The 71,183-nt window shown below is 43.1% G+C and overlaps 5 protein-coding genes and 1 pseudogene across 10 annotated transcripts in view; 2 read left to right on the plus strand and 4 right to left on the minus strand.

The window, feature by feature from the left end:
* Positions 1–7,387: 7,387 nt before the first annotated feature.
* LOC115168054 (YTH domain-containing family protein 1) lies at positions 7,388–15,196 on the minus strand. Of its 2 annotated transcripts, none has more exons than XM_029722926.1 (6): positions 14,774–15,196; positions 14,191–14,215; positions 13,717–13,811; positions 11,856–13,451; positions 9,116–9,160; positions 7,388–8,943 (listed from the first exon to the last, which is right to left on the minus strand). In XM_029722926.1, exons 1-6 carry the CDS (start codon positions 14,798–14,800, stop codon positions 8,914–8,916), a joined length of 1,818 nt encoding a protein of 605 aa, XP_029578786.1. In that variant the 5' UTR covers positions 14,801–15,196; the 3' UTR covers positions 7,388–8,913. The 2 variants fall into 2 exon arrangements, with proteins under 2 accessions (XP_029578786.1, XP_029578784.1); XM_029722924.1 differs by lacking the exon at positions 14,774–15,196 and adding an exon at positions 14,414–14,767.
* Positions 15,197–18,887: 3,691 nt separating this feature from the next.
* LOC115168056 (sodium/potassium-transporting ATPase subunit beta-1-interacting protein 3-like) lies at positions 18,888–23,720 on the minus strand. 5 transcript variants are annotated; one of them, XM_029722929.1, is made up of 8 exons: positions 23,521–23,720; positions 22,828–23,038; positions 21,775–21,912; positions 21,174–21,254; positions 20,802–20,999; positions 20,208–20,268; positions 19,562–19,631; positions 19,378–19,410 (listed from the first exon to the last, which is right to left on the minus strand). In XM_029722929.1, the coding sequence occupies exons 2-7, from the start codon at positions 22,879–22,881 to the stop codon at positions 19,576–19,578; spliced, it is 588 nt and encodes a 195-aa protein (XP_029578789.1). In that variant the 5' UTR covers positions 22,882–23,038; positions 23,521–23,720; the 3' UTR covers positions 19,378–19,410; positions 19,562–19,575. The 5 variants fall into 5 exon arrangements, with proteins under 5 accessions (XP_029578791.1, XP_029578789.1, XP_029578788.1 ...); XM_029722928.1 differs by lacking the exon at positions 23,521–23,720 and having other exon boundaries at positions 22,828–23,293; XM_029722932.1 differs by lacking the exons at positions 22,828–23,038; positions 23,521–23,720 and adding an exon at positions 22,022–22,312.
* A 21-nt stretch (positions 23,721–23,741) lies between these two features.
* LOC115168055 (translation initiation factor IF-2-like) lies at positions 23,742–39,121 on the plus strand. Its single transcript, XM_029722927.1, has 7 exons — positions 23,742–24,044; positions 34,006–34,234; positions 34,322–34,379; positions 34,504–34,582; positions 34,743–35,302; positions 36,291–36,428; positions 36,675–39,121. The coding sequence occupies exons 2-7, from the start codon at positions 34,101–34,103 to the stop codon at positions 37,230–37,232; spliced, it is 1,527 nt and encodes a 508-aa protein (XP_029578787.1). The 5' UTR covers positions 23,742–24,044; positions 34,006–34,100; the 3' UTR covers positions 37,233–39,121.
* A 2,641-nt stretch (positions 39,122–41,762) lies between these two features.
* Positions 41,763–47,646, minus strand: LOC115168057 (uridine-cytidine kinase-like 1; annotated as a pseudogene).
* Positions 47,647–52,053: 4,407 nt separating this feature from the next.
* Positions 52,054–58,867, minus strand: LOC115168822 (sterile alpha motif domain-containing protein 10-like). The gene is made up of 5 exons (XM_029724372.1): positions 58,262–58,867; positions 55,638–55,816; positions 53,135–53,303; positions 52,714–52,854; positions 52,054–52,607 (listed from the first exon to the last, which is right to left on the minus strand). The coding sequence occupies exons 1-5, from the start codon at positions 58,272–58,274 to the stop codon at positions 52,582–52,584; spliced, it is 528 nt and encodes a 175-aa protein (XP_029580232.1). The 5' UTR covers positions 58,275–58,867; the 3' UTR covers positions 52,054–52,581.
* Positions 58,868–70,228: 11,361 nt separating this feature from the next.
* emilin3a (elastin microfibril interfacer 3a) overlaps positions 70,229–71,183 on the plus strand; it is a 4,644-nt gene continuing 3,689 nt past the window's right edge. The window contains exons 1-2 of the mRNA XM_029722934.1: positions 70,229–70,861; positions 71,095–71,183. The exon at positions 71,095–71,183 is cut by the window's right edge and continues 31 nt beyond it. Coding sequence (XP_029578794.1) covers positions 70,707–70,861; positions 71,095–71,183 — 244 coding nt within the window. The 5' untranslated portion in view covers positions 70,229–70,706. The remainder of the gene's footprint in view (positions 70,862–71,094) is intronic.

A 71,183-nucleotide genomic window follows, 5' to 3' on the forward strand; every position in this document is an offset into this window, starting at 1 on the left:
TGTAAATCTGAAATGTCATAGACTACAAATTGCAAAATTAAGGGTTTAAAACATGTACACTTAAATAGTTTAACTTGGTAGAACTTTGAAAACATTATATTGCCAAAATGCTAGATCATTTTTGGTCATACAGTATGTTAACAGAATGTGTAATTTAGCCTATTAAACACAATAACTATGTTTCAAGTGAAAATTAAGCATGCCTGATGCTGAAAAAGAAAGGAAATGATTGCCTACTTCATCCATATTTTATTTTATTTTTGCTAAAAGACTAACTACTGTAGTTCCAGTAGTTCAGCCTGGTCTCATAAACTAGAAGTAACACAGTAAATGTAAATCAGGGACTCTCAAATGAGTATGATATGTTAAGTTTGGTATGGTTACATAAGACAAGCTACTTAAGGCAATAACACAAACGTCTGGCAACCCAAATATTGCGAGTTTGAATATCATCACGGACAACTTTAGCATTTTAGCTAATTTGCAACATTTCAACTACTTACTACTTTTTAGCTACTTTGCAACTACATAGCATCTTAGCTGATGCTTCCCCTAACCGTATCCCTTTTAGCTAATCCTTCCCCAACCCTAACCTTAATCCTTTAGCCTAACTAAACTAAACTTAACCCTAATCTTAACTCCTAACCCCTAGCCTAGCTAATGTTAGCCAGCTAGTTAATGTTAGCCACCTAGCTAGAATATATATGTTTTGTACATTTGTAACATATTGTAAATTTGCAAATTCATAAGGTATTGTACATTTTGCAAATTTGTAACAGATAATGTGAATTTTAATTTGTAACACATATATACGAAATGGGTGATGGACATCCACAAATGAATACATACCATACGAAACATAACATATACTAAATGGAGTGACTCGGATTTACATACAGAATAACACAAAATGCTCTGAGACCAGGTTGGTTGGGGAGGTGTTATTGTCGATGCACTATTTGCCCCACAAGGTGTCTATCTATCATTCAGGTAGGTTTAAGAAAGTCAGAAAATTACATAATAATCGGATAATATGGTTATTATGCACACTGGAAATGAACAGTAAACTGTTCTGCAAAATGTCAACCGCTCATCTCAAGAACATTTCACTGATGGTTTATGGTGGGGGAGTTTGACCCGTTCTTGATGTCAGTTGCTTCTAATCGTCAAGCATTTCATTCAATTCGGCGGAAGAGGACAAGTGTCTGGGATGAGAAGAGACGCAAATCCTGCTAGACTGGGTCAGAGATGATGAAAACAAAACAAGTGGACTACGCAACTATCGTTTCGGACAATCAAGGTTAATATATAGGGCAAATGTATTAGAAGCGATGTCCTCTCTCCGGTTATGCGTTATCACGGCTGGAGTGGTGCTGGGGCTGCGGATGCCTGGACCATTGTTTTAGGCTTAGCTTATTCTATGTATTCGATAGCCGAATATGGACCATATTCCATAGGCCTAGTAGGCTACGCCACTACATCATTCTCCGGATCCAAGGTTGTACAACAAGAGTGTAGTTAACATCGACAGCGAGGTCTCGTTTGCTAAAATCACTCGCGCATATTGGAGTCCGTGGTGCATCAGATATGTAAACACAGTTATGCTTCTGGTGCATAATGTTTCTAGAATTATAGTGGCACCCTGATGTAACTGGACCAATGTGGTATGGACATTGGACACTGACTGGTGTTTTGTCTGACGCTGCGGATTCACGAGATATAGGATGCTAGGCTACGTCAAATTAATTTGAATAGCCTGCGCCAAATGCTCCTTCTCCGGTATTGCTGGCTGGCACTATCCGTTGTTTGTGTGTAGTACTATGCCCCTTGTGATCTTTGCCTGAATAAAAACAGGTATGAGGTAATGGTGATTTGGAAACGGTCAGTGTATGGGAAGGTACTCAAAAAATAGTTTACCAATTACGTCACACAGGGAGAAGTTAAGCTACACTAAAGCTGCACTTAAAAAAATGGATCTTCCTTAACTAAAGTTACATTGATAAAGCATAGTTCAGTACATCCAAACTACTTCGTGAAAAATTAGCGATATGTAAATCTGAAATGTCATAGACTACAAATTGCAAGAATAGATCACTCCGGGGTCACATGTTAACGGAAAGTGTAATTTGGCCTGTTAAACATTAAAACTATGTTTCAAGTGAGAATTAGGCAGGTCTAATGCCGAAAAAGAAAGGAAATTGCCTACTTCACCCATATGTTATTCATGCAAAAATACCAAGTAGGCCTACTGTAGTTCCAGCCGTTCAGCCTGGTCTCATAAACGTAGAAGTAACATAGTAAATGTAAATCAGGGACATTCCAATTATTATATTATATTATCTATGTTACCTTTGGCATGGAATGCTACCAAACATAATTAGCAGAAACCCGTTACTAAAGACAGAGTCATCTATGATTCTTCAAATGATATTTTAAAAGAGGAAGCTAAATATTTTAAGCATATATTTTATTTTCTGTCTCATCCTCACCCTCTGAATGACGATTACTGTATGGAATTGTTTCCAAATAATAACAAAAATGGAAAATGAACAAAGACACAAAAAGATCAGTGCAAATGCCAAATTACAGAGGAATAACCTTTTGAGGCTATTAAATCCTTTCAGTCTGGAAAAACCCCATGGCTTGATGGCAAGCATTTTTTATATACTCAAAGCTCCATTATTAGCTTGTTTGAACTACTTACTCCTTTAGAAATGGTAGTCTGTCAGGTACTCAGCAGGAAGGCCGGATATGCCTATTATTAAAACACGACCCAGATGGCAAATATAAAGATTCAGTCCATCTAAAAAACTGGAGGCCTCTTACACTTCAATGTTGTGATGCAAAAATACTAGCGAAATGCATAGTTTTACCTTCATAGCGGATTTTGAAAATGCCTTTGATAAAGTAAGACTAGATTATACATATAAATCGATTATTTTCATTTTGGTGAGTCTCTTATTTAATGGGTAAAAGTAATGTATAGCAACCCAAGGAGTAAAATAGTAAATTGTGGCTACTTCTCAGAGAGTTTTGAACTATCAAGAGGAGTTAAACAAGACTGTCCCCAAGGCTGTCCCCCTGTCACCATATCTATTTGTTATGGCCATCGAAATGCTAGCTATTAAAATAATATTAGAGGATTAGAAATCCAAGGTTTAAAAACAAAGGTGTCCATGTATGACGATGACTCAAGTTTTATATTCAGTCTGCAAGCTAGATCCCTGCAATTTCTCATTGAAGATCTATATATCACAAAAGATGAAATAGAAATAGAAAACTAGTAAAAATAGACAAGATCCTGCAACCATGGAGGGGTAAATATTTATGGAAGAATTACTCTGATTAACTCCTTAGTCATATCTCAGTTTACTCACTTATGGTGCTGCCTTCTCCTGATGTTTAGTTTTTCAAATCATATGAGCAAAGAATATTTCACTTTATCTGGGATGCTAAACCAGACAAGATGAAGTGTGCCTATCTATATAATGAATATGATCTGGGTGGTTTGAGATTATAAAAGCACTAAACCTCTCTCTGAAAGCTTCACTTATACAAAAGTTATTCTCAATTAGATCACTGAGAAATGTTCATCCATTGTTTAAAAATGACCTTTTTGCCTTTGTGCAGATTGCCATGTCTCATTTTCGATTAATTGAAAATGAAACATTGTTGAAAGTGTCTCTCTTTTTCGAACAAGCATTGCAGAGCTGGTTACAATGTCATCCCCTCGAAAAGATAGAAAAAATATTATGGTTGAACTCAAATGTGCTGGTTGATAAAAGACCTGTATTTATGGAAATGTTTGAAAAGGGTATTTTGTTTTTAAATGATATTGTAAATTGGAATGTTAGAGTTATGTCTTTCATGGAGCTATCAAAATTGTATGGGAAATTCTGCTTAATCCAAGGAGACGGGTGGCAGCGGGAGGAGGTAGGGAACTGGTCTGTCTGCCCAATATAAAGGATCAAAACTGGCGGAGGAACAAAAATAGCATAAATAGGAAAGTATACCAGTTTCATTTGAGGACGAGGATGTTGACATGCCATACAGATTCCAAAATAGCTGGGAAGAGATTTTTGATGTACCAATTCCACGGTACAGGGTGTATGAGTTGATATATAAAACAAAGCACGATTAAGTGAAGACTTTGTGCTTTTCAGCTAAAATGATTGTACTGAATTCTTGCCACCAACAAAATGTCGAATATTTGGGGCATACAAACGTCACAGCTCTGCAGATTTTGTTGTGACGATACAGAATCAATAGACCATTTGTTCTGGTCTCAGGTTCAGGAATGGCTGAAAAAGCCATTCATCTAAAATTGACCCTAGAAATAGCATTGTTGGGAGATCTGGAGAGACCTGGTCAGTCAATTACTAATATACTAATACTCTTAGTAAGAGTATTTATCTTCAACTTGCAAACTGTGGATTCTATTCGATTAGATAGATTCAAATTGTATGTTAAACATCACAGCATAGTTGAAAGCTATATGGCGCATAGAAATCCGAAGAGGGTGGTCAGCAGAGATAGGTGGGATGGGCTGAGGGAAACAGAGGGTTGGGATTTGGAACTGAAGACAAGTGGGAGTGGAGTTTCTGGGTGGGGGATAGAATGACGGTCCAAGATAAAAGTAAAAAATAAAGTCAAAATCAACAACAACAAAAATCAATGACATTGAGGGGCAACGCTGTTACATCCAATACCTGTTTGCCTGAGGCTGATGCCATGTAGGTGCTTGTACGCGCGTAAACATGCACTCGCATTCAAACGCACACATGTACGTGCACACACACACACACACACACGTAAATAGTGCCACACATGCACTCAAACGCCTTGCTGTTTTGATTTTTGAAGTCCTTGTCTTTTGTTTTTTTAATTGTTGTTTTCCTTTGTTTTTCTCTTTTTTCCATTTTGTTGGTACATTGGGGGACGGTGGCTTGGGGTGGGGGTTTGGGGGTTCTCGGATGGTTGAGGGGCAGGTCTCAAGGAATTGCGGGGTGGGCGGGGGATCTTGGATGGTTGGTGGCCTAGCGGTTGGGAGATTGGGCTGGTAGCCAAGAGGTTGCCGGATCGGGTCCCCGATTTGACTTGGTGGGAGATCTGTCGACGTGCCCTTGGGCGGGGCGCTTGACCCTGGTTGCTCCTGTGGGTCGCTTTGGATGGGAGTCTGCTAGATGACTGAATGCAACGTACATTTTGAGCGGCTTCACTGCAGGTAGATTGTATGTTTTAATATGTAAAAATAAATAAACAGTTTAGCATGGTACATAAGACAGTAACGCAGACGTCTAGCAACCCAAAGGTTGAGTGTTAGAATCTCATTACAAGCACCTGCACGGCATCAGCCTCAGGCAAACAGGTACTGGATGTAACAGCGTTGCCCCCAACTTTAGCATTTTAGCAACTTTTCAACTACATAATATATTTTTTTTTAGCTATCCCTTCCATTAACCCTTTTAGCTAACCCTTCCCTTAACCCTTTTAGCTAAACCTTCCCTTAACCCTTTTAGCTAACCCTTCCCTTAACCAGGGATGCAGAAAGGTGACACTTTTTTTTTGTTGCACTGAAACATGCAAAAATCCCTGCTGGTGGGAAATGCAGGTTTTAGCTAATTAAACAACAAAGAATATGATCTACATGATCAGTCTGTGTGTAAAATAAAAAGTGGTTCATGTGAACCTAACCTAAAAAAAAATTAAGAGAGCAATCCAATGTTATTTGTTGCCAAGACTTGACTGCAAATTACAGTCAAGTTTTGAGAAAAACAATACACTAATATTGCAGTTAGCCATGACAGCCTTTACAATAGAACACTTGTGACCACACACATCTAAGTATCGCACTTGGGGAAAAACATCTCAAAGTAGAAATAGAATGAAACAACAGGCCTTCTATTTTCGCTCTATTATAGTGGCCACTATAGTAGACATTGATCAAGTGCACAAGACTACATGTGTGCAAAAATAATGTTCACTGTGTAAAAATGTGTATTATCCCCCCTCACTCACAAGTGTTACTGTCAAGTTCAACACAACATAAGCAAAATCTTTGGGCTACACTGCACATTATTACAATTGTACACTTTTCTGCCTGTGGACATCTGTTCTACAATGTGCCAGCAGAGCATGATACCCTTTGTTGGCATAATTGATCTCTTTCAGGCAGAGTACACCTGGCATACCCCTTTTTATCCACTGTATTGAAAAAGTGTGTGGTGTTCCTTTCACCTCTATGGTGGCATCCAGCTTAAGCCAGGCCCAGCTACACTTGATCGCTGAATGCACTTATTTAACAAGCAATGCCTCATTTTCCCCTAATTCTCTCATTCTGAAAATTAACTACATACTGTAGAGGGAAAACATTAGTTCTAGTTTGCATCCCTGCCTAACCCATTAACCTAAATCCTAACCTTAACCCCTAGCCTAAATAATGTTAGCCAGCTAGCTAACATTAGCCATAACAAATTGGAATCTGTAACATATCATACGTTTTGCAAAATCTAGCACATCATACAAAATGGATTATGGACATTCACAAATTAATACATATGAAAAACGTACTCTATCATACTAAATGGAAAGTCTTGGATTTACGGACAAAATAATACAAAATTCTCGAGACCAGGTTGCAGCAGTTAGCTACACCACTAAATGGCAAAAAGTAATTAACTACTGAAAACACTACCTCAATTTGAATTTAGTTCACTACTCCCGAACACTGGAGTAGTGTTTATTGGCATTAATCTAATGAAGCAATCCACCTGCAATCTAGGACAATTTATAGGTAAACTGCGCGAGTGTTTTGGGGGTTAGGATTACCGCTTTTCGTGTTCACGGCGGACCTTGATTTAATAGCAATACAATTAAGGCACGCGGTGAATGCCAAGAGAGGAATCACGTTAACGTCGATCCAAATAATTGAAGTGATTGTATTTTAGGCAATCAAACAAAACATATCAACATAGTTACTTCAGGCGTAAGAAACATAGTTGTAGGCTATGAGCTCTGGTGATCAAACACAGGAAAAGTATATGGACACATTATTTTATGTAATCCATTAGCCTTGGTTTGATGTGCTGTGAATTATGTAGGCCTACAGTTCAGTTTGTTTTTATGGATCATGGAATTAACACTAAATAAAAGGTGTTTTGGGTTTGGGCCTTTTGAGACTATACCATTGGTTTCATCAGAGAGAGTACAAATCTTACGTGTTTTTGACCCAGGTCTGAAATGGCAACATCCATACTTCAGGCACCACTCTCTCATCTAACAAACAACGTGGGTTGTCATCACCCCCCCCCCCCCCCCAAAGGGAAACAGGCTACTGTAGATGTAGACATTGCTACTTTTCACTCACAACGGAACAAACCAAAAACACTTACAATAGATAGTATACCTTTAATAATGACCATGATCAAATCTAAGAATGTGATAGTGACCTTTGATACAACGCATATTAAATTCAGGGGTGACTTAAACATTTGTTTTCTTAAATTTTTATATATTCTCATGAATGAATAATTTCCAATACATAAATCTGATTCCCTCAATAATCACACTCCCCTCTGTCTTTCACATACAGACATACACAGTACAGCAAGCAGGTCCCGGGAAAAAGAAATAACACACAGATACCATATATACTATTCTCTGGGTTTTCATACACTTGACATTAAATCAGTCAAATTAATTTTAAGATTACACATTTGAGGCGTTCTCAGTTAGCATTGCCAGTACATTAAAGCTTAACATTTCTGAGGATGAAGTGGAAGGGTTATATCAATGCTTTAATTCTGTTAAGAAAGGACAAGGATAAGAAACAGAGTGACAGGGCTATCTTGATTTTAAAAGCAGTACATGCTACATTTTTCACCAAAATGACTTAGAGACCCCTGTTGTTGGAATGATGGGGAACAGAGAAAAGTAACAGCTGTGATTTAAAATAACAAGGAAAAAGACAACATCATAGTATTGTCCGGCTAAGAACTTGAACTCAAGACAGTTTACATTTCCTCCCCATCAAGAAAAAAGAAAGGGACCTCCTTTGAGAGCGGATGTTCTAGACATCTTTCCCCTGAATCGTTTTGCTGACACACTTGAGTTACAGTACAGCAAATAGAGTTTCATTGACACGGTTGTCAGAAATTAAGTGTTAAGGCTCCACTCTGAAAAAAAGAAACGAAAATAAAACATCTTGTATCTCTTCTTCAACAATTTGTTGTCACAACAGTGTTAAGCCAAGTGATACATTATTTCAAAAATATTTCTTTTCTTAAACATGAACATTTTCTAATGTCACAGCCTTTCACATTATCCATTATATGCATCATTTGCAGAAGCTTTTCACATCTTCTACCAAGCCACAAGACCACTCTCACATGGACAAGAAGGGCATAATAGAACAGTTTATTTTGATTATGCAAAATAAAACTGGCCAAGTACAGTTATCAAACATTTGTCAAGATTCAGTTAATTGTCGCATTCACTCTTCCTAAATCAGAACAACCAATACAAGCACTTAACGTTTCTCCAACACTCACACCACCACAAGTTGAACAGTCACTGAATATCAGCAGCATGTTAGATTTTTTTAAAGAAGTGCAGATATTTGTTACTCATAGTTAAGGATGTGAGTGTGGGAGTATAGCAAATAAAGACCTGCCAGGCTAAAAATACAGAAAGAAAGAAAAAAAAGGATGAAGCAATTTGATTAATGGAAACCGACTTCATTCCTGCGCACGACTTAGAGACTGGGAACCGGACCAGAAGCAGTGTGGCTCAAAGTTTGATGTGGGCCAAAATAAATAGGAGTTGACAATTTCTTTATGTCCTCTTTTTTCATGATCTAAATTCCATTATGTCCATCCAAGTATAACCGTTGATCAAGCTATAAGGAGCATTCTTCTATTGTGGTTTACTTCGGTTTTGGCGTTCCTTGGGTGGGGAGGGGAAGAAATAACGAAAGTGTTACCATTAGAAAAACTACACTAAATCAAAATCTTCCACCCCCCTACAATGATTTATTATTTCCTTAGAGACATAGGGAACAATGTCTTGATGGGCAGAAGCCGAATAAAAGGTGAAACACTCAGAAAAGGTTCTTTACCTGATCAAGTCGGGACCCTCTCTGTATTGGAGCTGGCTCATAGGTCTGTTGAAAGAAGTAAGAGGCATTTAGGGATGGTTACACCTCCTGCACAAAACAATAAAAACAGCAAACAAATACAAAACGGTAGACATTTGGTCTGTGATGGGACAAATCAAGTAATACAAAACTCAGGTTGTCCCAATATTTTTAAAACAGTAAAGGAGATATACACTGCATTTGGAAAGTATTCAGACCCCTTCCCATTTTCCACATTTTGTTACATTACAGCCTTATTCTAAAATTAAATAAAACGTTTTCCTCAATCGACATGGAATACCCCATAATGACAAAGCAAAGGTTTTTTGAAGTCGAATATATACTACCATTCAAAAGTTGAGTGTCTAGTTTGAGAAACAGATGCCTCAAGTCTTCAACTGGCAGCTTCATGAAATAGTACCTGCAACACACCAGCCTCAACATCATCAATGAAGAGGCGACTCCGGGATGCTGGCCTTCTAGGCAGAGTTCCTCTGTCTAGCGTGTGTTCTTTTGCCCATCTTAATCTTTTCTTTTTATTGGCAAGTCTGCCTAGAAGGCCAACATCCCAGAGTCGCCTCTTCACTGTTGACGTTGAGACTGGTGTTTTGCGGGTACTATTTAATGATGAAGCTGCCAGTTGAGGACTTGTGAGGCATCCGTTTCTCAAACTAGACACTAATGTACTTGTCCTCTTGCTCAGTTGTGCACCGGGGCCTCCCACTCCTCTTTCTATTCTGGTTAGATCCAGTTTGCGCTGTTCTGTGAAGGTAGTACACAGCGTTGTACGAGATCTTCAGTTTCTTGGCAATTTCTCGCATGGAATAGCCTTCATTTCTCAGAACAAGAATAGACTGACGAGTTTCTGAAGGTCTTTGTTTCTGGCCATTTTGAGCCTGTAATCGAACCCACAAATGCTGATGCTCCAGATACTCAAGTAGTCTAAAGGCCTGTTTTATTGCTTCTTTAATAAGGACAACAGTTTTCAGCTTTGCTAACATAATTGCAAAGAGGGTTTTCCAATGATCAATTATTTTAAAATGATAAACTTGAATTAGCTAACACAACATGCCATGGGAACACAGGAGTGATGGTTGCTGATAATGGGCCTCTATACGCCTATGTAGATACTCCATTAAAAAAAAAATCTGCTGTTTTCAGATACAATAGTCATTTACAACATTAACAATGTATTTCTGATCAATTTGATGTTATTTTAATGGCCATTTTTTTTTGCTTTTCTTTCAAAAACAAGGATATTTCTAAGTGACCCCAAACTTTTGAACGGTAGTGTATATATATTTTTATACATACCTTATTTACAAAAGTATTCAGACCCTTTGCTATGAGACTTGAAATTGAGCTCAGGTGCATCCTGTTTCCATTGATCATCTTTGAGATGTTTCTACAACTTGATTGGAGTCCACCTGTGGTAAATTAAAATGATTGGACATGATTTGGGAAGACAGTGCATGTCAGAGCAAAAACCAAGCCAAGAGGTCAAAGGAATTGTCTGTAGAGGTCCGAGACAGGATTGTGTGGAGGCACAGATCTGGGGATGGTACCAACACATTTCTGCAGCATTGAAGGTACCCAAGAACACAGTGGCCTCCATCATTCTTAAATGGATGAATTTTGGAACCACCAAGACTCGTCCTAGAACTGAGTAATCGGGGTAGAAGGGCCTTGGTCAGGGAGGTGACCAAGAACCAGATGGTCACTCTGACAGAGCTCCAGAGTTCCTCTGTGGAGATAGGAGAACCTTCCAGAAGGACAACCATCTTTGCAGCACTCCACCAATCAGGCCTTGATGGTGGAGTGGCCAGATGGAAGCCACCTCTGAGTAAAAGGCACATGACAGCCGCTTGGAGTTTGCCAAAGGCACCTAAAGGATGCTCAGACAATGAGAAACAAGATTGAACTCTTCACCCTAATTGCCAAGCGCCACATCTGAAAGAAACCTGGCACCATCCCTACAGTGAAGCATGGTGGTGGCAGCATCATGTTGTGGGGATGTTTTTCAGCAGCCGGAAAGTACAGAGAGATCCTTGATGAAAACCTGCTCCAGAGAGCTCAGGACCTCAGAATGGGGCGAAGGTTCACCTTCCAACACTACAACAACCCTAAGCACACAGCCTAGACAATGCAGGAGTGGCTTCAGGACAAGTCAATAAATGTTCTTGAGTGGCCCAGCCAGAGCCCGGACTTGAACACGAGCTAACATCTCTTGAGAGACCTGAAAATAGCTGTGCAGCGATGCTCCCCATCCAACCTGACAGAGCTTGAGAGGATCTGTTGCGAACAATGGGAGAAACTCCCCAAATACAGGTGTGCCAAGCTTGTAGCATCATACCCAAGACTTGAGACTGTAATCACTACCAAAAGATACTTCAACAAAGTACTGAGTAAAGGGTCTGAATACTTTTGTAAATGTGATACTTCATTTTTTGTTATTTTTATACATTTGCTAAAATTCCCCCCCAAAACTGGTTTTGCTTTGTCATTATGAGGTAGTGTGTAGATTGATGAGTAAAAAAACAACCATTTTATCAATTTTAGAATAAGGCTGTACTGTAACAAAATGTGGGAAAAGTTAATGGTTCTGAATATATATATTTTTCTTTGGGGGGGGGGGGGGTCTTTACAAAAAAGGATGAAACCTATCCATGGTTTAGTTGGTTTAGGATCTTTGTGATCAACAAGAGACAGTAATTATGATTACCTTTCTGACAACCTCCTCTTCTTCCTGTCTCTTCTCATAGTGGGAGAAGTCATCAAAGATGGAGGTGGTGTGTTTGTAAGTGGCGATGATCTTGAGCACCTGCTTAGCCTTCTCCAGAGGGACCTCTTGAGTGTCCCTAGAGTTGGTCACCGGCTTGTTGTCGTTGTTTTCCAGCCTGATGTGCCTCAGCTGGCTATTAGGCACGTCTTTCACAAACAGCCAGTCCACGTCAAACTTGCCTTTCCACTTGTCCTGCGCCCAAACGCCAGCACTGGTGCCGTAGTCCACGGGCGAGAGCATCTCTGCCACGCCACAGAAGTGGCCGCTGCCATTGACGCTGAACAGCAAATAGACAGGGCCTTTGGCATTGATGGCACGGAAGGCTGAGTCCAGACGCTTGTTACCGTGCTCTGTGCTGCACCAGATGGAGTACTTGATGGAGCGGTGGATGTCGTCCTCAGAGTAGCTCTTGATGATGAACACGCGGCCGTTCTTCAGGTTCCAGTCAAACTCCTTAGGGTTGTAGCTGTGGGCAGCCCGCAGATTCTCCAGAACAGGGTGGTTCTCTAGACCTGGGCCAGAACCTGGAGGCACACCTCCACCCCCAACACTAGAGGAACCGCTGCTGTCCATGCTGCCTCCACCATAGCCCGGGTTACGGTTGCGTGGAGCAACCCAGCGGGTCTGAGGGGGTGGGGCTGAGTTGTGGTTCTGGTATGACTGCAGGGGGGGCGGGCCCATGGTCATCTGCTGCACAAGGGACTGGGCAGATTGAACAGACTGCTGAGGGGGAGGGGGGAGCCCATGGGGGAGGTGAGCATGGCCATGAGAGTGGAGCTGCTGCTGGTGGTGGGACAGTGGAGGGGCCACTTTGCTTATAGACCCTTTGTTATCCCATGTCCCAATGTCCATGTTGTGTTTGATGGGTGGTGGTGGCAGGGCTCCCCCCATGGGCATGCCTGGCTTGGCCTTCAGCTGCTGTGGCTTGGCTGGTTTGCTGGCGATAGCAGCCCAGGACGTGGGCTTAGGAGGGGGCATGCCAATTGGTGTTCCACCATTGCCTGTAGAAACAGCCTGAGCCACAGCACCACCTCCGATCACAGAGCCCACACTCTTCACGCCTGAGCCATTGCCCGACACATCCCCACCTATCTTCAGCCCCAGCATCCCCTGCTCCAGGCTGTTCATGCCTGGTGCCTTGCTCAGAGTGTCACTGTGGAACCCTGTCTGACCATCAGGGACTAGTGTGCCCCCCAGGGAGCTGGGAGGGTAGCTGTAGCTGCCCCCATAGGCTGAACTCTGAGTCTGCTGGCCTTGAGACCCACTGGTACCCCAGGTGGAGAAGGCTGGGTTCTCAGGGAAAAAGTTAAACCTATGTGGGTAGATGCTGCTGCCAAGCCCTCCAGGCTGGCCAAAAACGGTGTCATGCATGAAGTGGTGGTCTCCATTGCTAAGGGGCGCATAGGGGGTCAGGTAAGGGATCGGGGGGTCGCCACCGGTGGACCAAGGGGCCTCGCTCAGGGGGTAGGGGAATCCAATGGAGGGGGCATAGTAGCTGGACAGGTAAGGGTCAGTCATGGATTGGTAGCTGTTGTTCTAGAGAAAAAAAAGGGAGTGTAAATACAAATTTTGAAATCCTGATACATCAAACTAAATTTCAACATGACCTAGCACCAAACTCCAATGACCGTTAGCTTATACCCCCAAAACTCAGATTTTAGGACCAAAAGGCCATGCGTGCAGTACTTATGGCATCATCACCTCCTGTGAGACAATATTGAGTTGTGGGCCTCCCTGCAGTCAAGACACTTTTTTATTTTCTAATTCAGACACAGATACACACACTTCAAAAGTCACTCACCTGATTGGATTGGCCAGTGAGATAGGGCTCAAAGTCATTATCATGTACAGTTTCCTTCTGGTGGAGTGAGCCATTTTGCACTGAAACCGGAAAGACTGATAGTAGGGTTATTTATCAATGTGTGTCAAATAAACAGACAAACACATGTACATGTCTTTCTCCTTCATTCAATAAAAAATATATACATGCTTAGTGTATGCCTGCCTGAGAAGACCATAGAAATCTGATGTTAGCTATGTTGTTCTGCAGTCAGTACTGATTAACACTTGGGTGTGTAAAAGCTGCAAGACATAAAATGCATAACAAGACATGCATCACTGACATAACAAGACAGCATTGTATTTACACCGCAGGTGCATTGTTTATAACTAGTCCGTGCATGGTCAGTGCCTGCTACCGGCAACCAGCTGAGCAATCGCAGTCTACCTAACTAGTCAAAAATTATCTCGCTAACATTAACTACAGTGATCTTACCTTTAGCGTCTTGTCCTTTTGAATTCTTCATTCCCGTGTAATTGGTTAACATGTAAAAGAGAGAAATCTGTGTTTTAGCTGTCTAATTAACATCCAACACACTCGCTGAAAATCAGAAGCTTACATTAACGTTTGTTACCCAACTTTACTAGCTAGCCAACAACCAGTTTCCTAGCTAACTAGCTAAGTAAACACATTGCGTTAGCACAGAACCACAACTTACTAGAGCTGGTAAACCACTGCAACAGCTGAAACTGTTCCTGACAATATTAATAAGGAGAATACATGTGAAATACATTAAGTTAGGTTTTTAGCAAACCACATAGCTAGCTAACGTTAACTAGCTAAGTGCTAGGAACGAAACGTGGCGATGGCTTCATATTATTATTGGTATAAAAAGTCTGATTTATTACGTGTTAGCTAGCGGCTAACCTGCTAACTAAATTGGAGTTAACGTTAGCTAGCTAGATGGAATCACATCTCAGCAATGGGTGGATTGGGCGCACAACCAACCACCTTTCCTCAATGCAAGGCCTTGAGTTGACGCTGAGTGGATTTTTTCCGGAAAATACAGTCTGCCTACCTGAGGGTCAATACTTGTGGCAGACATAATTCATGAAGCAAGCCACTGGATATGTGTAGAGCGTTTCAATTAGACGGTTCACTCAAAACCTGCGTTTTATTCGTATCCCAGTACAGTAGCTAGCAAGCTAATCAGCAAGATGTTTTCCTTCGTTACAGTCAGCAGCAAGCTAACTCAAACTACTGTTCCAAGGCTCAATTCTGCCAGTCCCCCTTTGTTTACGTAAATCCAATTTGGCGATAGTCCTGGTGGTTTCAAAGGGTCCACTGTTAGGATTAATCCAATGTATTTTTGCTTTTTCCCCCTTATCCACCAAATTGCAGTTATTGTGCTGATGGCCCTGTTCACTTCCCCCAATAGCAGGTTCATCCGGGGTCTAAATGGGGGATTGACGTCAGCGGCACACCAGGCGCGGTGCCTCAACGACAAAACGTCGGAAGTCATGCATCTTCAATAGGAGGAATGCGGTAATGGCGTTTCACAAATATCACTTGTGATCTTTAATGCTCTGCCGCGATGACGAGTCAGCGCGCTAACCAATCCAACGGAAGAGTGATGGGGACATTCTGAAAAGGGACCATTTATTTGGGGCACAATCTACTAGAATTAAGGTAAGGCTTTGATAATAACATTTAAAACCTTCACACTAGAGAAAATACTCGCAATAGCAATTTAGATATCATGTACATTATCTTGACGACTGTTACTACATATATTCTGTATAAAACATTGCACTGAAGCCATTTAGTGATTTTTTTTTCTTCCACTCACACTTTTTAAAGACAATTATTCTGTTGTGTTTCTCACAAACATTACGTTATATCTTGGTTAGAAGTGTTTCATATAGAGAATGTAAAGCTGTATGTATTTATTATAGGCTCCAAGTAGACCTACGACCCTGCAATCATTTTATAATATTCAGATCCGATGGACTGGACTCTTGAGTCGGGACTTGAATAATATCCAGTGATACTCAATGATACTCAGTGGTTAACATGTAATTTAAAAAAAATCAATAGTAAGGCAAGTAAATGAGGAATATGAGTCAAAACATACCTGCACACATTGGCTAACAGAAAAGCACAGTTTATTCAAACAAAATTCACTTAAAGATACACTTCAGGGTCTTTTTTCAATCAGTGGCACGCAAATTCGAACAAAATTCAGAGGTAGGCCTAAAAAATTTGAAGATGCTTTTTACATGACAACCACTGTCTTTAGCTAATTTCTATCACAATATTGAAGATTATTAATAAAATGTCTTTATTTTCCTCTGCTATCTGGAATTTAATGTATGAACTGCACACACACGCACACACACAGGCACACTCATACCTTCACATAGGTCCAAATCCTAACTATAAATCTGTATACATAACTTTGATAATTTGCACATGACTAAAATGTTCATGCAAATCTTCCATTAACATCAATGTAGGACACACAATTATAGGGTTTGGTCCATTTTCAACAGTATGCATAAATGCATATTTTTACAGAGTGACACTACTGTATGTCATCAAACATATAGATTCAATCGTTGTAAAGATGGGGAGAAGTCTGGCCGTAATAAAGAGATGCTCTGCTTTTCTGACACCAGACTCCAAAAAGCAAGTTCTGCAGGCTCTAGTTTAGTCTAATATTGATTATTGTTCAGTCGTGTGGTCCAGTGCTGCAAGGAAAGACATAGTTAACCTGCAGCTGGCTCAAAACAGAGCAGCACGTTTTGCTCTTAATTGTAATCAGAGGGCTAATATAAATAAACTCAGCAAAAAAAGAAACGTCCCTTTTTCAGGACCCTGTCTTTCAAAGATAATTCGTAAAAATCCAAATAACTTCACAGATCTTCATTGTAAAGGGTTTAAACACTGTTTCCCATGCGTGTTCAATGAACCATAAACAAGTGATGAACATGCACCTGTGGAACGGTCGTTAAGACACTAACAGCTTACAGATGGTAGGAAAACAAGGTCCCAGTTATGAAAACTTAGGACACTAAAGAGGCCTTTCTACTGACTCTGGAAAACACCAAAAGAAAGATGCCCAGGGTCCCTGCTCATCTGTGTGAATGTGCCTTAAGCATGCTGCAAGGAGGCATGAGGACTGCAGATGTGGCCAGGGCAATAGATTGCAATGTCCGTACTGTGAGACGCCTAAGACAGCGCTACAGGGAGACAGGACGGACAGCTGATCGTGCTCGCAGTAGCAGACCACGTGTAACCTGCACAGGATCGGTACATCCGAACATCACACCTGCGAGACAGGTACAGGATGGCAACAACAACTGCCCGAGTTACACCAGGAACGCACAATCCCTCCATCAGTGCTCAGACTGTCCGCAATAGGCTGGACTGAGGGCTTGTAGGCCTGTTGTAAGGCAGGTCCTCACCAGACATCACCGGCAACAACGTCACCTATGGGCACAAACCCACCGTCGCTGGACCAGACAGGACTGGCAAAAAGTGCTCTTCACTGATGAGTCGCGGTTTTGTCTCACCAGGGGTGATGGTCGGATTCACGTTTATCGTCGAAGGAATGAGCGTTACACCGAGGCCTGTACTCTGCAGCGGGATCGATTTGGAGGTGGAGGGTCCGTCATGGTCTGGGGCGGTGTGTCACAGCATCATCGGACTGAGCTTGTTGTCATTGCAGGCAATTTCAACGCTGAGTGTTACAGGGAAGACATCCTCCTCCCTCATGTGGTACCCTTCCTGCAGGCTCATCCTGACATGACCCTCCAGCATGACAATGCCACCAGTTATACTGCTCGTTCTGTGCGTGATTTCCTGCAAGACAGGAATGTCAGTGTTCTGCCAAGTCCAGCGAAGAGCCCTGATCTCAATCCCATTGAGCACGTCTGGGACCTGTTGGATCGGAGGGTGAGGGCTAGGGCCATTCCCCCCAGAAATGTCCGGGAACTTGCAGGTGCCTTGGTGGAAGAGTGGGGTAACATCTCACAGAAAGAACTGGAAAATGGGGTGCAGTCCACGAGGAGGAGATGCACTGCAATACTTAGTGCAGCTGGTGGCCACACCAGATACGGACTGTTACTTTTAATTTTGACCCCCCCTTTGTTCAGGGACACATTATTCCATTTATGTTAGTCACATGTCTGTGGAACTTGTTCAGTTTATGTCTCAGTTGTTGAATCTTGTTATGTTCATACAAATATTTACACATGTTAAGTTTGCAGAAAATAAACGCAGTTGACAGTGAGAGGACGTTTCTTTTTTTGCTGAGTTTACTATGTATGCCAGTCTCTCTTGGCTACGAGTTGAGGAGAGACTGACTGCATAACTTTTTCTTTTTTATAAGAAACAATGTGTTGAAAAACCCAAATTGTTACACACAGCTCTGACACACACACTTATCCCACCAGACATGCCACCAGGGGTCTTTTCACAGTCCCCAAATTCAAGAAAGTGTACAGTATTATACAGACCCCTAATTGCATGGAACTTCCTTCAGCTGTGCTTTTGCCTACTCCATTGCCGGAGTAGGGCATAGTAATTCCCCTACTCCGATGCTCTGGTAGGTGTGGCGCCAGTAGTTGGTGGTGCTTGTGGAAGGGACAATGCATAAATGTTTAGTAGCCTATATGTGCACAGGACCAAGAACATTTTTGGGCTCAGTGATATTTTCTCAAAAACAAATATTTGTCCATTCTTTCCACCCAAATTGTTCACTTTCAGCAACCCTCACCTGGGGTCATACACAAACATTGCATAGGCCCACAGGACCTAAAACAACTGGTTCCCATATTGTGGACCATGGAAGTACTAAAAAGATAAGTCCAAACTCATATTGAAGTCTATAACCCAAACAGGAAAACGCGGGCACAGAAAAACCCGCGCACGCCATTGTGCACGTGTTTGGGTGGTGATTACAAAGTATTAGGCTACCACTCATATTGCTAAAATAAACAGCAAACCTGGTTTCAAAAAACAGATAAAGCAACACCTCGTGGCACAACGCCTCTCCCCTCTTTGACCTAGATAGTTGGTGTGTATGCATTGATATGTAGGCTACGTGGGCCTTTTAAAAAAATGTATGTAGTTGTCTTTGAGCTGTTCTTGTCTAATGGTGTTCTGTATTATGTCATTCTGTATTATATTTCATGTTTTGTGTGGACCCCAGGAAGAGTAGCTGCTGCTTTTGCAACAGCTAATGGGGATCCTAATAAAGTTCAAAATACCAAAATACAACAAATACCATTCCCAGTATACTGATACATGTTATGTCAGAAGTATCAGTAGTTTTCTGATTGTACCTGTACTGACCTACTGTATAGCCTGCAGGGTGCCACTCTGTTGTTTCTCCTCTCTTGCCAACTACTTATGGAATTGTCATGCCAAACAGCTTGACAATGACAATGGAGTAGACAAAAGCACAAACTGACCTGGGACCAGGCTAGTATTGACCATAACTGCACTGAACTGTTGGTGTAGGCTAGAATGCATTAAGAGTGCCGGGAGGCTGAGGAATTATGTTTTTGAGCAGTGTGGGAATGTCTTCTGTTTCAGTGACTGGAGATGTGATTTCACTCTTCCAAAGTAGGTATTTCACTCACTCGTTCCTCTTCTGCCCTCCTTGCTTGTCAGTCATTTTCAACCCACTTGCAAGCCTTTACTTATAGTCTGTAAATCAAAACATGATGGTAAAGTAACTGCACAGTCTCAGACAGAAACATACTGAATACATGTTGCAATATTAAATATGTGCACACACACACACGTGTGGGCCGAATATGTAAGATTTTGTTCCCCCTGAGAAAGTAATGGTACTTACAGCCCAATTGTACACTATAAATACAGCGGCGATGGTTTAGATGGATAATGGACCCCACCAATGAAATTAACTGAAAAAGAAAACATAATTATATGAATAAATATAAAATAATGCAACACTAATTTCATGTTTTGTTTTTTAGCTATAGACAGTTAAAACCAACTATTAAATAAAAGGGTCTAAATGATTAAAACAAGTGAAACATAAAAATAAAAAAAGGAAAGAAGAGGCCTTGACAGTAGGACAGTGATGATACCAGTATCGCAGATTTTTTTCCATGGCAAAAATGAAAACATGAAGCAGACCTAACTCTTTAGTCCTTTAAAAACCTGCTTCATGTAAAATATTGTGTGCTATAGCTTGGGAAATAAATGAATGTGACTCTGGATGACAACATAATTATGTTTGTTTCCAACTTCATGGCCTTTTTTCTAAAGAAGTTATATCCGATCCGTGTTTTGTTTCCTTGCCACTATACTAACAAGTATCAGGATACTGGTATTGTCCCGGCCCTACTTGACAGTATTACATGTGGCTGTGACCTTATGCCTTACTATCTGTTCTAGTATGTGTATTAAATTGTGTATGTGTTTTCTTTGTAAAGTGTGTTGTGACCATGTGTAAAATGCACTTTAAATTCACATACAGCTGTCCTCCTCCTCAGTGAAGGTGCTGACCATATAGCAGGCATAGACGAATCCCAAGAGCTGTAGGCACAAACACAGAGACCACCAGTTCAACGTTCAAATCAAATTTGATTTGTCACATGCGCCAAATACAACAACTTTACTGTGAAATGCTTACTTACGAGCCCTATTTTGTGTGTGTGAGCATATGTAGTGTTTGTGTGTGTGTGTGTATTAGAGTGTCAGTGTATGTATGTGTGAGTGTGTGGGCAACATGTAACATTACATTCCAATGAATACCACCACCACATGGGTACATTCAGAATTTATTTAATTGTGTGTTTGTGTGAGAGAGAGAGAGAGAGAGAGAGAGAAAGAAGGAGAGAGAGAGAGAAAGAAGGAGAGAGAGAGCGAGAGAGAGAGAGAAAGAAGGAGAGAGAGAAAGAAGGAGAGAGAGAGAGAGAGAGAGAGAGAGAGAAAGAAGGAGAGAGAGAAAGAAGGAGAGAGAGAAAGAAGGAGAGAGAGAGAGAGAGAGAGAGAGAGAGAGAGAGAGAGAGAGAGAAAGAAGGAGAGAGAGAAAGAAGGAGAGAGAGAGAGAGAGAGAGAGTACTCACAGAGATTAGGAGTTGTATGATACAATGTAGGACCTCTATGTATTGGTATTCCAGCCAGCATCCCAGAGCATAGATGAGTTTTGGGCTCTCCAGACTCTGCCATCTAGTGGCAGGAAGGTCCCTGTCGTCACAGCCTGGCCCGTTGTCTTTCCACCATGAACGGTGTGAGGATACACCCAGGGATAGCAGGTCGCTCTCCTGCCGTGACACAGCATATGGATTGTTCATGTTCATAATAGCATGTTTATGTAGTTACGGTCTGTAATTGTTTGGGAAAAGAAAGACTGATTGATCCAGTGCCAAAATAATACACAATTCAAGGCGAAGCAAATACATTAGTTGATAGCGGGTCTGAATATTAGTGACCAATACCTTGGAAAGGCCTCCCAGGTCCAAGTAGAGACAGCTCACAAAGACATTCCAGGCCACCCACAGTAATGTCCACAGCAGGTACTGAGGGATGAAAATATATTTGAGGATAATTTTAGACACATAATGTCTATCTATTTGTATGGAGGCAAACCTCTATACATGACAGAATTGTAACAGTGGCCAATGCTTTTCCACAATAGTTACACAAATGACTTTGCCTTCAACAAGTACAGTACCTTTCTTCTATGAAGAATAGGCACATGTCATGCAATTTAAACTTGCCTGTGTAATAACCATTTAATTACACAACTTCCTCTATGTTTAATATAACGTGGGATCAATATTTATATTTGCAGCACATGAACATTCTTACACCACATGTGATCCCTTAAAGCTATTATAGATTGGATTATGGATTAACAGTAATATTACCCGCGAGGACTGCTTTTATTTATCGTAGACAAAAACACAACATTATCCATTGTAGGGTAGCCTGGGGCCATTGTAGAGTAGCCTGGGGCGTTGTAGGGTAGCCTGGGGCCATTGTAGGGTAGCCTGGGGCAGATTAACACAAAAGTAGTGTGGTCTAGATGTGACTTACTAGAACAACGTAGCGTGGTCTGTACTGAATGGTGCCAAAGAGGCCGAGGGTAACCATGATTATTTGCAGGAAGTTGACCATGATGGGAGCCCACTGGTACCCAAGGAAGTCAAAAGCCTGCCTCTCCAATGCTGTCATCTGGGATGTCAGAGGGAGAAAGTAGGAGGGGCAGAAAGAGATGGTGGGTTATGAATCTCTATGACCTGAATTATGCATGAGGAAGCATCTTATCAAGTCATCCACTCACTGCTTCCAGACTCTCCAGAAATTCTCATCTAAACAGTTGGTTCTGAAGTGATGGATGGTGGTGTTAAACGGTCATCTCTCCTACAAAGCATTCACTAGACTCATTTTTTCCCATGCTGACTGCTCTCTCTGGGTTGTCAAGGTAACTGAGACACTGGGACAAAGCATGTTTCAGGGAGAGGGGCAGAGCAGGGATATGAATTCTGTCCTCTGAGTCGCCTTCTCAATCAGTCAAAAGGGGGGTAGGGTTGGAAGAAAGAGCGGGACAAAGTGGGACTAAGGTTCAGGCAAAGTGGGGGTTGGCTCCCTTTCCCCTTAGGCAACTCATGCAAGCAAGATAAACATGCATATTTTTGTATTCTAAAAGCACACAATCAATTATTTTCTTTTCAGTGTTGACCCATAGCTTGTAGTTATGGTGAGCATGAATACAAAAATCTTAATTTCAAAAAATTATGTTAGAGAGAAATAGTAATTTATGTTTGATTGATGTTTTATTTGATGTGAAATATTTATCTTATTATAATAAACTTAAATTTGGTTTTCTCAGCACACAAATATATATTCAATTTAGTTAGATATGGAAATGGAAAGACTTTGGTGTGTCGTGGGAACTCTAATTTACACGTTTATCTCAAACGCGCAAAATTTGCCTACTTCGTTTTGTCATTCCAAAAACAATTTCAACAACATCAGCCAGCAGAAGTGGCAGTAATCATCGAAGAGAAGTAAATCAAGGCTATGGTAGAGCAGGTGTGTTTTGAAAGTCTGTATAGAGATAGCATCATCGCAGAAGAATGATCTCACCACTTGGAGAGCGCAGAGGAAGATCAGCATACAACGTCCTGAACAGCACCCCATTCTCTATCTGCATAAATGGCTTCCAAATAGGCGAATCGAAACAGCAAAGCAACTTTTTATAAATTCATAGGGGCAAGTTGAATAGTCCTTCCCATATCCAAACAAGCTCTCCGGTCTGGGGGACGTGTCGTGGTTTGCAGTGGTGGAACAAAACGAGCTGAAAAGGAAAACACATAAGGCTGTTACAACGAGGGGGAGGGTAGGGGGCATAGTAATTCCCCTACTCCGATGCTCTGCTAGGTGTGGCGCTAAGGACGCTCTACGCTGCACTAGTGCACTAACTAGTGTAACACGTCAGTAGTTGGTTCCTATACTGTGGACCATGGAAGTACTAAAAAGATAAATTCAACCCATATTGAAGTCTATAACCCAAGCAGCAAAACGCGGGAACAGAAAAACCCGCACACACCATTGTGCACGTGTTTGGGTGGAGCTGAAGGACAGCGCCAGTCAATAGGCCAGGTTGGAATCGTGGTGATGGTTTGTCAGCACTATTGTCAAACGGAAGTTCTATGACTGTGACACAGTAAAACACATCATAATAATTATTTGTTTTCATCCAGTGATGTGATAACACAGCCTGATCAACCAAATTATGACCCATCGTTGGTGATTACAAAGCATCAGGCTACCACTTACCACATTATTATTACACATGTATAAGCCTACACATGGTCATCTACTTCACCTCAGACGTCCACATCCGTGTGATGGTTTAGATTGAAATGTTATTCCAATCTCCACGCACTCCATTCCCGGCACTTCTCCATCCTTCCGAGAGATGACGCTAGAAGCAAATCACAAATTAATAATTGGGGTTCTCCAGTTCCCCCTGTCACATGGCTCTACCACGGAGCTGAGGACTAGTGTAGAGATGGAGGGTGCTTGAGAAACTGTGGAGGAACATCTGAGGGTTCGATACAACACAGGGGATACAGAGGAAAATAGTTAATCTGTCTGCTGGCTTTGCTTTTCGCGGAGGTGTCCAAAAATGCCGTATGCAATGCTGCATTAGGGTCATGTTTTCTCACACAAGAGGCTCCAGTTGTCGCTGTAATTGATTATGCTAGCGGGGAGTGGATGGTCTGAGTGGACGCAGAAATTGAAGGAACAGACCAAAGTGGACGCTGCGCGCCGTCGCGCCTCCGGAATCTCTGAGCTGAGTGAGTATGAGATCAGCTCCTGGCGCAATGCTCTGCCTAGAGCATGTGGGGTTTTCATATACCCCCATAATTGTATTATAGATTTTCTGCTGACATAAATTTGATTAGCTTATTAATATTTTTCAATTTGATAATTGATTGGTAAGCTAAATGCATTTCTCCTCGCGATTTTTTTCCTTTGTGTTCACAGGCTCCGTTACCTTTATTTCCAATGGGTCATGCATTTAATAGAGCAGACACGTGTGCAACAGCCACAATGTCACTTCATTGCCTGGCTTTTGTGATTAGACGTCTGATTAACCGATTCGTCAGAGAACCTTAATGGAATTGCATGCGGGCATTATGGAAACGTTATGTATAGGCTAGACTACGTTTACATCGCATGCTTAGTATTCGAGAGGCTTCTTTGAATAATACAGATAATTCATATTAGACCAATATTTGTGTTTGATAAGAGATCACCAAGCTTGGTCAGTGAATGAGAACACGCACACATGACAATCACTACATCGATTCTCATGTGTGCGTGTGTCTCTGAACCTTTTTGGTGATTCTCTCAAATGCCTTGGCACTGCCAAATTCACCTCGCGTGTTCACACCCAGTCTTCTCTGTCATGGCTAGAGTCATGTTGTGCCAGCCATGCCTGCTCCGTGTTTGGTCTTTAACCTGTTGTCTCCGGAATCACTGCAGTTTGAGCTGTCGGGGTTTTCGATGAGATGTTAAAACCCATTCAACCTATGAGAGAGTCGCGGTGTGCAGCGCAGGCAAGGGCGCAAATCATTAGGCTCACATAGCAGGCTACTCTACTGATGCGTAATGAAGAGGTTGAATAGGAAGCATTGTGTGTAGCCTACTTGTGGAGAAGACGAAATACATTTGAGTTTGCTACAGGATAAAATGTATCAAAGGAGAAGGTGGTTTGGGATTTGCTTTTGTCAGCAGCAAAGGGTGCAGACAAATGAATCTCAGTTGGAGCTCAGAGCCAGGGAGAGAAGAAGCACAGGGCCAGTGTATGAACCAGCTCCCTGTAGTAGCCTAAGCCTTTATAGATCTATTTAGCATTCAGTGCACACTTAAATGCATGGATGAATACATGCAACTGAGAATCATCTCACAGACAATATTCTCCCTCACTCAAGGCTAAAATGGTTAATGTTATTGCAAGCAAGCATCTGACCTCATTCACATCATCATCATGTCTCTTTTACCCTCTTTCTCTCTCTCTCTCCCTCTCTCTCTCGCTCTCTCTCTCCCTTTCTCTCCCTCGCCCTCTCTTTCTCCCTCTCTCTCCCTCTCTCCCTTTCTCTCCCTCTCTCTCTCTCTCTCTCTCTCTCTCTCTCTCTCTCTCCCTTTCTCTCCCTTTCTCTCCCTCTCTGTCTCTGTCTCTCTCTCCCTTTCTCTCCCTTTCTCTCCCTTTCTCTCCCTCTCTCTCTCTCTCTCTCTCTCTCCCTCGCTCTCTCTCTCTCCCTTTCTCTCCCTCTCTTTCTCCCTCTCTCTCTCCATTTCTCTCCCTTTCTCTCCCTCTCTGTCTCTGTCTCTCTCTCCCTTTCTCTCCCTTTCTCTCCCTCTCTGTCTCTCTCTCTCTCTCTCTCTCGCACACACACGCACGCACTCGCGCAAACACACACACACAGATTGAATTGTGGCTCAATGTGCTCATGGTGTCTGTCTGTGTGTGTCTGTCTGTCTGTCTGTGTGTGGCTGGAATGACTCACAGATAAAAGGTGGGGCTGCTCTCCACATCATCTCCCAATTGATTGATCAGGACTTAAGTGCTATGCTTGCTGTGGCCAGGGTGAGTTCAGGACATAGAGAGAATAGAGACAATGTATCTGTTTGCATATGAGTGTGTGTGTTTGTGTGTGTGTGTGTGTGTGTGTGTGTGTGTGTGTGTGTGTGTGTGTGTGTGTGTGTGTGTGTGTGTGTGTGTGTGTGTGTGTGTGTGTGTGTGTGTCAGGGTTGTGCTCAATTCAGAATGGTGCAATTGACTCCCAATCAACTCATGAGTTGAAATTCAAATTGAATTGGCCACACCCCACAGGATGTAGAATTTGAATTTCAGCTTGAGTGACATGATGTAGAATTCAATTCAGTGCAATTCAAAGAAATTCCACTCAGCCATAGAACATGAGAGTTTCATTGAATCTGACAGGTCACATTTCCAGATACCAAAGAATATATAACTTTTCTCTAGAAACAATGTTCGTATACTCTTTTAAATATAGCGCTTACAATAGCCAATTATATTTCCAACAACCATTTCATTTATTTGGCTTCTTTTTGAAGACCTCAGGGTCAACTTGAGGGTTTAACTAATGCTTTCTGTGAAATGTAGTATTTATTTCTGCCATATTGAACAAAATTTAAAGGCCCACACCAGTAGAAATCTACTTTTTCGAGATGAGAAACCAAGGCCAAATATTACCCATGATGTTGCACAATGATTTAAGTCAATAAGTCATCGTTTTAGTCAAAGTATGATATATTTTGGCTTGAATTGACAAATCCGAACTGCCCACTTCGTTCAAATCCGTGTGAATGTGTTGTCTTTTCCCAAGCCATACAAATGATTTTTAGCCTACGTTTCGTTTCAGTTGCTGTTTTTTTTTTAATGTTACCACCCACCAGCATGGCATTGTTTATTAATTACAAACAGCTGCAAAGTTTTTCCTCTTCGTGACTGAGATGACAGCCTTATGTCCACTTGGCCGCCTGAGCCATGGAGCAAATTAAAATAAGGGGCACAAACGTATGTTTTTGCACCTCCACTTTTTAGTTGTTGTTTTTTTACCAGAAAATTATCATATCCATTGGATAATTTGTACATTTTCACTTATTTTTGAGTTAGTCTGTATTTTTTAAAATTTGAATATATGACCATTTTATAAATGGTCAAATATATAATTGCGTGATATGATAGCATTTTGAAAACCCGCTCCCACGGTCGCCCCCAAGATGAATGGTTTTTACCACTAAAGTTTTGCTTAACTACAAGTCAAAGATCGGCCAGTGGTTTCCATCTGTGGCAAAGTTTTCCCTAAATTAGTGCTTATGACAAATCCAGTGCTAGAAGCCATAGTCAGCTGGCAAATCCTTTGAATGCGGTGTAGTTAAAAAAAAACACACAGCAACAACAGATAATATTAGCTAGCTAGATAAAGTTAGCATGCTAGCTAGCTACACTGACGGCTGACAGTGCCCTCGTTTTTGATCAACACGTGGAAATTCCGTTTACCTCCCCCGGAACGCTTTAATGGGGAGCCCAGCACCTGTCGGGCGTTTCTAGCTCAGTGTGCCCTCATTTTCGAGCTTCAGCTCTCCTCCTTCCCCTCAGATCACTCCAAGATAGCCTACCTCATTACGCTGCTGTCCGGTAGGGCTCTCACCTGGGCTACCATGGCCGTATGGGAACAACAGCCAGCCATGTGTGTGAGTCTGGAGGGGTTCGTGGGAGAGGTGAGGAAGGTTTTTGATGCCCCGAGAGAAACTGCCCGGAAGCTAATCCAGCTTCGGGCAGGACGCCCACAGTGTGGTCGACTATGCGGTGGATTTCCGCAAGCTTGCAGCTCGGGAGTTACCCACAGATCTTGATTCCCTCATCGCTTTGACCATCCGCATCGATGGGCGATTACGGGAATGCCGGATGGAGAGGAAATTCAATTTCGCTCACACGTCTAGGAATTCCACCTCGCCTCCAAGTCATCCCGGAAGTCCCCGACGGTCCCGTTGCTGAGAGCACCCGAGGTTTCCTCCCTCAAGAGTTGCCGAAGATGGCAGAGGCACTGTTTCCCGAGCCTATGCAACTAGGTAGAGCTGAGCTGTTATCAGTGGAACGGCAATACAGGATCAACACAAAGAGCTGTCTGTATTGTCGGACTTTTGGTCATTTTGTGTCCTCTTGTCCATTAAAAGACCAGGCTCACCGGTAGGAGCGAGTACTCTGGTGGACCATATGGAGAACTTTTCTGCTTCCCTTAGTCGCACCCCTTTTCATGCCATTCTGCTGTGGGGAAACCAGTCCAAATCTCTCCGGGTCCTCATTGACTCTGGGGCCGATGAGAGCTTTTTGGAAGCCACACTGGCTTCCGAGCTGAACATCCCCACTCAGCCCCTCTCCATTCCCATGGATGGAAGAGCGCTAGACGGCACTCTATAGGTCGGGTCACCCATAACACCACTGCTCATCAAGTCTCCCCAGATTGCCGTGGTTTTGGGATTCTTCTAGCTCCAGCGACACAATCCCCTCATCAACTGGTCTACGGGTGCTATCATGGGCTGGAGTCCGTTCTGCCACGCCCATTGTCTGAAGTCGGCGCAACCTAGCCTGGGACGTCTTCCTGGGGGCTCAGAAGCTGCTCCAGACCTCTCCGCCATTCCCGCGGAGTACCAGAACCTCCGGGAGGTATTCAGCAAGTCCCGGGCTACTTCCCTTCCGCCGCACCGTCCCTATGACTGCAGGTTTGACCTTCTCCCTAGCACCAGCCGCCCGTGGAAGTCTGTACTCTCTGTCGGGACCAGAGACCAAGGCTATGGAGACCTACATTGGGGACTCCCTAGCTGCAAGATTTTCCGTCCTTCTTCCTCTCCCACTGGCACAGGGTTCTTCTTCGTGGAGAAAAAGGACAAGACCTTGTGCCCGTGCATTGACTACCGGGGACTCAATGCCATTACTGTGAAGAACCGTTATCCGCTACCACTTATTTCCTCTGCCTTCGAGCCACTCCAGGGGGGCACTGTTTTCTCCAAGCCGGATCTACGAAATGCCTACCACCTGGTGTGGATACGAGAGGGGGACGAGTGGAAGACCGCCTTCAACATGGCCAGCGGCCACTACGAATATCTGGTCATGCCCTTTGGCCACACCAACGCCCCTGCTGTGTTCCAGGCTCTGGTGAATGATGTTCTCCGTGACATGTTGAACCGGTTCGTCTTCGTCTACATTGATGACATCCTCGTCTTCTCCCACTCCCCCCAAGAACACGTGCTCCACATCAGACAGGTTCTCCAGCACCTTCTGGAGAACCAGCTGTTTGTTAAGGTGGAAAGTGCAAGTTCTATCGCTCCACCATTCCCTTTCTGGGCTACATCATCTCTGCTCCCAGGAAGGTGTAAGCGGGGGTGGATTGGCCCAGCCTACATCCAGGGTGCAGCTACAATGCTTCCTGAGGTTTGCCCATTTTTACACCGCTTTATCCGGGGTTACAGCACCCTGGCCTCCCCCTGTCTGCACTCACCTCTACCAAGGTTCCGTTCACGGGGTCCTCTGTTGCTGACCGGGCGTCCTGGGACCTCAAACACCGCTTCACCACTGTTCCTATCTTGGTTCATCCTGACCCTTCCCGTCAGTTCGTAGTGAAGGCCGATGCTTCGGATGTCAGAGTGGGGGCTGTCCTGTCCCAACGTTCTGCCCTGGACCTTAAGCTGCATCCCTGTGCCTTCTTCTCCCACCGCCTCAACGCCACGTAGAGGAACTACGATGTGGGGAATTGGGAGCTTCTTGCTGTGAAAATGGCGTTGGAGGAATGGAGGCATTGGCTAGAAAGGGCGGAACATCCGTTCATTGTGTGGACCGACAACAAAAACATGGAGTATCTCCACACCGCCAAGCGCCTCACCTCCAGGTAGGCGAGATGGGCCCTGCTGTTTACCCGGTTCAACTTTTCCCTCTCCTACCGGCCGGGGTCCAAGAACGTCAAGCCGAATGCCATGTCTCGCCACTATAACTCCACAGTTACCACCCCGGAGCCCGAGACCATCCTTCCCACCTCGTGCCTGGCGACGGCACTCAGCTAGGGTGTAGGGAAACAATTGGGGGGTCTCAGATAACCGGTTGTTTGTGCCTGACACAGTCCGATCCGCGGTCCTGGAGTGGGCCCATTCCTCCAGGCTTGCCTGCCACCCGGGCTCCCGTCGGACAACGCTTTTGGTGGCTTACTATGGTTCCGGATGTTGCCTTGTTTGTCGCCGCCTGCACGGTCTGTGCACAGAACAAGACTCCTCGGCAAGCTCTGGCTGGTCTGCTTCAACCACTGCCTGTCCCTCACCGTCCCTGGTCCCATATATCCCTGGATTTCGTCATGGGTCTCCCCCCGTCTGAGGGCAACACTGCCATCCTGGCTGTGGTCGACCGGTTTTCCAATGCCGCCCACTTCATTCCTCTCCCCAAACTACCCTCGGCCAAGGAGACGGCCCACCTTATGGTGCTGCACGTCTTCCGGATCCACGGATTCCCAGATGACATGGTTTCCGACCGGGGTGCTCAGTTCTCGTGCAGGTTCTGGAAGGCGTTCTGTACGCTCATTGAGTTGTCAGCCAGCCTTTACCCTTTTTTACGATTTCCAACCCAGTACCCTTTCCAGACTATACAAATTAAATACACATGCAGATCCCTTCTCCACAAAACAGATGTGCATACAGATACAGGCTTAAAGACATAATGTAGGCATAAAGAGGTGCATCAACATGCTCTAAAACTTGTATCTATGGCCTCTCAAGGACCCACACCACATGTCCTGTTCTTAGCTCCCTTATACCCTGACATGACCAGCCTCCTGTCACCCCAGTAACACACAGACAGGTAGGGCAACACAAGGGTTAGAAGAAGAATGAACATTTACAGTTTGAGGTTTAAGCGCATAGTAGAGTGCCATAGGATGAGGGGGTTTTCTCTGTGGCTGGGGAGAGGGGCTTTGTTTAGCAGAGGAGCCTCTGGTGGAGGGCCATTTGACTGCTTTGCTCTGCTCGGAGCGCAACATCCAATTGGTTGGCTTAGAGAAAGCTGCTCCAGGGCCAGAGATTACACTGCAGTGCTGAGGCGTCACTCTGACTATGAGCCAAGGGGTAAGGCAGGGGATAGAGAGAGAGAGAGAGAGAGTAGAGTAGAATATGTTGGGAGGAGGAGGAGGAGGTGGACCGACAGAGACAACAAGGCAGCAGCTCTGGGAACCTGGCTCTGGAAATGTGACAGTCTCCTCTCATCATCAGCTTTTCAGCTTCCTCAAACACCTGTCACGGAACTCCCACGCACACACTGATGTGCCTGCCTCTCTCTTCCTTCCTCACCCTCCTTTCAGCCTTACTCTGCTCCACTTCCTCTTGCCTTACCCTTGCTCAAAACATCTGTGTTCTGTTCTCAAGGTGATTTAGATACACTGTCAGATTTATGAATGAATAGAATATGTCTTTCTGGATCCATTTGGGTATTTCAGAATATTCAGGATATTCTTGTGAGCGTGTTACAAAATATATATTCTGGGTCAACTCTGGGGAGGGAGTTGGAAAGCAGTTAAAGACATTTGAATTTTTTAAATTATGTAAAGTTAAAGGTTTGTTCACCTCTCCTGTTTATACTTCCCCTGTATTTAACACTTTTATGACATGCTTTACACACAGTATATAATATATAGGTATGTCGGTTAAGTTGTAAGGTAATACAGAGGTGTTATTAAGCATGTTTCCTGCTTCAATGTATTGTACAGTCATTGCCAAAAGATCTGTACAGGTATGTAGTGGTTGGCTTTCTACTGTAGCGAAATGTAATTTATTAATCAATTCTATTCATATTTATCAAGCAGGGACTAATTTTGCGAGCCAAGAAAGAGCACAGTTTGTGTTTGTGCCCTGTTGAGAGCACTCTGCATCATACTTACGAGAACAGCTGAAGGCCGTTTGGATGAAACCATATTTTTGGAAGAATCAGAACTTTCTCTCCCATATAATTTACAATGTAAACATGTGCCCTACTAACACTGTACAGACCACCACCACAACCCACTGCAATGGTAAGGCTAAGGCTAATTTATCTGAGCTGCTTCAGCCATTTTGGATCACCACACTAGTATGCTAATGAGCTACAATACTAACCATGTAAGTGCATACCAAATTGGCACATTGGTCCCATAGCCACTGAATTGATCTGACCATAGACACTCTTTTGGCTAAAACCAAAAAATAATGTGTGTGCATTCCACCAATTATTTACTCCCAATCCCAAGGAGGACATAAGATAAATGCTTTAAAGATATCAACACTTGGCAGAAACATGCATATCTGTTGGTGTTGAAATTCCCTGTGTGGAATTTCCATATGTTGCAAATCAGTGCTACATTATTCACAACCTCATCTATTTCTATAGAATGGATGATGCAGGCACAAAGACTCACAGCCCAAAACTCCCCCCACCTGCCCAGAACCCCCTAAACACACCCCAAACCATTTTTGCTATACCGGAACAGGATTCAGTGCAGAGCTCTCTGTTTCAGTGTGTAGGAGCCAATTGACTATTATGTCTAACTGAAGAAATGGTTGAGCGATAGGGATGTCAGACAGTCATGGGAGATAAGGGTTTGTTTTTGTGTGCGAGAGATAAAAATATAGGAGGAACCTAATAGGAGTTAATTGAAGAGGGGAAAAGCACCTGTGAAACTGGACATACATCACAGTACCTCCTAATTACCTAGCAGCTGGTCTGAACTAGTGTTTGGGAGGAGGTGGGGGTAGTAGCGCAGAAAACAATGTTCTACTGTTAACAAGGACATAAAGAACACATTATACTGTACCTCAGCATGCTGTGTGACCTGAGGATTTGAAATGTCAAATGTTTTTCATGCCAGGTCCATAGTTAGCATAAATATATTCAGAAGCACAGATGTCCAACCATAGCCACATGCAGAGAGAAAGTTAAGCTATATAACTCTTTCCTTCTGTACTAATTGAGACCATCCCGACTCAACTTCAACTGTTAGTCAACAAGAGGCTATGATAAACTCTGGAGAAGTCATAAAGTTGAAGGTATAGAGACTTTAGACTATAGATCAGAGTGAAGTGAGTCATATGAATCGTAATGTATAAAGACTGTTACAGTATATTCACCAACGAATATATCTGGGAGAAGAGATTTGGGAACCTGTTTCAAAATAGGCTAGCACCTTGGGGGTTGCTGGTTCAAAATACTTGGTGGGGAATATGTTTTCTTCTGTAATCATGTAGTTCAATAAGTATGCGACTGATTAGTCAGCCAGGACAGTTATATCAGAAACATATTTGCTGTCGCTTGGAGATTTGGAGGGCATCATGAAATAATCCTGATAAGGACTTTTCCTCTTTGTTTCAATCAAACCGTCCACCTTAAACTTCTCTTTCACTGAGAGAGGAAAAAGCTTGGAGGACAATATAATCAAAGAAAATATGGTTTCCTCTGTTCTCTCTCTTCTCTTTGGTTTTGGAATAAGATAATGATGTGTGCCTCTCTCTGTTCCGGTGTCTGTGTAACAGTATTTTTAGCTTCCATGTGACTCATTGACCCTGTTAATATTTACACTGTTGTACAGGATTGATTCAAACATGGGGCAAATCATGATAGTTACAGGGGTGAATTACATTACACTTAAACACATATATCAGCATATCTTCAACTGGTTTCTCTCAGGGATTATTGGTACAGCGTATGTGTGTGTAGAGGAAAGGTCCTGGTGAGGGTGGTCCCTGAAGACTAAAGATTAAGTGTAGTTTCAAAGATAAAGTCCAGCACACATATGAATCTGGATATTAATTCCACTGATGTTGATTGTAGTACTATGGGCTCTTTGGACACAACAGGTTAGGTACCTGACGTTTGTGGATATGTCAGAAATGCCCCAAATCCTTAACGAGCCAAGGAAGATAAAGATGCCACAGGGTAAATGACAGTCAGTGGAGAGGAAAAGAGGACAAAGAAAAGGAGGTCAGAAATGCTGTGGTTGGTATTTTGGTTATTCCTATGTCTTTCTTTTGTTGGTCGTTGGAGCAATGGAACAAATGGAGCAATTCAAGCAACTGTTTTTCATGATATGTTCTCCTTTTATTTGAATTACATGTTTGCCCAAGTTCCCCATTCCCCGTACAATTCCGGGGGCTTAAATAAGAGCAGCTGATCTGTATGACAAACACACAATTATTTCCTCTCCTTCTCCATCTCTGCAGATCCCAGGGAGGTCGTGGTGCCTACGTGTGCGGTGTGCATGTGTGTGGTGAGTGTGTGTGTGTGGTTGTGAGAGAGCGAGCGCCAGCGCTCCCACATGGCCTCCATGCAGGACGGGCTGAACTTCACGTCTCCTTCCTACGGCAAAGTCCTGCTGCTGGGTGCTATCGCTGCTGCCTCAGCCTTCGTCGTCACCATCCTCATCGTGGTGCTCTGTGTGGGCTGCCAGAGGTGAGACGAGTTAATGACTATGACCATGTGCACGCGCACACAGCTATTTGCGTCTTTATAGTACATGAAATGTTGTGTTTATTACAGGAAGGGAAAGACACATAATGTCTCCAGTGAAGGTGGGAAACACAGGCTGATGGACATGGTGAGCAGAGAATCCCTCATATTACCACATTTACCTCAGCTGTGAGCATCCTTTTAGGTAAAGCATGGATACATTATGCATTCAAGCGATTGAGAAAAACTATAATTTGTTTGTGTGTTTTCAGAGTATACTCAAGCAGTCAAGGCTGCGTTCCATCAGCAAGTCCGACGGTGAGATGAACAAGCTAAACTGCAATGGCAAGAGTGAGTAGAACTCTTAGGTATAAGACTATCACAAATGTTGAGCTCCATTTCGAGAAATCTTCACTACATAACAAACAATGATATTTACACCTTTTACAAAGCCTTATTTTATTTAGGTGTGAAAGAATGCTAACCTTTCTGGTTTCCATGTGTCCTGCAGAGTCATCCAAAAAGAACCGTCCGGCCAGCATGGATCTCCTGCTGCTGCCCAGCCGCCGGTCCAACTCTGACCTGCGCTCCGGGGGACGGACGCTACCCCAGGTACCCTCTGGTACGGGAGAGGAGCACACCTACTCTGAGGTAGGTCAACGCTCCTCCCCGAAGCGTGGCCCTGATAACAACCTCTACGCCATAGTGGGCAGGGCCGGAGAGACAGACACCCCAGCCCCTCCGGCCGTCCCAGCCAACACCCCTGCCCCCCCTGACCCAGACGGGGATGGGTTGAATGAACCGCTCCCCGAGCCAGATCCCATCCCCCAGGCTATGGCTCCTCCACACCCCCCGGAGACTACTGCAGAGTACGCCTGCGTCCGGAAGCTCCTGAAGGTGGACAAGGCTGTCCCCCAAAAGAGAGATAGTGGGACGGATATGGGGGAGGCACCGGTGCCGCCTCCCCGCCACGCCCCACCTTCACATCCTGCCCCGCTTCCGCCACACCCTCACAGCGTGAAGATGCCCCGGAAAAACGCGGAGGCCTTCAACCTGCCCACCTTCCCCAAGGTTGGTAGAGAAAAGTCTGATAATACAGAATTATACAGATACAGATTTCTGTTCGTTAGGGAAGTCTGAAAGTCAGACCTTGACGAAGGCCATGTGTGCAGAAATGGTGATTAATTTCACTGCATTTTCCTGCCTGTTTATACATGTCTCTTTATGTACTTGCAGTTCACTACATGTATTACTCACAGACTGTGTGTGTGTGTGTATGTTTGTGTGTTTTGTATAAGATTATGTTTTGTACTTAGCATTCTTCACAGCGCTGCTCTCTCGGGCTCAATGCCATATAGATGACGCAATGCATTGAAACACAGATCATTATCCCTGCAGAAAGACAATGGTGCTGCTTGACTGTTCTGTCATTCAAACAGCAAGCTGCACCTTTCAGTTAAAATCCACAAGATGTGGTACTTTAAGTCAAGACTCTAATCCTAGTTTTAATATACATAATGTATTCTTGATTTGGTTAGTATCCCCTGTGCTCCAGTAATGTAGAGCTGTACAGCTTGCATGAATCAACTGTAATGGTCTAGAATCTAGATACTTCCTACATTTATGCCTGCAAGGCTGTTTGAGGTGTTATGAATGAGCATGCATCTTCTTTAGGATCTGTCATGGATGCTGGGTCCCTAGGCAGCCCCTAGAGAGCATTGAATCTTAGTCAATTTCTTCTGATGCCTCTGCAGCTCAAGTAATTCTGTTGAGAGCTAAACATTTCACTGTAATGTTTAGAGTGCAAATGTAATGCATTTATATGTATGTTTGCACACATTTTCTCTCTCATGCCCCATTTTAAGGAATGACTTGTATGGTCCTTAGCAGAGGAGAGTAAAGGCATTTTAAACAATAAGCCTGTAACTGAACTTTTCATTACACTCTCCCAAGTATTATACGAAAGCACTATGTTTTGTTTGTTTTATTGCTGTGTTTCATCTCAATCATATGTGATGTGTTGACAACCCATTCTTCCCGTTCTCTGATTGGCTGGCAGGAGGCAGTGTTCATGGGTAATGGAGAGCAGTACATATGGAAGCCTCCAGAGGATGATGACATCATCATGCTCCAAAACAAACCCTTAGGCCCTCTGAGTCCTCACAGTGGAGAGAACATACAGCCATCTACTGCTATGGTGAGTATCAGTGGAGGTTGGTGGGTGGAAAGTATAGGAGGACGGGTTCATTGTAATGGCTGGAATGGAATTAATGGAACAGAGTCAAATGTGGGTTCCATTCCAGCCATTACAATGAGCCCGTCGTCCTATAGCTTCTCCCAACAGCCTCCTCTGGTGAGTATGTATGTCATTACAAAGTATGTGTTCATTGTGTTTATCAGACTGATTAGCACTGAGGGTTGTCCAATGCTGTGTGGTTTCCAGGCTTCAGAGATGTACTCCAAACCAGTCAAGAAGAAGAGAACTGTTCCTGGGTCTCCACCAGCAAACATTGGCTTCCGTACCTTGGGGCGCGGTGACCGGGATCGGGACAGAGACGGAGGGTTCAGTGTGGTGGTCAAGCCCCAGAACTGGGCCCCGCAGGAAGGGAAGCCTGTCGGAGGAGCCTCTGCAACTCTGGAGGACCACTGTTACGAGTCCATCGGGACGGGGGAGGAATGCAACCCTGCCTATGAGCCTATGGAAGGTGGTGGTGGTTGGAAGCGAGTTGGAGGAACCGAACGGCCTCCCAACACCTGCGCCACCCTCAGGCCCAGGAGGAAGAAGTCCCAGCAGCCCTTGCAGCAGCAGCAGCCTCCCCCGCCACCACCCACACAGCAGACCCCCAAGTTACAGCACCTTCCAGCCAAAGCCCTGCTGCTGCCCGGGGAGAACCTGTACGAGAGTATAGGGGACATGAAGCAGGGCGGAACTGCCACTTCCAGCACCACCACCATCTTCACCTTCAATGACGGCATGGAGATGTATGTCACTGGGCTCTAAGGCTGCTCCCTCTGTGACCTGTGACCTCTCACCTCCTTCCTAGCATTTAAAAAGAAGATCACGGTCGAGGAGAGCTGTTTGAGCCCCTCTCATGCTCACTCACATGTTTACATTACAGTCATAACTTCCTGCCTTTCAGAGCCTAGGGCAACAGTGTTGGTCAGTGGTCAACGACCTGGGCTGAAGAAAAAGCCCTTGGCTGGGTCAAACCCCTACCTTGAATCCAAAGGTAGTGATGAGAAATGAGCACAAAACTATTACAGAAAAACCTGTAGGATGGCAGCACTATTTGAACAATGTGCAGAGCACAATTAGAGGGAACATTTGGAAAATTCTTCCCAATTTTTGCAGGTCTAACCATTGAAATATAATTCATTTCTATGGTTAAAACAGTGTTATTGTACTGGCAATCCTGGAGCCCTAGTTTAGGAACGAGCACAACTTTCAGTTTACTCCCTATGTAGCACTTAGTCTGTGTACGGCAGACCTTTCCCCCAAGTTGGTCAAGGTGTGATTCAGGAAGGAATTAAAATTATTAAAAGTAAAGAAATTAAATATTAATCAAAAGACTTGAAAGCTCAGGGACCAAGAGTCAAATTATGAGAGAATAATTAACTAAATTGCACACATTGTTGTTTTCTTCCCCCCAAAAGACAAATAATTTTGACCATATTCTCAGATGATAGCAGATATTTTTCCCTTTTCATTTGTTACATATCACATGTCACATGACAACTGTCTCCAATGCCATCTGTAAATGAAGTGTTTTATTTTGTCGATCTTTTTCTTGCACTTTGCCTGCTTAATGTTGCATGCTAAAAAAAACTCAAATCAAGCACTGTCATGTGGTACCTAAGAACGGTTTCTTTTTTGATAATGTTGTTGATTGTTTAGTTATTATGTTGCCTTGTTTCTCTTAGAGAGCAAAATGTCATTCTGATTCAGGATAGCTTTGGTCACTGGGAATCTCTGGTAATTGTTACTGTCAAGTTGGTCACTGCCTTCATCTTCACCACAGAGAGGATAGGATACTACTATCTGAACTACAGGGGCCATATCTAGTCAAGGGGGCATGCTGGTGGAGTCTACACAAACTGAATAGCTCCGTCCTCACTCTCAAAACTGTGGATCAGCCAAGATACTGCTTCTGCCTCACAATCCTGATCACTGATGATAGTCATTTCACCATCCTCAACTCTGAACACATGGTGGAACTGACATCCACCAACAAACCATCAACAAACCCTCTATAGCTGTGTCTCATCACACCACTGGTGAACATTCTGATCTCCTCTCGATTCCCAGTGACATCTTAAATATACAGAAAAAAGACAACAGTGCAATAAATGCCAACGATCCAACACAGATATTGGGAAAGGAGCGTATAAAAAGTAGAACCCAAAACGTCAGCTCAACCTGGATACTAAAGAAGAAAACTTCATTTGACCAAATATACCAGCACACAATGTGGTTATTATTATTATGTATGTTGACGCAATGTGCGCGTGTGTATGTTACGAAAAGAGAAATAATAATAAATATATAATTGGTGTCAAGAAATCTATCTTTTACTATTTATGTTTGGTTGTGTTTTTGGAATGACTTCTCTGGTGGCAAATTTGCAAAGAAGTTACAATGTGAATTTTGATGTGCTTTTGTTAAATTTTTCCAAGCCACTTAAGCTATGATGTGTTCATTGAAAAGCCCAGCTAAGTTTTATGTGGCAGCTGATGTTGTGTGTTTGCTAATCAGACTACGGGGTCTTGTACTCGAAGCTTGTAATTAAGTGCTAAAAATGAAAAAAGATTGTAATGTTTTATATCAAGATTAATATTCATGAAAATGTCGGTCAAGTTTATACTTTTGTAATAAAGTGGCACTTTGAAAAATGGGTTTTCTCTAAGCTTCACTTTAAAAAAAATCTAAACATTTACATTTACATTACATTTAAGTCATTTAGCAGACGCTCTTATCCAGAGCGACTTACAACTCATATGCCTTTTATTAGATAGGATTACCTTTACCAGAAGGTAAAAATTATTTGTCCAACCATGCCAGCTAACTTCACTAAAACACAGCACAGTCGAAAGCAGCCTTTCCATTTGACCCTTTTCCATATGCACTGTTCATGATCTGATAAGCTATTATTATTATTATCATCATTATGTCTTTTATAACATCATGATCTAAGGAATTAACATGGTCCACACATACCCATACAGTTGTGAATAGGGCACGACAGCACCTCTTCCCCCTTAGGAGGCTGAAAAGATGGCATGAGCCCTCAGATCCTCAAAAAGTTCTACAGCTGCACAATTGAGAGCATTTTGACGGGCTGCATCACCGATTGGTACGGCAACTGCAAAGCACATGACCGGAAGGCACAAAAAAATGTCAAAGACTCCAGCCACCCAAGCCATAGACTGTTCTCTCGGCTACTTCATGGCAAGCAGTACCAGTGCACCAAGTCTGGATCCAACAGGACCATGAAAAGATTCTACCACCAAACCATAAGACTGCTAAACAAGACTGCTTAATAGCTAATCAAATGGCCACCCGGACTTCCTGCATTGACCCTTTGTTGCACCAACTCTCTTGCACTGACTCTATGCACACACACTGGACTCTACCCACACACTTACACTGACACCCCAACACACACCCACACACATAACATGCGCACACGTGCATACTGACGCCACACACACACTCACACACCCACACTTTCACACTCACCACATACTCTGCTGGTACTGTCTTATCTATCCTGCAGCGTAGTCACTTTACCACTACCTATATGTACATAGCTACCAAACACAATTTGATTTGATCAAAGCATTGACATAGATCAAACTCGCAAATCCAACACACGGTTGCCTTTAACCCTCATTGTAGGCCAAACATATAGCAATATCAAACTGATCCTGAAACCAAAGGCAACTCTGAAAAACACTGGGGATGACTAATGGAAGACAAAGGTTCTGCAATAGTGCTATAGATTTATCACAGGAAAACATGATTTCATTGGCTATTAAGGCATTGAGAAAGTCAGATTCTTTCAAGTAGATGTATGGGGGATTGTTTCCTCACATGATAATCAGCCATTCACTTTATTCTATAATTACACTCTCATGCATTTCCCAGAGATAAATGTTCAAATTTGCCATGTCAAAATATTACACTTGATCTCCATCATAACCTATTGAGCACAACAGTATTATTTTTGCGAAACGGTAAATCATTTCTCATTGCTTTCACACACGATGCAAATGCTAAGCACATTTTTGAAAAACAGTTAACACAACTCTATAAAAGATGCAAAACTCAGTTGAGTAAATCGTGACAAAACCAACTTCTAACATTTGGTCACAGCTGATACAAATTACTCCCAGGAATGTGAACCTCTTCTGCATGTGTGCAAAACTTGTCTGCACGGTTGTTCAATCAGCAATCAGTCATTATTCATGCATAAAAAATGTCACCTCTGAGTTGTTTGCAAGAATGGACCAAGTTAGAGGCCGAGGGCAAAGACAAAGGAGGGGTAGAGGGGTCCGTAATGGAAGATTGTTCATCTCTCTCAGTTAAAATGAAATGTTTTAAAATAAAGTCTTTGTTTCTGGATATTCATGCTCTTGAGTGGCATTCCTTTTTTATTTATTCGTATTTTTTATTTTATTTTTTTAATCTATTTTTTAATTTTGTAAAAATGTTTGAGTGTAATGATCGTCATAAGGAGGAGATCAAGGTGCAGCGTGGGAAGTGCTCATGTTTACTTTTATTTAACTCAGAACACTAAACAAAATAACGAAAGGAAAACAAATGTTACGTTATGCAGGCTTACACAGAGCTGTACAAAAACAAGATCCCACAACTGAAGGTGGGGAAAAAGGGCTGCCTAAGTATGATTCCCAATCAGAGACAACGATAGACAGCTGCCTCTGATTAGGAACCATACTCGGCCAAACACAAAGAAATATATGACATAGAATGCCCACCCCATGTCACACCCTGACCTAACCAAACAGAGAGAAACGGCTCTCTCAGGTCAGGGCGTGACATTGAGTGACATTCCTTTTTTATTTATTTTTTAATCTATTTTTTAATTTTCTAAAAATGATTGAGTGACATTCTTTCTGCATTCATCATCTTTGGTAAAATCATTTTAGGAAAAAAAGAATACAGCCTATGCTGTGATTATGTTTTGCTGTCTTTTATAATTATAGTATCAACAAATGGCAGGGTTAACCCTGTTAGACAATATTGAGAGTTGTAGGTAGTATTTATTGGGCCATTGTGCAACGATTGATTGAAATAACTTTTCATTAGATAACAAGTTGTATGTTTTGATGGAGGTAGTTGATTTGGCGTAATGTATTTCATGTTTTGAGAGCCTTAATGCATTTTGCTAATTAAATGTGTCATTTTGGCCAACATGTTTTGGGCTGCGTGGTAATTATTTTGAAAAAGTGAAATCTGTTTAGACAAATGTGCTCAAGCAAGAAACTGTAATCTTAAAATGAATGAAAAAGCTTTTTTGTTTATCTTTGAGTGTTTTTATTTTGTGTATCCTTATAACCTCCTACAGTCTATAAATCTCAATGTGTGTGAGTATCCTTGTTTATGTGTGTGTGTGTGTGTGTGTGTGTGTGTCTGACTAGCTGTAGAACAAAATAGGTCACCCTTAAAACAAAAAGCTTGCAGTCAACATTGCAACTGTCTGCTGAATTTTCATTGGTGGGCTTGTCTCCATAGTAACAGGTTAACCTTGAGGCAGTAGTCACATGGGCAGGCTGGGTCTTGTGCTGTCTTGGAGAATACAGCATGACATCCATGATCACAGTCACCCACTCTGGAAGGGTTATCACAGAGAAAAAGAGATTCCCCCAAAACAGTGTTCTCTCATGACTAAATGTAGGCTATGCTTGTCAATCATAGAGGCAGAGATAAAATACATTCAACACTCATACATGTGTGTATACTATGTTAGGTAAAAATGAATACAATAAACGTAATGTACAAATGGATGTCACATCCCTTAAAAAACGGGGTAAGAAAGATACAAAGATATCTAATATTTGGTATTTAGCATTGGGCATCAGGACATGTCATGATCTCTTTGTTCAGGTGAAGATCATCCTCAACAAATTTCTAGTGACTGTTTTCGAACATCTCTATCATGGGTGGAGAGGATTCAATGCCATTTCCACTCACTACCTTTCAAATTTCAAAACCTTTTCAAATACTTGAAAATAATGGCCAATTTCCCTGTACATGATTTGTCAATTCACTCAATGAAATGAGTTGAATGAAATGCACCAATTACAGGCCGTCATATGGTTTCTAGTGTACTTTGAGTATCTGGGAGCACACGCAACATGGCAACACAGCAACTATAATTGAACAATGCTCCCCCCTACAGGCTAGAAAGCTTCTCTACCTAATAAAACATACATAAACTTTCAATAATGTTATATTTAATATACTATTGCCAATTATCATCTGACAATAAAAAACAAATAGCTAGGTGATTTCAAGATAGTGTATTGAGGGGATGAAACTGATTCAGTTTCATGTAGCACCATATACATTATAAACATTAGCTTGCTTGAGCAGTCCAGAACTGAAAAATACAACTGTATAAATAGAATAATGACCCATTAACATCTAATATAAACCCTATAATAGAATACAAAATGTATTGTTGTATATACATTTGAGTATTGACTTGTTTATAGAGAACCTTTGTTGGGTCCATCTACTGTATAGCAGCTTAATGGAATGTGACTGGTGTTGCCAGGAAGTCCTGCCCTTAACTAGCCTTGTTAAAGCAGCCTGATCTGGCAAGCACACAGTCTGGTTTCACAAGGCTAGCCTTTAACCTTGTGTTTCACAGAACCAAGTTCTTTGTATGTTGTTTCGGTCACTCCTGTTCCCCATCATCATTCGAGCCTGATGTTCCACGATCTGTCCCAAAGTAGCGGTCCCCAAAGTCCCCTGTATCAACAGAACACACAGATACACAGTTTGAGTTGTATGACACAGAGTTAACTTACATTACACAGAGTACAGAATACGTACATCACTGACTTCCACCACTGTCCATAACACATAACCAGAGTGCTACAGCAGAGCCAAACCCACCAATCCCAGAAATGACTTGGAGGAAGTCATCAACACCCTTGTCCACAGCGGTGGTGATGATTTTGACCTTGGGGAAGGCGTAGGCCACCGAGTGCACCCCCAACCCTGCCATCAGCAGAGAGACCAACGCTATCTTCTACTCCTGCACCTTGTGGTCCTGCACAGATACATCACAACACTCATTTAACACAACACACAATCAATGCTATGCCATCTTTTTAAAACCCAGCCATTTAGTATGGTGGGTAATGGGGGTTACTTTCATAGAAACAGAAATACTAATTATAATTCTATGGTTACTATAATGATTAATCATGAAGTGGGGGGACTATCAGTTATTATGGGATAGGGATGTCAATTGCTACTTTACCAATAGGGTTCTCACAGCCATCATGGCTGCAGCGCCTGTAGACACAGTGCTGTCCATTAGAATGAGATGTTCCTCACTGATGTCTTTGGGCAGACGCAGGTAATGCAGCTGGAAAGGGATGGGCAGAGAGAGGAGGAAGGAGAAACAGGGTTACCACGGAGATATGATCAGGAGGTGGAGGAGGCAGAGGAGGCAGATCTGGTTACTAAGGAGACACCCAGTGAGGCGGATATAAGTGTGACTATTCTAAACAAGACCACTTCTCTCTTCAGCCAATAAAGATCTATTCTATTCTGTTACATTCTAAAGTACATCTGGTTCTCCTGAGTCCAGGTTGGTCTGGATGAGGATCTTGCCGATGCGGACATCCTTACACACCACCCTCAGGGAAGACTCCATGGTCTCCCCTGCCCGCAGGATGGACACACCTGTGATCTGGAGAGAGGAGGATCCAGCTTCAGCATGGTTACAAACACAAACTCTGCACTATTAGAAAGGAACACCAAACACACACAGTGGAGCAAAATAGGAGTATTACCAATGACTGTATAGTACCCACCCCTTATCCACTGAGGCTTCTCTTCCCCTCATACTCATGGCCCTGTGGGGTCTGTATCGTTCAGGGTTGTGGCATGATACAATAGGGATAAAGTCAGTTACATTATGTCAAATCACTATCAAACCAAATAACATATTACAATTAAATACACTATAATATGGTGAAAAATGTCCACATACCTGAGAGGGCAGGAATGTTAGAGCATGTTCAATAAGGAGGCGCAACAACCTCTTGGAGTAGAAGATTAACTTTTCTCGACTGGTCTCCTGATTCCTGGATTACACAAATGAGTTGGAGAGGAGAATGAGAAAAGACCTGAATGCCTCTCATTGCTAAGCTCTATGACCCGGCAAATACCGTCTGGAAGACAGAAGTGTCTGTGGACATCAGTTTGGCTCTAGACCCATAGACTGTGATCTGACCTGATGATGGTATGCAGGCCTTTGACCTGGGGCGTACTCTCCAACACTCTGAGGGTCTGGGGGAGGGGCTGAGTCTGCTGGGCCGAGGCCAGGACTGCCCTGGATGAAACAACACAAAGGAGAATACATTTGAATAGGTGACAATGACAATAGACTGTTCTGCTCTCCCACTAGTTCTTCAGTAAAAGTCAACCACGTAGTCACACTGAGACACCTGGTGGGGGTATTGTGAATAACACCAGGAAGAGAGGCGTGAAACGAGGGAGGAGCTGTTGGAGATGTGTACGCCTACCTGACACTGAGCTCGCGCTGCACAAAGAGAGAGAGAAATAGATAGAGAGCGAGAGCAGGAATGTAGTAAAGGGTGAAAGAAACAGAAAGAAAGAGAGAAAGAGGCAAAGAGATGTCAGCCACTCATCCCTTCACTATGCCTCTACAGACACTTCAGCATTCTGCCACTGTGTGGCGCCATCTTCTCATGCACAGTGTTCTGTGGCTCACTCACCTCCTCCATCTGCTTGTGAACATGTTGGACTATCAGGTAAATGGCCACCATGTTACCACCACCTGGCAGAGGTACACATTCAACATATTTTCACTTGGAAACAACATATTTTCACTTGGAAAAACCATATTTTCATTTGGCCAGAAACATTTCGCTAGCTCATAATTAACATTATAAAATATCTGCACAGAAGATTTGCTACGAAATAATAGTATATCTGCAGGATAAATACGCCGTCATATGGGTATTAGCTCCATATGGGTATCACTCACCTCGTGGCACAACGATGTCTGCCAGCTGAATGTAGGGTTCGATGTACTGCTCAAGCGCAGGCTTCACAAACTTGTTGTACTGCTTGATGACCACCCTCGATGTCCCGCCCGCGCTATGTGATGTCCCTGCGCAGCCGACGTACGAGCCGGATGTCTGAGTCAGTGTCCACCAAGATCTTCATGTCTAGGAGCTGGAGACAGACAGCGCAACAATAGAGCACTATGTTCCTGTACCTTGCAGTCACAGAGGACTCAACTGATTCAGTGAAGAGATAAGAAACCCTAAACATGTGATGATCATTCAGCCTTACCTCCAAAAGCTCTTTGTCTGCAAAGGACATGATCCCCTCAAAGATGGCCACACTGGCACCATACACTGTTTTCTAAAGAGGGGAGAGACAGAGACAACAGAAATGCTCAGAACTGCAACAGCTCTGAGCATAGATAGATCCTCCATTTCCCTGCACCTCTCATCATCAGCATGTCTCAACTGACATGGGATGGGACAACACTCTCAACACACACACAGGCAAAATGAATTCCACAGCCCTGTCTGTGGTTGCTCAGTGTTCAAACAGAGACAGATAGCATACAATCCAATAAGCATGGACAACACTGAGTAAACAGACACACTTACCTTCGGGCCCTCATGGTCCAGCAGCCTGAGATTCTGGCGCCAGTGTACGCAGGCAGAGTCATATTTGCCTTGGACAGGGACGGCTGGCTGTCCGCCAGCTCAGGCCCAACCGGTACAGTTCTCACACAGTAGCGCTCACACAGGCTAAAGCTTGCTGAGTAGTTAAAGTTAACCCCCACAAAAACACAGGTACAATCCACCTGACACACTTTACATTGAGACACAACCTCTGGATCTCTCTTCAGACGTTTGTCGCAATTGTACCCACTGAATCCAGCCTCTCTCTGGTTCCGCTACGTACTCTCCTTTCCTCTTCTTAGATCTCTTCCGTCATCTCAGCTCAGAGGGGAGAAAGGAAAATGTCACCATTTCTCTCCTTTTAGCCCTACTTTTTGGCCACCTGCCCCCCCCCCTCTGTAGTCTGAGTGTGTTTACGAGGACCACAGAGTTGCTTGGCTGTTATTAATAGAGGCCTGTTTACACCAAGACTTCCTCTGCTGCTCTTCATCTTCAAGTTCATAGTCTCGAGTGAGCCAGACCTCAACATGGTGTTAGAATTGCTGGAGCAAGTCGAGGCTAATGTGTGCAACCTCCAAGAAGGGCAGGCAGAGGGCAGGCAGAGGGCAGGCAGAAGGCAGGCAGAAGGCAGGCAGAGGGCAGGCAGAGGGCAGGCAGAAGGCAGGCAGAGGGCAGGCAGAGGGCAGGCAGGCAGGAGGCAGGCAGGCATAATACTGCAGGGCAAGTGTTTGTCTGATTATCATGTTTATCAGCATCTTTCTTGCACAATGCCAGGGCACTGCATTTCATTCAGCATGTGTCCATTGTGGCATGTGGCAATTGATGTTACTTCATTTCTTACCATTCTCTACCTAGTTATTGTAATGCATAAAACTACATACACCCAAATGCTACAATTTCAACAGATACATATTGATAGCAGAGCAATGCAATAAATAGTATGTCATTATGTTATGTGGTAGATACAAGGCAGATGTCCATTAGACGGATCCTGTTACGCGTCTGCTTGGTGACGGAGACTTTATTGGTAACGACATCACAGGCGCATTAAAATGATAATTGGTTAATGATCAAACTTGATACCTGATTCAGTAACCACCTGGTAATTTAATCAAATGTGCAATGCTTCAAACATTATTTTATATAGCCAACCTTGACTGTGTGTTACGCGCAGGTGGGCATTTGTATCAATTTAACAAACCCACTGCGCTCGGGGAGGTCAAATTATGCCGTAGTAGATTAGGCTACAACGAGAAGGACGCATATGCTGCTGTGGTTAGCAAATAGTAATATAATTTAGTATTATTCTAAACCTCAGTTGATTTAAAGGATAGTATGAAATACTCTATGGTGCAAGAAGCTGTACCTGTCCGAGCAGGATGACATTTTCTTTCCGCTGCACTTCGTTTCGCACAGCATCTCGTCCTCCTCGGTACCGGCCAGACAGCGACATGTATTCAGCAGTGGCGGTCGGTGACGTTTAAGATGGAGGACGATACTTGTTTTTATGAGCATGGCCTTATTTCTATTACAGCATATTGAATGACTATCGTTCATATTTCATTCACCCCAGTGTTACGAACCGGCTCAGAGTTCGTAACAAAAGGAAGACAACGTGGAGACAAGGAATATCAAAATATATATTTATTAACTAAAGTAACTAAAAACAATGAACAATGGTGTGTGTAATCAGTAGTGTAAGTGAGTGTTTTGCATGCATGAATGTAATGTAATAGTGCAGGGTGTTGAAGAGTGCCAAAGCAAATAACCAAAAAACTACCACAACAGAAATCAACAAAAGTGTCTGCATGGAGAAAGTCTTTCCAATGACTGTGGAAGAGGTCTATTTATGCTGGGACACACCCGGGCCAAGGTGTTTCCCATGTAGCTGACGACCCTCCCAGCTCCGCCCACCGGCATCCTAATAAGGAAACAAGAGCAAAGAGAGAGAATACGGCAGACAGAGGGGGAGGGTCGTCACACCAGCTCAATTATTTCTTTTTATTTATTATTATTTATTTTATTTCACCTTTATTAACCAGGTAGGCCAGTTGAGAACAAGTTCTCATTTTAAACTGCGACCTGGCCAAGATAAAGCAAAGCAGTGCGACACAAACAACAACACAGAGTTACACATGGAATAATCAAATGTACAGTCAATAGCACAATAGAAAGTATATTTACAGTGTGTGGAAATGGGGTAAGATTAGGGAGGTAAGGCAATAAATAGGCCATAGTGGAGAAATAATTACAATTTAGCAAATAAACACTGGAGTGATAGATGTGCACAAGATGAATGTGCATGTAGAGTTACTGGGGTGCAAAGGAGCAAAAAAATATAAATAACAATATGGGGATGAGGTAGTTGAATGGGCTATTTACAGATGGGCTATATACAGGTGCAATGATCTGTAAGCTGCTCTGATAGCTGATGCTTAAAGTTAGTGAGGGAGATATGTGTCTCCAGCTTCAGTGATTTTTGCAATTTGTTCCAGTCATTGGCAGCAGAGAACTGGAAGGAAAGGCTGCCAAAGCAGGAAATGGCTTTGGGGGTGACCAGTGAAATATACCTGCTAGAGCGCGTGCTATGGGTGGGTGCTGCTATGGTGACCAGTGAGCTGAGATAAGGCGGGTGTCACATCCTGACCAGTAAAGGGGTCATTTGTAATTGTAGTATGGTCAGGGCGTGGCAGGGGGTGTTTGTTTTGTGTGTATTGGGGGTTTTGGTTCTAGGGGATTTTGGTTCTAGTTTTCTATTTCTATGTTTCATTTTCCATGTTTGGCCTAGTATGGTTTCCAATCAGAGGCATGTGTTTTTCTTTGGGTTTTGTGGGTGGTTGTTTCCTGTATAGTCTGAGAACCTTACGGAACTGTTGATTGTCGGTTTGTTATTTTTGTTTAAGTGTTCACTTCATTACGATAATAAAAGAAGATGAGCACTATACCCGCTGCACCTTGGTCTGTTCACTACGACGAATATGACAGCGGGGCTTTACCTAGCAAAGACTTATAGATGACCTGGAGCCAGTGGGTTTGGCGACGAATATGAAGCGAGGGCCAGCCAACGAGAGCATACAGGTCGCAGTGGTGGGTAGTATATGGGGCTTTGGTGACAAAACGGATGGCACTGTAATAGACTGCATCCAATTTGCTGAGTAGGGTGTTGGAGGCTATTTTGTAAATGACATCGCTGAAGTCAAGGATCGGTAGGATAGTCAGTTTTACGAGAGTATGTTTGGCAGCATGAGTGAAGGATGCTTTGTTGCGAAATAGGATGCCGATTCTAGATTTAATTTTGGATTGGAGATGCTTAATACGAGTCTGGAAGGAGAGTTTACAGCCTAACCAGACACCTAGGTATTTGTAGTTGTCCACATATTCTAAGTCAGAACTGTCCAGAGTAGTGATGCTCTGCAGGCGGGCAGGTGCGGGCAGCGATCGGTTGAAGAGCATGCATTTAGTTTTACTTGCATTTAAGAGCAGTTGGAGGCCACAGAAGGAGAGTTGTATGGCATTGAAGCTCGTCTGGAGGTTAGTTAACACAGTGTCCAAAGAAGGGCCAGAAGTATACAGAATGGTGTCGTCTGCGTAGAGGTGGATCAGAGAATCACCAGCAGCAAGAGTGACATCATTGATGTATACAGAGAAAATAGTCGGCCCGAGAATTGAACCCTGTGGCACCCCCATAGAGACTGCCAGAGGTCTGGATAACGGGCCCTCCGATTTGACACACTGAACTCTATCTGAGAAGTAGTTGGTGAACCAGGCGAGGCAGTCATTTGAGAAACCAAGGCTGTTGAGTCTGCCGATAAGAATGCGGCGATTGACAGAGTCGAAAGCCTTAGCCAGGTCGATGAATACGGCTGCACAGTATTGTCTTTTGTCGATGGTGGTTATGATATAGTTTAGGACCTTGAGTGTGGCCGAGGTGCACCCATGACCAGCTCGGAAACCAGTTTGCATAGCGGAGAAGGTACAGTGGGATTCGAAATGGTCGGTGATCTGTTTGTTAACTTGGTTTTCAAAGACCTTAGAAAGGCAGGTTAGGATAGATATATATGTCTGTAACAGTTTGGGTCTAAAGTGTCTCCCCCTTTGAAGAGGGGAATGACCGCAGCAGCTTTCCAATCTTTGTGGATCTCAGACGATACGAAAGAGAGATTGAACAGGCTAGTAATAGGGGTTGAAACAATTGCAGCGGATAATTTTAGAAAGAGAGGGTCCAGATTGTCCAGCCCAGCTGATTTGTCAGGGTTCAGATTTTGCAGCTCTTTCAGAACATCAGCTATCTGGATGTGGGTGATGTAACATCGATAGGTTTAGTTTACTACATGATTTTCAAATTTTCCCTATAGCCATCATGAGGTTGCTTCAACCTAGCCTTTGAATTAAAGTTTACAATGTAGGTGCACAGGTCAAGAAAACATTTTGAGTAATCAGTCACACATTCAATACCGCCTTGCACACTCTTGCTTGCATCTAGCTGATGGGTTATCATTAGTCCAACAGTTGCAAACAAACATTTCTATTGGACAATTCAGGTATGTTTATCCTCATTTAGTTCACTTTGCTTCAGTTTATGAAACGTTTTTTCAACAGAATCGACGGAATGAATACACCCCTGATCACATGCAAACACAGTTCACCTTATTTTATTTAACCTTTATTTAACTAGGCAAGTAAGTTAAGAACAAATTCTTATTTACAATGACGGCCTACCCCGGCCAAACCCAGATGATGCTGGGCCAATTGAGCAACGCCCTATGGGACTCCCAATCACGGCTGGATGTGATACAGCCTGGATAGCAGCCACATACCAACAGCATGATCATTTTTCTCGTTGGAAAGGATTTTTCATCCTGATCACAGACAGCTGATGTGTTGTGCACTGAAGTCCACAAGCAAAGGAAAAGGTGAGAGGAGGAGAGCATGTAGGTGCGAGAAGGAATTATACAAGCCAAACCTTTATATCATATCCACTAACCGCTACACACAGCCTACCTCGTTGTGATCATATTAGCTAACGACATAGCTACTAGAACTAACGTGTTAGTAAACCCACTACAATCATGCAGTACAGTGTACAGTCAGAAAGCAGTTTCACCGTCAGACCCCGGTGGCAATAAATTAATAAAACCAAAAGCCTTGACTTGGAAGGGTTCCAGTGTTAGCTAGCTGGCTATGGCTATCCAACATAGCATCCCTTTCTCTTTGAGCCGGGTGTTTGAGTAGGCTAAACCATATTCACTAAGTGAAAGTGAAAAAAAAACACTGAAATATAGCTTTCTTGCTTCTCCTTCATTTTTAAAGAAATGTATTTGTTCTAAACTGTTTAACTATTGTCTTTATCTTTGAGTTAACTGTTTACATTTTATACACTGCAGTGCTTGCTAGCTGTAGCTTTCAGTACTAGATTTATTTGATCCTTTGATTGGGTGGACAACATGTCACTTCATACTGCAAGAGCTCTGATAGGTTGGAGGACACCCTAAGGAAGTTGTCATAATTACTGTGTAAGTCTATGAAAGGGGGTGAGAACCATGAGCCTCCTAGTTTTTTTTATTGAAGTCAATGTACCTGGAGGAGGATGGAAACTAGCTGTCCTCTGGCTACACCATGGTGCTACCTACAGAGTGCTGTTGAGGCTACTGTAGAATATTGCAAACCAATGTGTTTTAATAATTAGGTGACGTGAATAGATTTAGTATAGTTTTATCTAAAAAGGATAACTTTCATGTTTCACTATTTGTATTTATGAAATTCACTGAGGATGGATGGTCCTTCCCTTCCTCCTCTGAGGTTCCACCACTGGCATTCAGTAGGGATACTGTCATCTTAGATGAGGATAGTGGGTAATGTAGTTTACCTCTACAGTCAGATGATACACCAAAACCATGTAAACCAATGTAAAATACATTTTATTTGTCAGAAATAAGGAGCCTTTACCCAAAAATGCATCTCACAAAAATCTTTTCAAATAAACCCATTTGAAAATCCAGATTAGAGTGTATTCACAATTAGACACTGGATCTATAGCATACTTCTAAAGAAACAGTGAGACAAAAAGGAATCATTCACAACCTTGCAACTGTTAGGGAAAACATAGAATAACATACAAATGGGCTACAAGACACAACCAATCCTGACAGAGTCTATAATCATGATTATAGACTTCAGTCCAGACAGATTTGGTTGATGGAAAACAGATACCCACATTTGTAAACTTGGGGCTGTGCTCTATTGATTGTCCCATCCAAGTTTGATGCTGCATGTGATCATCCCATCTGTCCTCTTTAAAGTTCATGGTTTCCATGTGGTTCATATGAATTCTGACCGTTATACAGTGGTCTCCCTGCATGCACACCGTTGAATACATTTTTCCAGTGTTCAGTGTAAACAGCCCAGTTAGGAAAATAATATCCATGTTACGACAGGTTCCGAAAAGAGCCACCTAGGAAAATAAAATATGAGGGGAAAAAAACAGTAACTGTTAGAATTGCATCCAAACTTAACCAGTCATTTTACACACAGTACAAAAAAAAAAAAACAGTTTTCACCTCTGCTAAGGAGCTGCAAATGACGTTCCTCCTCTTGCACCTGCAGTTGAAGCACCTGATGTAGGAGCTCCTGCCTCAGCAACTCCTGCACCAAGCCCATCCTCTCCAACTTATCTCCATTCAGACGCAACAGAGCACGGCCTGACACGGAGCAGAGAGAGGAGGCTGCCATTAAAAGCTTAGTAATTCACTCATCCACACCCGCTGTATTGTGTATTTTACTCGCATTTTAATATTATGAATGATGTTTTTTGTGTGCTAGTGCAGTAGATGATACCTGTGATGGCATGAAGGGTAAATCCCAGCAAGCCTATTGATTCAACTGACACTACTCTGCCAGCCACTCACGTCAACTGTATTCCACTCTCATTTTAGGACTGTAAATGATGATTTGTGCTAGTGCACTTTTCCTGGTTGATACCTGTGATGGCGTGATGAGAGAAGGCTTCTACGTAGGTCAGGTAGTTGTGAGGACAGTGTTTCTTCAACCATCGGCAGACGTCCTGCTGAGTCCATAACACCACAGGTCGGATCAGGCTGGGCTGGGTGGGGCTGGTGTGGTAGATTCCATAGGAGTCACCTGAACGATGCTGAAAACATGAGCACGCACACAGAGAAAGTTTCCGTAATGGCCCACTACTGCTTGCACGCACAGTGTTTTAACCTTGAGTAACCCAAGGGATGACCACTCCAGTCAGACATAAGCACATCCATCAAGGAATCTGTTCAGACACCCAGAGGTCCTTCCTTAAATGTTAATTATGTAGGTCACCAGGGACCACTTTCATGATGTCAGCCACACAGATGTGATGCATGTCAATGCAGTTGCCAAGAATATAGTGATGTGAGTGACTTTCCTTTATTTCTGGTCACATACTACTTTCTCTGCAACCACTGCACTTCTGACAAAAGCACACACACTAAACCCATTACTAACAAGGACTATCATATAAAAAAGGTCTCCCTGCACATCAAAGCATACATATGAAACCTGAAGACCAGGGAGCATAGTTTTGTGAGGAATAAGCATCAGCATCAGACCAGGGTGCATGTGGGTCAGTCTTATCCAAAGACCAAATTCATTCCTTTGGAATCTGAGCAGGATGTGGGTGACGAATCAAATGAAGCCTTTGATCATTCATTCACTTTAAAAAAAATAAAAAAATCTATGAATGCAGTGTTCCCTCCTCTGCTCTGATCTTCTTCTCCAGAGTAGAGCAGCCCCACGTAAAGTTCAAAAGGTTGGAACGCAACATGCTAGTGCTAGCCCCCACCCTCCCTGCATTTTTTAGCACAGACATTCATGATACAAAATTCTGTAACATATTGCAGTGATCGTGAAAGACACAAACAATGAAGCCTATGCATGCATACATGCAAGGGGACCGAAAAACGGTAGCAAAAAAACGATGTACCTCTGTCATCAACCCAAATTTGCAGGGTACTCGGAAACCCCAATGTACAGGTGAGAATCTTTCATAAATTGGTCAACAACCAGGCATGTCAAAATGGCAATAGCAGGATTTAAAAGTAAATTTAGAACACAAAAGGTGCACTGTGCTGTAATACCACATGAAGGAGATACCATATTATATCAGATACCATTCATTGAAATAGCTAGACATGCTTTGTTAGAAAACATATCCGTAAAAGCACATACTGTAAGGTTCACGACAGCCATTAGATTTCATACAGTATATTTAAACAATAAGAGGGTGTGGTATATGGCCAATATACCGCAGCTAAGGGCTGTTCTTAGGCACAACGCATCGCAGAGTGCCTAGATACAGCCATTAGCCATGGTATGTTGGCCACATACCACAAACCCCTGAGGTGCCTTATCGCTATTATAAACTGGTTACTCTGTGCTGTAATACCACATGAAGGAGATACCATATTATATCAGATACCATTCATTGAAATAGCTAGACATGCTTTGTTAGAAAACATATCCGTAAAAGCACATACTGTAAGGTTCACGACAGCCATTAGATTTCATACAGTATATTTAAACAATAAGAGGGTGTGGTATATGGCCAATATACCGCAGCTAAGGGCTGTTCTTAGGCACAACGCATCGCAGAGTGCCTAGATACAGCCATTAGCCATGGTATGTTGGCCACATACCACAAACCCCTGAGGTGCCTTATCGCTATTATAAACTGGTTACTAAAGTAATTAGAGCAGCAAAAGTAAATGTTTTGTCATACCCATGGTATACGGTCTCATATACCACGTCTGTCAGCCAATCAGCATTCAGGGCTGGAACCACCCAGTTTATAATGCCCCTTTAAGCTCTTAGTCCACAGACAAGTGCTGGTGCTTCTGCACATAGGAAGGCCAGCAGTTCTATTTAAATCCCTTCTAAAATGCTGGACCGGCTGAGTGCCTCATAGCCCTCTGGGTTAACAGCATCTTCCATTCTCCACAAACAAAGTGCTGCTCATGTGGGAACAATGGATGGTCACCAGATAGCGCATTGCATTTGTCAGATTATTATTTAAATATGTTTTCTTTGTGAAGAGAGAAGACTTTATGTTGATATATGACAGAAGGCAAGAAAGAAGCTTACACTGTACACATCAATTAATAATGGAAAACAAAGGCTTTCTTAGACTGATCTGAGATGAATGAAAACCTAGGAAGCTCTTTCCTTTTCTTATTTGCATGTGCATCTAGAATAGGCCTACAATGATGAGAGATGGGGTGGATGACGAGAAGCAGATAAAGCACAAAAAGGCATCCATTATCATCATGGCTGAAAAGCAATACAGAAATGGGGTAACATGGATTTCCCTACACCCCCAATAGCATCTGCTAAATATGTGTACGCAACCAATACAATTTGATTTTGCATCTGATCTGTGATCATGATATGATATGCAGAAAAATCACAGAGATCCAGAGTAGTTGAGGTACTCTACCTGATAGCTCTCTGTCCCAGGCTGTTGGAGCAGCTTCACTGTCCGGCCCCCTGCTGTTTTCTGACCACGCCCGTCATGCCAGGTGAGGTTCCCTCCCGTCTGTCGACTCAGGTGCTTGAAGTCCTCAGGCAGTGCCCTATACTCCACAGCAGGCCGGCAGAAACTGAAACTGGAGGCTGCTAGAAGATAAGAAGCAAGAGAGAAATGATTTGAGTGAACAGTGCTAGTAGCCAATACACAAGCTCGTGGTTCTTACTTGAAACACCCTCAACGTCTGTAATTTGCCCTAAAAAGGCATGTGAGATCTGGAAAAATATCCTTGGGTTGGGGAGTAACTGATTACATGAAGAAGAAAAAAACAAGTCAGTTACGTTACCAGCAAAAATCGAATGCCTTCTAAGAGTAAGTAATCCAAAAGTAACCAGATTACATTACTGAGTTTGGGTAATCCAAACGTTACGTTAATGATTACAATTTTGGACAGGTAACTAGTAACAGATTACATTTAGAAAGTAACCTACCCAACCCTGCGTGTACCAAAGGACTAAAATGGGTGCCTTCTCATTGAGAGATGATCTCAGCCATCATTACTAGGTGTTTCTCCAGGCAGCCCAGGCACGTGTTATAATAGCTGAGCCAGTAAACTGAGTCGTTACAAGCTGTTGTTCAAAGGGATTTCTACTTTTACCCAGATAGCTCCCAGGTAATTATGGGAACGTCATATGACTGACTACTGCATATAAATCATATAGGACGTATATACAACAGATGTGCCATTCGCTCATCATTATGGTAAGTTACTGGCAGACACACACCCTATCCCACTCTGCAGGCAGCAGGTGTCTCTTCAGTACCATAATGAAGGGAAAAGGTGCTAGCTAGAGTAAACACATCATTACTGAAACCGGACCTGGCAACCAGCCACAGGTCATTACTGATTCTGTGCCAGATTGGGTTGATTTTCTGGCTGTGTTGGAGGCAATGTTTTGAGCAGAGTGTGTGTCAGAGCGTGCGCATGTGTGAGTGCATGTGCGTGATGCTCATTAAAATGTCTCTCCTCTAATTGACACCGAAGGTTTAATTGAAATGAGGACAGAATAAGAGACAGAGGAGATGAAAGGGTGCGTTTTTTGGTTCCCTGCTTGTACCCCTCCTCTGCATCATTCAGCATCCCCCTTTTCCAAGACCCCCAACAGAGCTGGGCTCTGCAAAGGCAGCTCTTGTTATCAACCCAAGCCATACCAATGTCACTGGTGAAGAACATTGCCATAATGAACACAACCCTTTTATATCCAACCTCTTCAGCATGGAGCATGTGTGTATGTCTTCATAAGACACTTAGTCACTTTAATAATAGGCCTATAGGCCTGTAAAGGCTGTTAATGTGAAGTGGAAACGTCTAGGAGCAACAACGACTCCGCCGCGAAGTGGTAAGCCATACAAGCTCACAGAACACAAGCTCACAAAATCATCTGTCCTTGGTTTCAACACTCATTACAGAGTTCCAAACTGCCTCTGGAAGCAACATCAGCACAATAACTGTTCATGGGGAGCTTCATGAAATGGGTTTCAATGGCCGAGCTGCCGCACAAAAGCCTAAGATCACCATGTACAATGCCAAGCGTCAGCTGGAGTGGTGTAAACCTCGCAGCCATTGGACTCTGGAGCAGTGGAAATGCGTTCTCTGGAGTGATAAATCATTCTTCACCATCTTTCAGTCCGACGGACGAATCTGGGTTTTGGCAGACGCCAGGAGAACGCTACCTGCCCCAGTGCATAATGCCAACTGTAACGTTTGGTGGAGGAGGAATAATGGTCTGTAGCTGTTTTTCATGGTTCGGGCTAGTTCCTTAGTTCGAATTAAGGGAGATCTTAACAGTACAGCATACAATTACATTCTAGACGATTCTGTGCTTCCAACTTTTGTGGCAACAGTTTGGAGAAGGCCCTTTCCTGTTTCAGCATGACAATGCCCCCACGCACAAAGTGAGGTTCATACAGAAATGGTTTGTCGAGATCGGTGTGGAAGAGCTTGACTGGCCTGCACAGAGCCCTGACCTCAACCCCATCGAACACCTTTGGGATGAATTGGAACACAGACTGTGTGCCCAACCTCCCTAATGCTCTAATGGAAGAATGTCCCCAAAGCAATGTTCCAACATCTAGTGGATATGATTTTGGAATGAGATGTTCAACGAGCAGGTGTCCACATACTTTTGGCCATGTCATGTATTTCCACAACTAAGAAATTATGCTACTTAGAAAATGTACCTAATGTAATTCGATTTCACTTAAAGACGGTCATAAGTGATTAAAAAAGGCCACTACTGGAAAGAAATTGACTATGGTCAGTGGTCACTGTCACCCTAAAGTCGCTGTCCATTTCAGCACCACAAGGTCTGAACAGCGGTGTCTTATTGGGCTACAAAATTCCAACTGAATGCTGAAGCCTAAGTAAATAAGATAGAAAACCGGTCAGGCAAATTCAGCAAAACTTATGTAGACTTGTTTAGCTTAGCCTGCACACCAAATAGCCTGTAGTTAATAGGCCTAGTTACCGACAAAAAGAAGATGGGAGATGATATTTGAGAAGTCCGCATGCAAAACTATTGGATCTCTATTACCGTCCACAGCCATGGCGTGTCTCCTTTCCTTTCCCGTGAATGCACTAGTAAAAGTATACCATCCTCTCCGGTAACCGCTGACCGACCGCTAATCCCCCGTTTGCGTTCTCCTCACCTCTCCGTTCTGCTACAGCATAGTCCTTTCCGCCAAACTTGACAGTACGAACAACCAATTATAGCCTACTTGAACTGCAGAAGCGCAAGTTAGCTCCTCTTTACCGTCGCACAGGTGCCACTGCCAGTGAACAACTATCTCGTGAGTTCCCCGGTTATATGCAGTGGTGAGGTGAGGAATAACCACATGGAACAGGCTACTTACTAACTGCCTAAATTGACACGAAGCATGACTGTAGCCTAAGTTTAAAAAAAAAAGTTAAAAACACATCCATAATAGGGATGCGCTCTTGAGCAACCTCTAATCAGATGGTGCTGCTCATAGTGTTCTGTCCCGGGTGACGTTATGTCTCTTTCGATGCGGAATGTCCCAATGAAGTTGGCTGACTGGTTCTGTCAGTGCGGAACTATATGCGTGAGGTTTATCTAGTCGTGAGAATCAGGCGCACTGCTTTTTCTCAAGAGCCAGAATGAGCTGACTCAAAGTGCTGCCAGGAGCCCTGTAATTAGCGCAGCCAGTGGAGAGCTACTGAAAACGGGCTGATGAAAAGCCAGCCCAATAAATAAAATCGAGAACATTCAGCATAAGGACTCCCCCTGCCCAATGGAGCCAGAGCTTGCGGGCTCCCAAGATGGCATGTTCTGTGGTGGAGCCTCAGAGCTATAAAGCCCAGGGGCATTTCTAGGATTTAAAAACATTCGGGGCTTAGCCCAAAGCCAGTAGGGTGGTTCTGGGGAATCCTCCCCCTGCAAAAAAATAAAAAATAATAATTTAAACAGCTAAATGCATGAATTTGGTGCATTTTGAGAACATTGAGAGACTAGATATTTCAGGTAACTTGCACCTTCCCTCCTGGCACAGCAGACACTGACAATACTCAATTACAGTAGCTACGGTGGTTCTCTCTACCATAGAACACTATCTACTCTGAAACGCATACATCCAGTGTATTGCCAAAAGCCTCCATACCTTTTAACTCCCATTGTCTATGTTGAGGTCTCTTTTGTCTACCCTCCTCTCTCATCCTGTCCTGGTTGTAAAAATGGTTTTAATAGTTATTACAGACCTTTTCACCTCACCTGCAAACTCTTCGTAAACCATGTTTTACTTGTTCACTGTCTGTATTTCACCCGTTATAATTTGTGCAAATAAATTCAACTAATTAGAATCTATAGAGCAGCTTGAAGTGATACAGTCTACTGTGTGCTCAACCCGCATCTGTTCTCTCTCCATCCCTTCCATCACTCGTCTGTTGCCGTCTGCGTCTTGTCTGTTGCTGTCTCATGTTTGTTTATGTCTCCTTTGTCTATCCTCTTCTGTTATGGCCTGTTTTGTTATTCTGGTGTCTCTCTCCATCATATTCTTCTGTTGGTTACTCTGTCTTGTGTGTCTCTCCATCACGTATTCTTCTGTTCTGGTCTATGTCTTGTCTTATCTGGTGTGTCCCTCCATCATATCCTTATCTTCTGTTGCTGTCTCTGTGTCTTGTCTGGTGTCTCTGCATCATCTACTCTTCTGTTGCTGTCTCTGTATCTGGTGTGTCTCTTGAGTTTTTCAATCCAAAACGGTCAAGGGGATACTATGGTAGCTTAACTTGTTTTGGGCATGTGTCTGGGTCACCTAAATCATCCTCATCCCTAGAAGTTGCCCCTGGCTGCTGCTGTTCTAAGTGCTCCACTGGCCTGCTGTTCTCATCTGTCTTCCTCCTTGGCTCATCTGCAAGGTAGAGTTACATGTCACTAGTTCGTTTTAAAGGGCGACAGCACTTCCTGATTTGGCCTCGTTTATTTCAAGCTGTAGTAACGTTCAGCTTCAGTCTACAGCGGGGCACTGTCACAAGATACAGTATGTGATTTAGTCAGAAAAACGAACTAATCTCTTCGGTCTGAGCTAGCTAGCAACGTGGCTAGCCAGCCGAGCTACACGGCAGGTAGCCTAGTGGTTAGAGCATTGGATTTGTAACTGAAAGGTTGCAAGATCGAATCCCCAAGCTGACAAGGTACGAATCTGTCGTTCTGCCCCTGAACAAGGCAGTTAACCCACTGTTCCTAGGCCGTCATTGAAAATAAGAATTTGTTCTTGACTGACTTGCCAGGTTAAATAAATAAGTACCGTAGCTACAGAAATGAAACACACTCGCTGGAAATAAATACTTTTCCTAATATCATGACTTATAACATCCTTAACTTGCCCATTCACTAAATATACTGTTAATTATAAACTGGATGGGTCGAGCCCTGAATGCTGACAGACTTGGGATATTTAAACAATATGTCTCGAGGGGGTGTGGTATATGGCCAATATACGACGGTTAAGGGCTGTTCTTATGTACGACGCAACGCCCTTAGCCGTGGTATATTGGCGGGGGTTTGTGATATATGGCCAGTATTCCACGGCTAAGGGCTGTGTCCTAGCACTCCGCGTTGCGTCATACGCAAGAACAGCCCTTAACCGTCGTATGTTGGCCATATATCACAAACCCCCGAGGTGCCTTATTGCTGTAAACTGGGTACCAACGTAATTAGAGCAGTAAAAATACAAATGTTTTGTCATGCCCATGGTATACGGTTTAATATACCATGGCTTTCAACCAATCAGGATTCAGGGCTCGAACCACCCAGTTTATAATAGACCATACACCACAGGTATGACAAAACATGTATGTTTCTGCACTAATTACATTGATAACCAGTTTATAATAGCAATAAGGCATCTCAGGGGTTTGTGGTATATGGCCAATATACCACAGCTAAGCGCTGTGTTCTAGCACTTCGCCCTTAGCCGTGGTATATTGGCCATATACCACACCCCCTCAGGCCTTGTTGCTTAAATAACTGATGCTGAGCGCTAACGCTAACGTTAGCTCATTAGCGTTTGCCAACACTTATTCTGAGGGAGACTAGCTAGTTAGCTACCACTAACCCTGCGGCTAACTCTGCTGCTGCACTTTTACTTTCTGGCTCGTCTGCCCTTTCCACCTCATTCACTGCTGCCTGCTCAACCTGAGAAACTCAGAATATCCGTATTTGCTCTGTGCTGTGCTAAACTGTAGACTGACTGAATGACAGGCGTTTTGCTGAAGGATGACAATAACCACGTTTCCAGCCACAGTTTTTATGCGAGTAAAGTCATACCATATAAAACATTTTAAAAAATCAGAAAGCTGTGATGAAAGAAGGATTCGGTACAATTTCGGTACAATTTTAAGTTTCGGTACAATTTTATAAATGCTGACAGATAATTTTTTCATTAGACATGGTGGGATCTTTTTGTTTGGGTAAAAATTATGCGAGAAAAGCCGGTGGAAACGCCTTTATGCGCAAATATTGATATAACAACCATCATATTGAAGTAAACTTGGAGGCACGAGATGACATGTGTGGTGCTCCCACTACGACTCCGGAAACCATGCAGTTTATTAGGCTACATATGACATAAATGATGAACTTCACTGGCTGGTGGAAGTGCACGGTGATATTGATGCACCTTTTCAATAAATATCGAGGGTCTAAATTCAGGTGACATGATGATTGACTGCGGTTTGACAAATGTAAATATTATCCATAATAATCTAATCATGTAGACTAGTCTACCCACACAGCCTACCCCCACTGTATCTGCGAGGTGTTGGCTAGCGTGCATGCGCCAAGACCAGAGTAGACACATTTGCCATTTAAAAGCAACAGTTTGTGACAAAACTAATCTGTACAGTTGAAAATGCAATGGAAACAAATGTAACTTATTATGTAGTACATGAACACTTTTGTTTGCAACTTCATCGTCACGCACTGATTATCTGCAACAAGTCCGTTTGGTGGAAACACAACTCGTGGGAAAATGCGCATATTTTCTTTATGCGGATTTTATAATATTGGCATGTAAATCTGTAACCAATTAGATGGAAAGCTAATGCCATCTAAACGGTGCTATAGTTGTCGGGGACGTGAACGGTCCACTGCGTTGTAAAATCTTGGTCAATCCCAGGAGCGACCGCGTCACTTCAGGGGCTTCTCTAAAATCAAAATGAGTTTTTTGGTCATAATTCAAGGTTAGGGTTAAGAAGGGTTAGCAGTGTGTTTAAGGTTTGGTTTAAAATCAGATTTTAAGAAGATACATTTTAGAAATGGGCGGAGTTTAACCATAATTATGACTTTGTTGCTGTGTTGACTAGTGACAACCCCACTACTGCCTAGCGCATTACCCTACTACTTCCTAGTGCAATATATTGTATTGTTTATTTTTGTCATCAAAATTTGTCAGGAAAAACATTTGGTTTAAATACTGCATAGCATGATGTGTGGTTATGGAAACTCAAAAGGTTCGGGGCTGGACCAAAAACAACCGGGGCAGAAGCCCAAGCGCTGTGGAAACCTAAGGCTTTAAGGAGTGAGAGCCTACTGTAAATGAGAAGTTTGACCCAATAGGCTGCTGAGTGTCAAGAGTTGAATTAATCAGTCATTTTCTATCCAACTGTATACAATCATTCATAGCTTTACACCAAAGCTTCAAAGCTGTTACACCAAAGCTTCATGTTACACCAAAGAAAATCATGTGAATTTTTTAGTCTGTACCACCCATAGGCCTATTTTCTCACAGTTGGGTATAGAAATCATGTCTGGTGGTTGGATCAGCTGCAGCACTGGATGGTAAATCCCAGAATACATACTGGATCAATCAGTCCCACAAACCACATGTGGGACATGCTGACCCAGTGACAACAAACAGCCAAATCCTTTAGGTCTAATTACTGGTGCATGGGCACTTCCTGGGGTGTATGCCTACAATTGTTGCTATGACAACATAACTATCTATGGAGCAGCAGAGACTTTAGGGGGCACATATGGGCTGATATATTAGCATGGGCATATTTGGCCTCGTTAGAGGGCTAAAAGATGAAAGAGAACCCCTAGAATGAGAACATTTCTGCTGGAGGGAACATCAAAGCGCATAGAAAATTAACAATAAGTTCGAGGTTCTGCTGAGAAAAAGTTATTTTTCCTCATGGTGTATCAGTGGAGAATTATTCATTATCCAACAATAGGTAGATTAAGGGCACATGATTAAAATACCTCATCCACTAGCAAGCCATTCAGCCAATAGAGGCTTAGCAACACAATGAGAATGGCCAAACTTTTTCCTCCCTAAAGAAGAAATAATTCACTGGCACTATCAAGCTGCTCTCTACGGACTTCACTCAAGGCTACACCAGGGGGCAGCCTCAAACATGGTTCTCACTGTGTATGGAAAGGGTAAACACCCATTGCTACAGTACACCAGTGGTGGCACTTAAAAAAATGGGGAGGATGGGCTCATAGCAATGGCTGGAACAAAATAAATGTCATGGTTTCAAACACATCTGGTTTTCCATGTGTTCGATACCAGTCCACTCATTATAATGAGCTGTCCCCCCCCCCCCCCACCAGCCTCCTCTGCTACACACCCAGCAGGTCCTGCTATGAAATGGAACATTTCATGACAATGGCTTGTTCCAATTGACCAGGAGGTGTTCTGTATGTGTAGGCAGGTTTTGTGTGGACTGTGTCTACAGATGTGTAGACACTACAGAGCCATGGTATGAGACCAGATTAACACAAACACACTGAACCTCTGACATGGGTGTTAAGTGTGCCACGAGCTACTGCTTCCCCATGTGGCCATCAAATGAGCTTTGGTCTTATCAACATTTGTATTACGTCAATAGTTTATCAACATACCACAAGAATGTGTCAAATAGGCTACCTCCCCACACACACACACACCACGTGAAAGACATTAAGTTCCATTTTACATAGACAATACTTGAACAGGTACTTTACACAACCACTGTCACTTTGGAAGTATAATGGTGCAGTAGAATCTTCAGGAAGCCGCAGAGGAAACACATTAGGTTGATGGAGGGGTGTGAGCAATTATCCCTGTTTGTTCTTCCACATGGCTGCCTACTCAAAAGCAAGTTCAGTCTAGTACAGACTGAATGAAAAGACCGAGACGGAATGCATAACATTTTATTAAATCGTTTGGGGAATGACCTCATCTCAGAGGGAAGATCCTCGGAGCTAGATGATGCGATGGCTGGTACCCCTATGAGAGATATGACACTGCGGATGGTGATAACGTTTGTAACCTTTAACATGTACATTTCCACTATGCACATAGAATCGGAAACCACACACACACACACACCTGAAAATAATGCAACTTTGAAAAGTCTGACCAGCAGACACTTAAATGCCAGACCTAAAATAAAATCTCAACAAGACAAAGTAGTGTGCAGTAGATTGTTTTTGCACAAGGAAAATCTATGGTTAAGTTGATGGCAAAAATACATGGGTTTGTGAATCTGGCAGAAGACCAACCAATATCCCAGCGATCAGAACAATGGCAGATTCCTAGTTAAACACTGTCAATGTCACACTCCTCTTTAGACACACCGACTTTGGGGAAACAAATATAGACAACATAAACCTGACTTAAAATAATTCACAGGCAGGCTCTGAATGTAGACGTCTGGTGTCAATAGTAAACAGACAGAGACCGACAGACACACAGACATTAAAGAAATGTGGACACGCGCAACATTCTTTCTAGTCACTGCATGGCTTAAACACTTTTCTGTGTGCGGAAAAGCATGTGGCAGGTAAATTACACCTCACTCTATTCAGAAAACAGTTGTGATAATAGGTATGTGAACATTCTACATCTGAAGTCAGTGTTACGATGGGCAGGTGAGTAGAGGAGTAAAGCCTGGAACAGCTGCTACATTGTGATGTCATTCAGTGCACTTCCTGGTGAAGTGGCCTGCTCTAACTACTAGAATAATGGTGTGCTTGTGTTGCATTACCAGTCCAGGACCAAGCCTAGCTCCTGTGTTTGAGTGTGTCAAGTCCTGCCTATGGCACAATGAGGACTTGTTGCTGACAGATCAAATGGTGGCGTAGCTAAGAGCTAAGGGATTGGAAACACGTATACACCACATTTGCGCTCACACACACACACACACAATTCTGTTGTTTTGTATCAGCGCGTGACAGGGAGTTCCCAGGTAAAGAAGGTGGGACCAGGCACAAACAGGATACAGGAAATTACCCTTTAAAAAACGAGGGCTAATCAAAAGCCTGCTCTGAAATAATGGATACAATGTTACTCCTGTTCCTGACAGAGTGCAGGCTAACAAGGTCCAGCTGATAAATCATTTCTGGGGAAAAACTGACCACTGCAGTATGTTAACATGGTTCTTCCATATACCGTCATTATAAATACACAAACAAATGGGATACTTTTAACATAAATTACCACAAAGTAACATTTAGTACATGTTATACTGAACAAAAATATAAAAACGTAACAATTTCAACAATTTTACTGAGTTACAGTTCATATAAGGAAATCAGCCAATTGGTTACCTGTGGTCTGTGGCTGTAAGGCCAGTTGGATGTACTACCAAATATGGTAGAGAAATTAACATTACATTCTCTGGCAACAGTTCTGTTGGACATTCCTGCAGTCAGAATGCCAATTACATGCTCCCTCAAAACTTGAGACAAACTTGATACATCTGTGGCCTTTTGTTGTATGACAAAACTGGACAGTTTAGAGTGGCATTTTATTGTCACCAGCACAAGGTACACCTGTGCAATGATCATGCTGTTTAATTAGCTTCTTGATATGCCACACCTGTCAAGTGGATGGATTATCTTGGCAAATGTTCACTAGTAAACAAATTTGTGCCAAAAATTTGAGAGAAATAAGCTTTTTGTGTATATGGGACCAACACGTTACATGTTGCATTAATATTTTTATTCAGTATACATACTTTTGTGTTTAGTGATCTGCACCAGCTGCTTAGTTAAACATTCTGTGGTATATGGTTTGTGGCCACTACTGAGGGGCTTGAGTCCTGGGTAAGACCAATGACTGCAAAATTACACAATTTTCTATTTTTAACCCATAACATGTCTCTAAGACAGGCACACGCCTCACATGTATGTAGCCTACCTGATGAGTCACACTTTCTCTACGAGCAAGCTAGCAACACTTTACAAATAGATTTAAGGACTTGGGTTATTGAAAATGTAAATGTACTGTAACTGATGGCTTGTAGGCCTAGATTTCCCCTATGATATAATTACTAACCAGCCAACCTCACTGAGCGCTGCCCTGCTGAACAAAGACATGTTGTGATTCAGCATGTTGGTTTACTGGGGGAGGAGGTACTGGGAAAGGTGGGTGTGTTTCAACACAGGCTATTTGTTTGTATTTGTTCCTGGTTGGTCCAGGTGGTTAGCTGTTAGGTCTGGGTGGGGTGTGTGTGAGAGTGGGGTGAGGGTCCAGCTGTGTAACAGATATAATGTAGCAGTAGCTATTTCTCATAGGTTTGTTCAGTGGTGGATAAAATATATCTACTGTATGAATCGTATGAAGTGGACAGAGCAGGGGAAGTGACAACAGCCAAGCTTCATTTCCATCATGAGCCGTTTGTTTTGCAAATGTGCTGTTTTTATCTCAACAGAGAAATTGCTTATTGCTTATGTAAGTTTATCCTGATGTCCCCTTAGCAGTGGGCTCAAATCTAGAGGCATAACCCACATCAAATCACATTTATTTATATAGCCCTTCGTACATCAGCTGATATCTCAAAGTGCTGTACAGAAACCCAGCCTAAAACCCTAAACAGCAAGCAATGCATGTGAAAGAAGCACGGTGGCTAGGAAAAACTCCTTAGGAAAAACTCCCTAGAAAGGCCAAAAACCTAGGAAGAAACCTAGAGAGGAACCAGGCTATGAGGGGTGGCCAGTCCTCTTCTGGCTGTGCCGGGTGGATATTATAACAGAACATGGTCAAGATGTTAAAATGTTCATAAATGACCAGCATGGTCAAATAATAATAATCATAGAAGTTGTCGAGGGTGCAACAAGCACGTCCGGTGAACAGGTCAGGGTTCCATAGCTGCAGGCAGAACAGTTGAAACTGGAGCAGCAGCACGGCCAGGTGGACTGGGGACAGCAAGGAGTCATCATGCCAGGTAGTCCTGAGGCATGGTCCTAGGGCTCAGGTCCTCCGAGAGAAAGAAAGAAAGAGAGAAAGAGAGAATTAGAGAGAGCATATTTAAATTCACACAGGACACCGGATAAGACAAGAGAAATACTCCAGATGTAACAGACTGACCCTAGCCCCCCGACACATAAACTACTGCAGCATAAATACTGGAGGCTGAGACAGGAGGGATCAGGAGACACTGTGGCCCCATCCGATGAAACCCCCGGACAGGGCCAAACAGGCAGGATATAACCCCACCCACTTTGCCAAAGCACAGCCCCCACACCACTAGGGGGATGTCTCCAACCACCAACTTACCGTCCTAAGACAAGGCCGAGTATAGCCCACAAAGATCTCCGCCACGGCACAACCCAAGGGGGGGGGGGGGGGGCGCCAACCCAGACAGGAAGACCACGTCAGTGACTCAGCCCACTCAAGTGACGCACCCCTCCCATGGACGGCATGGAAGAACACCAGTACGCCAGTGACTCAGCCCCTGTAATAGGGTTAGAGGCAGAGAATCCCAGTGGAGAGAGGGGAACCGGCAAGGCAGAGACAGCAAGGGCGGTTCGTTGCTCCAGCCTTTCCGTTCACCTTCACACTCCTGGGCCAGACTATACTTAATCATAGGACCTACTGAAGAGATAAGTCTTCAGTAAAGACGTAAATGTTGAGAATGAGTCTGCGTCTCTCACATGGGTTGGCTGACGATTCCATAAAAATTGAGCTCTATAGGAGAAAGCCCTACCTCCAGCCGTTTGCTTAGAAATTCTAGGGACAATTAGGAGGCCTGCGTCTTGTGACCGTAGCGTACGTGTAGGTATGTACGGCAGGACCAAATCGGAAAGATAGGTAGGAGCAAGCCCATGTAATGCTTTGTAGGTTAGCAGTAAAACCTTGAAATCAGCCCTTGCCTTAACAGGAAGCCAGTGTAGGGAGGCTAGCACTGGAGTAATATGATCAAATTTTTTGGTTCTAGTCAGGATTCTAGCAGCCGTATTTAGCACTAACTTAAGTTTATTTAGTGCTTTATCCGGGTAGCCGGAAAGTAGAGCATTGCAGTAGTCCAGCCTAGAAGTAACAAAAGCATGGATTAATTTTTCTGCGTCATTTTTGGACAGAAAGTTTCTGATTTTGCAATGTTACGTAGATGGAAAAAAGCTGTCCTTGAAACAGTCTTGATATGTTCTTCAAAAGAGAGATCAGGGTCCAGAGTAACGCCGAGGTCCTTCACAGTTTTATTTGAGACGACTGTACAACCATCCAGATTAATTGTCAGATTCAACAGAAGATCTCTTTGTTTCTTGGGACCTAGAACAAGCATCTCTGTTTTGTCCGAGTTTAAAAGTAGAAAGTTTGCAGTGATCCACTTCTTTATGTCTGAAACACAGGCTTCTAGCGAGGGCAATTTTGGGGCTTCACCATGTTTCATTGAAATGTACAGCTGTGTGTCGTCCACATAGCAGTGAAATTTAAAATTATGTTTTCGAATGACATCCCCAAGAGGTAAAATATATAGTGAAAACAATAGTGGTCCTAAAACGAAACCTTGAGGAACACCGAAATTTACAATTGATTTGTCAGAGGACAAACCATTCACAGAGACAAACTGATATCTTTCCGACAGATAAGATCTAAACCAGGCCAGAACTTGTCCATGTAGACCAATTTGGGTTTCCAATCTCTCCAAAAGAATGTGGTGATCGATGGTATCAAAAGCGGCACTAAGATCTAGGAGCACGAGGACAGATGCAGAGCCTCGGTCTGACGTCATTAAAAGGTCATTTACCACCTTCACAAGTGCAGTCTCAGTGCTATGATGGGGTCTAAAACCAGACTGAAGCGTTTCGTATACATTGTTTGTCTTCAGGAAGGCAGTGAGTTGCTGTGCAACAGCTTTTTCTACATTTTTTGAGAGGAATGGAAGATTCGATATAGGCCGATAGTTTTTTATAATTTCTGGGTCAAGATTCGGCTTTTTCAAGAGAGGCTTTATTACTGCCACTTTTAGTGAGCTTGGTACACATCCGGTGGATAGAGAGCCGTTTATTATGTTCAACATAGGAGGGCCAAGCACAGGAAGCAGCTCTTTCAGTAGTTTAGTTGGAATAGGGTCCAGTATGCAGCTTGAGGGTTTGGAGGCCATTATTATTTTCATCATTGTGTCAAGAGATATAGTACTAAAACACTTTAGTATCTCCCTTGATCCTAGGTCCTGGCAGAGTTGTGTAGACTCAGGACAATGGAGCTTTGGAGGAATACCCAGATTTAAAGAGGAGTCCGTAATTTGCTTTCTAATGATCATGATCCTGACCATAACCCTGACCATAGCGAGACATTAAATAACGTGTTTGATTTCATTCTGTGACCCTGACTGTCACCTCAGATGACCTTTTACTGCATGGGGAAACCTAACTTTTAGACATGACCCATGGTTCATTATGTCTAAGATCAGATAAGCTAGAGAATAACCCACATGTAAAGGCTTCCAGAAATAGATATTTCCCTGTCATCATTTCGATAGGGAGACAGCATATACTGAATTTGTGTATGTTGGATAAGGGATACTGTTACTATCCTGCATTCCTTCGAAAGCCATTTGTCCATCCCTACATGAGGATGTTGAATAAGAAGCCGCAGCCAGAGTAATGTTGGTGATGGTAGAGGTCCTAGCTAGGCCTATTCATGGTAGTACTACTATATAGTATTAATGAGCATTGACACATATGAAGGAATAGAGGACTGGGCCCTCTCCCTCTAGTCTCACACTTGTGTTACTTTCAGGAAGGCAGTGTGGGAGGGGGATATGCAAATAAATGCAGGGGGTTCCCCCTATTAGGGCCCGGCAGCCGCCCTGTCAGCTCACAGTGGACTGTTGTCACCACGACAGAGAGTCCACCACACCCGTAGCTACAGACTGCACCAGGGCCACACCAACCGACAGACTTGCACTTGACTTGGCTTTTCCTAAGTGCTGAAGAACTCTTTCTCTGACAACTTTTTTCCATGTCAGCTTCTCATCTATGGATTTTGGTTACTCAGCATGAAGTCTTTGCTTAGAACTGACCGTTTTCTAGTTCTGTGAGTTGTTTTTAGTGAGATGCTATACATCTGAATTATACATCCTTTTTACGTCTGACACCTCTGAGGATTCAAGTTTTATGATTTCCCTCAAGCTGAACTTAAAATTTGCCTGTAAGGCAGACTTATTTTTTCTTTAGAAACGACACTGCCATTCTTTCTGTCAGCAGTTTATTTTATTTTTCGTCTACCTTTCCTTGAGTGGGAGTAACGATGCACATTGTGGTGGCATTACATCCCATTCTCCTCCTGTCAGTCACTCTGTCACTGGCTGATGCCAAATCCTACAGACCCCACCAGTCCAACCTCTACAAAGCTGGACCCAATCCTCACCACCTTGTCCATGGGAAGCCCACCAGCAGGCACAAGTGAGTACTCACTCAGACTACACTGGGCTATACTGGGCAGAGGGGGCTGACTATAGATTGGCTCGGTATTCAGTGCATACTGTAGTTGATTATTGGTCGTCCTGGTCAATTTTCTTCCGACCTAGTTTTCTCAAGCCGGTTAGAAATGTTGTAAGTTTGTTTTTAGGTATAAAATACATTTTTAAGACTGTTATCTGATGTCTTTTTTTTCTCCATCATCCTCCCTCTGACAGAAACCACTGTGCCTATGTGGTTGAGAAGACTATGTCATTCACCATGCAGAATGGTGTAACACCCTATGTCAAGGCTGAGTACAACAAGT

This window comes from Salmo trutta, chromosome 30 (genome assembly GCF_901001165.1).
Source record: "Salmo trutta chromosome 30, fSalTru1.1, whole genome shotgun sequence".
NCBI lineage: Eukaryota > Metazoa > Chordata > Actinopteri > Salmoniformes > Salmonidae > Salmo > Salmo trutta.

Bases quoted from the DNA above. Each gene is read 5' to 3' on its own strand.
- LOC115168054 (XM_029722924.1), bottom strand. From the start codon at position 14,488: ATGTATTTCACATGTATTCTCCTTATTAATATTGTCAGGAACAGTTTC. The intron at 13,452-13,716 runs GTGAGTGACTTT...TTTTTTCTCTAG, and splicing joins TCACTGGCCAATCCAATCAG to AACAACAGCTACCAATCCAT. The intron at 9,161-11,855 runs GTAATCATAATT...TTCTTTCAACAG, and splicing joins AAGAGGAGGTTGTCAGAAAG to ACCTATGAGCCAGCTCCAAT.
- LOC115168056 (XM_029722929.1), bottom strand. From the start codon at position 22,881: ATGGGGTGCTGTTCAGGACGTTGTATGCTGATCTTCCTCTGCGCTCTC. The intron at 21,913-22,827 runs GTGAGATCATTC...CTGACATCCCAG, and splicing joins TCCTCTGCGCTCTCCAAGTG to ATGACAGCATTGGAGAGGCA. The intron at 19,632-20,207 runs GTATGTGAATTT...TTTCTTTTTCAG, and splicing joins CACTGAGGAGGAGGACAGCT to TTAATTTCATTGGTGGGGTC.
- LOC115168055 (XM_029722927.1), top strand. From the start codon at position 34,101: ATGGCCTCCATGCAGGACGGGCTGAACTTCACGTCTCCTTCCTACGGC. The intron at 35,303-36,290 runs GTTGGTAGAGAA...ATTGGCTGGCAG, and splicing joins ACCTGCCCACCTTCCCCAAG to GAGGCAGTGTTCATGGGTAA. The intron at 36,429-36,674 runs GTGAGTATCAGT...TGTGGTTTCCAG, and splicing joins TACAGCCATCTACTGCTATG to GCTTCAGAGATGTACTCCAA.
- LOC115168822 (XM_029724372.1), bottom strand. The intron at 53,304-55,637 runs GTAGAGTACCTC...TCATGTTTTCAG, and splicing joins CTGGGACAGAGAGCTATCAG to CATCGTTCAGGTGACTCCTA. The intron at 52,608-52,713 runs GTGAAAACTGTT...TTATTTTCCTAG, and splicing joins TTTGCAGCTCCTTAGCAGAG to GTGGCTCTTTTCGGAACCTG.